Raw genomic sequence first — 72089 nt, 5'->3', positions numbered from 1 at the left:
CCTAAGACATATATGCTTCTGTGATGATTTTTGGTAAATTAATTGAGATGCTATGATCGGTGGAATAGTACAATCTTTTAAGTAGAATTTCTGTCTCGGTGAAACTAGCTCCTGAGTTTTGTGAAAATGCATGAAATATGATACTTGCTAATTTATTATCGTGTTTTGACCAAATTGCCCTTGAGGGGAATGATTGCAAGATATTTGTCGTGTTTTGACTAAAATGCCCTTGCGGGGAATAACTGCTAATTGATTGTCATAATTTGACCAAAATGCCCTTATGGGGAATGATGGCTAGTTAATTGTCATGATTTGACCAAAATACCCTTACGGGGAAAAATTGCTAGTGATGTACTTTATGAATACATGACACGTATATGATTGCTTACACATGTAATGTGTCACAAATACACTTGTTAAAGTCACACACGATTCACAAACGAAACACGAAACATGTTATGTGCATAGGTATTATGTGCCGGGTCTAGAGACTCGATAATATTCCGACACTTAGAAAAATCTCTTTGTTGTTTTAGAACGCTAGAGAGAGTTTTTCTGTGACGCGCATCTTGGTGATTTAATTTGGGAAATTCTTCGCAAACAGTGAGTTTCACTTTCCCCTCTTTAAACTGTTTTCAAACGCTTTTCACTTGGGGGAGATAACATACTCCACAACGCATTTAAGATTTTGTTATAAATTATATATCACTTGTAAAGGCTAAGTGGCAAACGAAACATTTGAAGTCCTACACATCGAACCGGTTAATATTTAGAATAGCGAGTCACTGTTGAGTAGTACTACTGGGTTTGACAAACCCCACCCAACGCTAAACTCGACTGGAGGTCGAGCGGGTGTAATTTTGGCTAACACGTACCATGGTCTGGAGGACCTGGTGACAAGGCACTTAATAAACGAGTCAGCTTCGGTGTCGAACACTTGGTAAATACTTGCTTTATAGGCTAGCTACCTATAGATATATAATTGACATAACACTATCTGGTAACGCAAAACGCTGTAACGCTGTAACGGTGTAACGCTGTAACGCAAAACGCTGAACGCAAACGCTAAACGATTTATTTTTATATAACTTGTGAACTCACCAACCTTGTGTTGACACTTTTAGTATGTTATTCTCAGGTAGCCGAGGCGGGCGCGCGGTTTAGGAAACATGCATTGCTTGAAAAACTTTTAACTATGCAAACTTACTTTTAACTGTTATCATTGGTTTTAAATCGTCCTGCGTGACGTAACATTGTTTCTATGGTTTTACGCTTCTGCACTTATTTTCATTTAAACGTTTTTATGGTTTGATTATAACTGATGATTCCGATCCTGTTAGTTCACACCCTCTGACGGTAAAACTCCGTTAGTGGATTTTGAGGGTGTGACAGTTACATAATAGGGGGAAAAACAATGAAACGAAGTGTTTCGGTGCCTTTTTATCATAAATTTGTGTTTTCTCGTCATTTGCTATAACGAATACATCAAAATCAAAAACTTTATGCTCACCGTAACACGTTGGTTTGGTCTCACCGGTTCATATTATAAAAAATTGCATTAGTAAGAAACTTTGTTAGGAGTAAAAATTTCATTGTAACATTCTAAAATTTTCCAAAATATATGATGGAAAATATGAAATAAGAAAAATGGGAATATCCCACTTTGAATAAATAATAAGGGTGTGTTCATCTCACATTGATGGAAAAAAAAATGGAATCATTCCACCTTAATATAAATAAGAAAGTGTGTTAATCTCATGCGACGTGGAGGCTACGCAGCCGTGACACGTGGGTATAGCTAGAGCTGACTAATCAAAGTTATAGGCTCGTCGCGCTACGTGCGGCTTTTGTTTGTGGTCATCGCGATACACGACCGACTTTAGAATTAGCTATAAAAAGGAAATGAACAAGGCTGAATTCCCCGTTCAGTTTTCTTCGCTCTCTCTCTCTCTCTCTCTCTCTCTTATTGTATAAGTGTTCGTATAATACCTTGAGTAGCCACAACGATACCTAGTCCTATTGATCGAGACTTTAGTACATGAATCCAAATCTCGGCCTGAACAAGGTGAGACTTTATGCCATCGTGTAAAGTTTTCAATCTCGTGATTATCGTTAAAGCTTATTGGTTAATACTAATACATATATGTACTACACTAGGTGCTTAATACTAGGAGCTCATAAACAGTAAACTTGCAAGGTGAGACATCCGAGTTTTGTACAACTCACGTTTGTGTTAGACAACTGGTTTTTCAATACTGTCATGATGATTTTTAAGCTTATTAAACTTATGACAGATAGTCTAAATGCTTTTAAAATATTTTCAAATGGTTTTTAATTATATTACAGTGATTAAGTCTCTGTAGACTTACAGGATGGTTACTGCTAGTATTGAGGGATTTTATATACAAGGCTTGCCTAATGACTATTACACGTTACTTATTGGACATGTGTTAGCCAATAAGTAATATGACCACAGTCACAGACACGGTCGAGTAGCAAGTACCTTTCGGTAATTTGTAAGCAGGTGGGTGTAAAAGCATCTTAATGTTGTAATTATAAAAATGTATCATTTACAAATGAATGTACTCACCAGTATTTCTTGCTGATCAAATATTTTAAACATGTTTCAGGTCACTTGTTAAAGACAAAGGAATGATGCCTAAGAGCCTTCTAGCTTAAATAAGCGGCTTATAACCATAATAAAGAAACATGTTTTGTGAATTATAGTTTATCCCTATAAAACATTTGTATACATAAATATGGAATTTATCCTAATTTATGAAATGAAAATCATGGTGTTTTACACGATGATGATTTTTCCTAACTACGGTTATGATAATTTTTTCCGCTGCTAAATAATAAACATTGATACCACCGCTCGCGGTCACGACTCCCCTCCCGGGTTATAGGGATGGGGGTTGTGACATTCATGGTTGGAATACTATTAATCAAATTATTACGAAGTTTGATGTCTAACAGAAAAATAAGCTTATGAATGCTCTTATTTAAGTTTCAAACTACCAATCGAATATTATATGCTCTAAGTTGATTACAGTTAAATTAAATAATGCCGGTCTCAAATAGTACTAGAGCGTGTATTGAACATGCAGTTGTTGATGAAAGAAGAGCTCAACATTTAAAGTTCATATCCTAATAATTCTAGAAATGGTGAGCTCCTAAAAGTTTTCATTTGGTGCAGCTATAAATGTATTATCTTTTTCATTTTTTGCAAAACGAACCATAAACACGCTGCATTTGTTGTGGTGCAATAAAGGATACAATGACTTACATTTATCCCCACCTGTCTAACAGTGGCCAATTAAAAAACCACATGCCAAAAGCTAAAAACAAAATGCAAGAATCAAACCATTTGACTCATCCAGGCTAGACAATTTCAGAGCCTTGACCTTCAAGGAGTAAAAGAAAAGCAAAGTTGAGGACCAGAATATATCTGGTTCTTTCCTCAAATAGTAGAAGTTCCAAACCTACCACAGATCTATCTACTATGGACCAGATCTACGGCTGGCGGGTGCCAGGTTAGTGTCGAGCTTGAAGCAATTCGCCGATGTATGCTAGATGCCAAGTCAGTACCACCATTGTCGACACATTTAGTATCGATGAGTAAGCGTTTATCTTCTTTAGCTTCTCTGCTGCTACACTATTTGTTACACTGGTTCCCTTCATTCTCAACTGGGCTATAAGCTGCATGTAGTATACCAATGTTACTATAACCAATGTTGTAGATCAAGAAATTAAGAATGAACCGGCGTATGTGAAAAGTTACATTTTTAGATCATTAGGTGGTTTAGGATTCAGCGTTTTTTCTTTATTAATTTATTTTTTGTTCTTCTAGACAGTTCGCTACCTCTACAGCTGAACTTTGGCAAGCTAACTTGGGTAACAACTGAACTTGACAACAGTGGCGGATCTACACAATTATTTCAGGAGTAGCATAATTTTTTTTCTTTGCCGTACATTAAGAAACTTTTTTTTACCGGTTTTGCGTTTGCCGGGGCCTAATTACGCGTTTCGCTTGTACAGGCACCCGTTTACACGTTTGGCGTGCCCCTGACCCGGTTACTCGTTACGCACGTACCGGCACCGGGTTACCCGTTCCCATGCATACATGCGCCTAGAGGTGCACAAAAAAACCGGTTTCGGAACCTAACTGGTGGAACCGAACCGGAACCGGTTCCAGTTCCTACCCGGTTGGCCCAATACCCGGTTTGGGTATTTTTGTACCCGAAAATCGTACCCGGTTCTCCTATTTGTATGTCCCTATCGGTTCCAACCCGGTTCCTACCCGGTTCTTAATTGTAACCGGTTCGGTTCCTACCCGAAAAAACCGGTTCCGGCGGGTTTTTTTTTATTAGTCAAACATTGGTCAAATTAGCCGTTGGAACCGGTTCCAACGGTAATATAGCCGTTGGAACCGGTTTTTGAGACACAAAATAGCCGTTGGAACCGGTTCCAACGGTAATATAGCCGTTGGAACCGGTTTTTGAGAGAGAATAGAGCCGTTGTAACCGGTTCCAACGGTAATATAGCCGTTGGAACCGGTTTTTGATGCCCGCCGGAACCCAAACATCGGGGCATCTTGTTGTTTCGATCACCATACCAACGTCGTCATTAGTTGCCATTTGTTGTCGGTTTAAGCTTAATTGTGTTTTGGATTGTGTTTTATAGTTTTGGAAGTGATTTAACAAGTACACACTCATACATTGGTATTTATAGAATGAAAAATGGCTAAATATAGTAATAAAACCGGTTCCAACGGTCAAAACCGGCTATATAGCCGTTGGAATCGGTTTCTAACGGCTATATTGTTTGAATTTCAAAAAAAACCGGTGGAACCGGTTTTTACGTAATAACCGGTCCGGTTCCAACCCTACCCGGTTCCTAAAAGTTTGCATTTCTGGGCATCGGTTCGGGTCCGGAACCGAACCGGTTCTTGACTGGAACCGGTTTCATTTTCTACCCGGTGTGAAAAAAACCGGTTCCGAACCGGTTCGGGTTTTCAATGTGAACCCGATTTGTGCACCTCTACATGCTCCTGGTTAACCTATTTGCGTGACGGATACATAATTTTTATTAGTTGGGGCAAAAATAAGTACACCAAAACAAGTCGGTTTATATGGGGCAGGTTAAAATAACCTAAACTTGTTTGCTTAACGATATTATAAAATTATTCAAACTTATTAACTAAATAATACAATAATTTTGTTGATATCTTTCGACTAGATCAAACAAATATAGTTAACGAGTAGCTTCAATATTTAATTAAATTGAAAAATAAAAGACAATTGTAACCAAAAATAACAGATAAAAAAAGCATTATAAATCGTTGACCAATCTAATAGCAAAACATATTATTTATCTATTCAGTTTAACTAGAATAGATGAATAAGAAAAATAAAATGGTTAACTATAAGGTGATTTGAAAATTCAAATCTAACTAAAGGGTACAATATGTAATTGCTCTAAACTAAAAAGGGTTAATAACATATTTACTTCTACCTTACTCTTTTTGGGGGATAACATAATAGAATTTTAGGAATAACATAATACATAAATCGTAATAAAAAGAAAAAAAATTCAACTTCATCGGAAAAGTTGAGGGGTAGCAGGTGCTACCCCTACCCCTCCCATTCAATTAAGTTCACCCTGCTTGGCAAGTTTTCTTTAGTGACAAGTGAATTTGGTAGGAAAAAAAACCATAAGAGCATCCACAACAATGCTAATATGACACCCGCCCAAATCTATGTGGAACAACCGGACAAAGGAGCGGCGGACTTTGATGATTAGGGGAAGTTTGGAAAGAGGTTTTGATCTGCATGCCAACTTCTTTGGTGGGGCCCTCTCTCACAAACACGCACATATATATATATAATATTATATATAAAATATTTTAAGAATATTTTTATGGATTTTCCATTGTGGAGTTATTTTTGTGTGGAAGCTAGATATTAATTATTGTTTTTAGGGAAGTTTGGATAGTGATGTAAGAATTCTTATCCCACCCTCTATCTCTAAATCAAAAATTAGATTAAAACTTACTAAATTTTCTCTCTTCATTTCAGTTAAATAATATTTTTTATATCTTGTATCATTATTTTTTCTCTTTCATTCACTCACAACCACTTTCAAAATATATTAAAAAATTATAGGGATGAACAGTAGCTTTTAATATATAGAAAAATCATTATTTTTTCTAAAATATAAAAACTTTTCACTCACAACATTCTGAATCACCTTCTAAATTATAAACACCCCTCACATAAAAATAAGAGGTTGGATGAGAATGCTCTAATGGCATGTTGTTGTGGATGCTTAAAGTGGCATTTGAGTATGATGAAAACCTCCTTCGAGTTTGTTTCTCGTGACCTAAGCTTTTGCCACACAATGAACTCTAAAAATAATTATAAGAATTAGTTAATTTGAAGGGTGAAAGCGAACGGGAAATATAATAACTTAGAAGGAAAAAAAAACTCAAAAAGTTGGTAATCCTAAACCACCTGCTATGCCAAAAAAAAAATCCACAAAAACATAAGGTAGAAGACCAAATACCTTTGTTGCTCTACGCTCCAAGAAGATGAGATTGGTCAAAATCATAGCAAGTGCATAAACAAGAATGAATCCTTGAAACATCTCCATCTTGTTAGACAAACACCCTCTTGTTCCTTGACTTACAAGAAACCCTAAAAGAGTTGCACCAACACAACAACCCATTGCCCTAAAATACACCATGTTCATCTTGTTTATCGCCATTGTAGACTGATGTTTCGGTAAACATTTGCCCAAAACACAACCCGAAAAAAAGGTAACCCACACGCCCATCCCATAAGCAGCTGAAAACCCTAACAAGTGACACCATCCGGTCACTGACATCCCCAATGACACTGTGTGCAAATTAACATCATTTATCGCAGTTTTCGACTTCAATAGAACCTCATTCGGAGTGGTTTCCATGACATTTTCGACGGTTTCTTTCACTTGTTCAACTCCTTGTTCTGCTATAACACTAGCATTGTGTCCAATATCTTCACCAATCCGTTTTGGTGAGTCCACAGGATCCCATTCTTTCAATTTAATCAACGAGTCTTTAAGTGCCCCTAATGTACCATCATACACATTAACCACTTTTCCCATAATATTAACGGCCTTTTCACCGGCTTTGGCCACCGCTTCTTCGATAACTTCTGTGGCTTGGTGTTGGAAGCTTTTGAGCTTGTCAAACGTGAAGCCAGCCACACTGGAATCGTGGTGGTGGTGGTGAGGTGAAACAGACAGCCAAATTGCTCCGGCCACCGTGGAATTTAGAACGAAATAAAGGAGCAAAGTTTTCAACATGGATCTTAGATGGCTTCTTGATGAGGGTTTTCATAGGATTTTAAGGATGCATGTGAAGTGAAGTGGTAACCTCGAAAATAACGAAGATCTCAACTGACGCGTGTGTGGTTGCATGCTAATGAAATGATACGTGTGCCAACACCTCACTGATGACGAATGAACCGTTGGAGTGACAAATCTTATGTTTGTGTAAGATTAAAAGAGTCGTTTCGAGTGTCCACGTACATGAAAAGCTTAGTGTCGAAGTCGGGATTCTGATGACGAGGAAGATTGGATCCTATTGAGGTCAGTGATCGGACCACATGCATGACCTAATAAAATGTGTAGGCGATGAAATAATATTTTAACCATTTAATATTCAAAACCAGTAAATATTACAACACCCGTAATGGGGTGGCGCCTTCTCCACATCCGATAGGTCACGCCCGCCAAACCATTAATCACATGGTGAAGCCTAGTAGGACGTTAACATCTAGTTCCCAAAAAATCCTTTAAAATTTGAGATTGAGATTAGTAAAAAAAAAAAAAAAATCTTAAATCACATCCCCTATTAAGTACTAAAACAATTGATAATTTTACAAATTGAGTTAGCATTTTCAAAGTCTAATTCAAACTAACATAAAAAAGAAAATGATAAACAAGTTATTAAATTGGTCCATAAGTGTTTTTTAAAACGAAAAATAAACAAGAATAATTAAACCCATTACCTTTAGATCTATGTACTACCACTATTTCTAATGCACCAATAAGTCTTTTTGTAGTGTTTTGTTTAAAAAAAAATTATATATAAAAAAATATATAATTTTTTTAACAATTTTAGGTCACTCGAGAGACCGAGGGTCTGAGCCTAAGGTGGTAGCCTCCTCACCCTCTCTTTAGGGATGATAGTGAAACCTGAAACCTGACATAATTGGAACAAGTAATACCCAGCCCATTAGGGTTTGGGATTAGGTTTGAAAATTTTCATGGGTTTGGGATGGATTTGGGATTTGTGATATACCCGATAACATTGTTCCATTTACCCGATTATATATATATCCGATGCACCCGACATAACTTTTTCCACATTTATATTATTTATTAAAACTTGTTTATGATAATTATTTGAGAATTTTATTTTTATGGTAATCATTATTTGCAATCAATTAATCATATTTTGTCAAACCCTGATAGGTTTTGGGTTGGGTATACCCAACATTATTTTGACAAAACCCTGTATAAAGCCCGAAACCGGACAGGTAATTATCCAATTAAAACCCGACTGGTTTGGGATATGCTTTCATAATCGAGTATGGGTTTGGAATACCTAAACCCTACCCATTGCTTGGGGTGTTCAATTAAATAACTGAAAACCGAAAAAAATGTAAATCAAACCATATTTGTAACCCAAAAAATGGATCCAAATTGTGAATTCGGTTTTCGGATCTGATATTAACCGAATCCGAATTCCCTATTCAGTTTTTGGATCGAATCATGAAAATTTTTAATTCGGTTTGTTGGATAAACCGAAAAACCCTTCTAGGTAATGTGGGCTTTTTTTATATAATTATATAAGTTTATATTTACAAGTTCTAGTCTAATCCTCTATTTATTTGTTCTTATTTATTTTTTGTACTTGTTTGAACTTTGCATTTTAAGACTACTGCTGTCTTTAAGACTTATGCATGTTTCATTATGTTTGACAATTAGCCATTGTAAATGATATAATATACAGATTCGGGTTTTTCGGTTGAATTCGGAATTTTTGGATTTTAACCAAAAGCGATCCGAATTGAGTTCGGATGAATTCGATTCGGCTAGCAAATTTTGAATTCAGATCGGTTCGGTTTTCGGATCTAAGAAAAAAAATCGTCTGAATAAACCGATCCAAGCAATCCAAATGACCAATATCCGGTTTGATGAACACCCCTACCCATTGCCTTCTGACACGAGGTCGAAGACTCGCGCAAAAATAAACCAATTACAACTAACTAGATAGCAGTAAGTGGGTGTTGAACACGACTAGTTTGTGGAATATGTGTTATTAGAATAGCTCAACAATTAACTATTATAAATGTAATTGACAGAAAGTGATTTTCAAGTTGGTTTTTGATTGATTTTAAGAACTAAATTAACTAACACGAAAGTTGTAAACAATTGATCAAGCATGTATTTCTCTTGAAATTCGGGTTATCACGCAACACTCTTGTTTAAGTTCAATGGATAAATCATAATATCTTGATTTTATGTAAATGTAATTGTTTGTGATTAATCAAGAACTAAGTACTCGGATTACTAGAATGCGAGGTTGTTACTTGTTATCAATCAATATGTTTTTAACCCTAATTCCTTCTACTAAATCTCAATTGTACCAAGAACGTATAGAACGAAATTAGGTTTAAACAATATCACAAGTTACAAACAATCAAACAAACATCATAGTTATACTAACATAAACAATTAGATAACCAATCCAAATTCAAGAACAATAAACATAAGTATATTGTGAATAACCTTACATCCAAGAGAAACACCAAAGGGTTTAGCCACACATGATTGGTTTCATCAATCCAATGTTTAATCCAATTCAATCAAAGATTATGATGTTAATCTTCAATTAGAAACACCCAAAATATTGCTCCAAAGCCTCAAAATCTCCCACACAAATTGTCTAGTTCGGAATAATGAAGAATGGAGCTCAAAAGCCAATTATAACATAAAAAACAAGTTCTAACCGCCACCAGTCGTCAGGGTCCACCGTAAGCTACGGTGGCCAACGTAGCTTACGGTGGCTTTGAAAATCATTACGCCTTGTTCTATCTGTTTACGCTAGGCTGCTACGTTGGGACCCTACCGTAGCTAACGGTGGCTACCGTTAGCCTCAGCTCCAAGTTCTTTGTTCTTCTTTGACTTGTTGACTGCCATCACCAACTCTCGAGTTCTTTGCTCATCTCCATGATAGTTCACTTGAATTGCCATTTTTAGCACTTGTACCTGCAAACACGCACCATATACGGTAGTAACCTAAATCCTTGAAATAACACGTAAATGCTCATGTTTTGTTTAGAATTACTACAATTAAGGGTGACTCTACAATCCACCCGTTACCTTCCCTAATCCCTACCTCCCTTTAGGTTGGCCCTGGTCAACATGGTAAGGGGCTAAGAGCATCAAACAAACCGTCCAAATTCATCCCCTCTACCTCATCACTAACCTCACTTTTCTCCTCTTTTACTTCTTATCTCTCCTCTCTTCTTCTTCATAAAATTCGTCCGAATGCCCAGACAGTTTTCTCTCTCTCCTCTCTCTCTTTCTTTCTCTCTCTCTCTCTCTCTCTCTCTCTCTCTCTAACGAACGATTGAAGAAACACCTAGTATAAATGCTTTAAGCGGGGCTTAAAATTGTGAGGCCACAATCAAATTAACCCACTCACCTTTTCATATATACGAAAAACTAGGATAGAGCCCGTGTGATACACGGGTGCTTAAAAACATCAAAAAAGTTTAATTTAGTAATATACATGATAACATGCGTTATAGATTCATATAATATTAATAGTGATAAACAAAATTTTACAATTCATAAATCTCTAAAAGCCTCTTTGAATACAACATTGGATGTTAACTTAATTGTTTAATGATTTTCTGGTATTAATTATAAGTGAATTAACTATATATCATTTATAAGTCAAGAAACCAACACAATAACTACTTAAGTGGAGTTGGTAAGCATCTTTAATTTGAAACATGAGGTCTTCGGTTCGAGACTTGTATCACACAATTATTTGTTTTTCAAAATTTTATAAAGTGTTATCTTCATATGAAGATGGTTGTATTTGAAAAGAAACCGGGTCATGAGTTATGACATAACTAAACGGGTTTATGCTCGATATTTTGTTTAGAAGAAGAAATGATAAAACGGGAAACTGCTCACATGACATCTATGTGGCATTCTATGTGGAAGCCCTAGAATGATGCCATGTGGATAAATCATGTTGCTTTAATATATAGTTAGATTAGCTTAGATTAGATTAGATAATTAAGTTAGTTAAACCATTATGCACTTTTGATGGAAAAGTTAATAAGGGCCCCTACCAGTCGCATAATTGCCACGTCAGATTTCTTAAAAAACATTTTTTTTACACCAACAATGCAAATTCTCAAACCATATTTACATTTTCATATCATCACTTGCTTTTACATTTATTTTAAATAAGAATTTCACATACTTTAAATATTTAATTTTTATTTAAAATAATGGCGAAACACAGGTTGGATGAGTAGGACTTTTTGTAACGTTTTTTTTTTTTTTTTTGCTAGGACTTCCTGTAAGGTTTTTTTTTCTATGATTATTTGCAATGTCTAGGACCTCTTGTAACCTTTTTCTAGGACTTTTTGTAACGTGTTTTTTTCTAGGATTTCTTGTCATATTTTTTTATTCGAATTAAGCATTGTAAAATAGATAATAAAATCGTTAAAAAACTAAGAACTAGCCGTTAAGCTAGCTATTACGTAAAAAATACACAAACAAAAAATACATCATTTTTGAAATAAATATAATAAATATGTATATGCATAATATTTTATTATATTTTATAAATTTAAATATGTGTGTGTATATGTATATTTGGAAAAGATGTGATGTTTGGGACCCATAATAAATGGTTTTTTATGGTTTGAAAAATCAAACCTCAAAACTTGGTTTTTTATTTAAACCAACCACTCCAATAATTTATATGGTTTTTGGCTTGGTTTGATTGTTTTAACCAATAAAAACCAACCATTGGATATGGTCTAATCAGTATTATATAATTTTATAAAAATTAAGAAAAGGTAACATGTATATAAAAATTGATGTAACAGGATTTTTGAGAAAAGTAGCATCTTATTACTTTTAGGTTATGTGTTATGGGGGCTTTCTTGAGGGCATGAGTAGGCACACTTTTTTCTCACCCACAAATGCACAAAAGGTGTGTAATGAAATGGGCTTTGTTAGTGATTAGATAATCATTATGTAATAATTATTTATGTTAGTTTATGCATTATAAAATATAAATAAATTCATTATTAAATACGCTTATAATCTAGAAGATTAAAGTTTCATTCATTTTTTACATAAAAAAAATAAAACTAAAATAGAGTTAAAAAATTAAATTCAAGATTCAGTTAAACTAATCTAGATAATATTATGCTTTTTAGTTTTTATCTAACAGCTCAAATATAAAATAATATTTCTATAATATTAGTTTTGTTTTTATACCATGATATTGTGGTATACAAGTTGTACACATCAAGCTTTCAATTCACAACCACAAAAAACAAATCACAAAATATGCATTTCTCAATCTTCATCCTCCTCCATATCTCTCTAGATATACATACACATATATTTTCCGGCCACCCACTTCATCATCGTCTTCAACCGTCACCCCACTTTTTCCGATGAGGTAACATCCACAACCCGCTTTTTCCACAACCCACCTTTTCCGGCTGTAGTCACCTCCAACCACATGGCATTGTAGAAACTAGAAACCCCCAAAGATGGCCCACCCCATTTAACTTCTTCAGCCCCCACGCCGTGGCCAGCTTCCAGGACGCTGCCCCGCGCCGTTTCTGCGCCCGGTGTGTAATGGTGGTGTAGGGCGCAGTTTGCTGATGTGGCTCACCATCCACACCCATGGGGTGTTGGTAACACATAGTCATATCATCAAATCTTAAAAGAAAAAAAAAGAAAAAAAGGTCTTAAATAAATTATTTTGGTGAACTACGGCAGGACTTTATGATATGTATGTTTGGAGAGGAATGAATGATACGTTCTTCAGTGATGTAGATCTGCAAGCTGAAAAGGTATTGTAGGAGATAAAAATAAAAAATTATCTCGTTCTTATAGATAACTAATAGGGGTAGAATGAAAAAATATGTTGTGAATTGATTGTCTTTAGCCTTTTGAATTGTTTTGTTAGTTGTGTGTTCTCTGGTGTATTCTGCTAGCCGTAGCTAGCTTTTATTTATAACTAGTATTTCGCTATGAGGGGTCAAGATTGAAGAAAGAAACGGTAAGTGGGTGGTACATCAAGTGGTGTTATCAACAAAGCGTGCACCATCTGAATGCCGATATTTCCGCATCATAAAGCAAAGGAACAACGGAATGTGAGTAACCAAGTGAAATAGTTGTTACCTTCTAAAGTTAAGAAGAAGAAAGTGTTTTTCACCCGTACCCAAACCTCCTACTTTTATTTCATTATAGCATGTTGTCTTCTTTTCTTTTTCAATAAGGCAAGGAAAAACTTTGTGTTTTCATCGCCCAATTTCGACCACGGATACTTAAATTTTGTAGTCAAATCTGCGGATTTATTTACTTAGATTTTATGTAAATTATAACGGGCTTGATTCCGACTCTTAAGAACCGAACCGGACCCCTACCTTGTTTTAGTTCCTTCTCGCACTTTTCCAATTCAACTTGAAGTTCAATTTAGACTCTTTTTGATTCTTTTTTTCCTCTTTAACCCAAAACTTCGAGAAGGTGTTCTAAATGCTAACCATTTTTTGTGTTTTTCTAGGAAACTCATTGATTTCGTGGGGAAAAGAAAAACAAAAATAAAACAAAGCACAACTTCAAAGTCATTAGACGATGCTGAGCACCGGGCAATGTGTGTTGCCACATGTGTGTTGTGGTTTATAAATGTGCTGAAAGAGTTAAAAGTCATAGTCTCCTTACATGTTATACTTTTTTGTGATAATTCTATTGCAATATCTATAGCAGCAAATCACCTGTTTCATAATAGGACAAAACATTTTGGAATCGATTTGTTTTTCTTGTGTGAAATATTACCTCAGGAGCAGTCAAGGTAGAAAAAACTGAGACTAAAACAAGAAGCTGAGATCTTCACGAAATGTTGTTTTCTAATTAACATGCTATTTTTTTTATGTAGATCTTAAGGAATGGCTCATTATTTTGTGTCAGTGTGTGTGGGTGGAGACGTGGAGTGGGGGTGAGAGAGAGATTTGGTTGGTTGATCACTTGATTGTGGGGTTTGGGAGGTTAAATGTTGGTGTTACATTACTGCAATCCAATGTTTAAACATTTCTTTATGTGATATAAGCTAAATAATTAGTAGTTTTGCTGTTTGTTTGAGGTTAAACTAGTTAATGGGCTTAGAAGGGCCAGCCCAATAGTTAACTTGGGTTAAGCTACGGCTAAGGCCCCTACAATCCTACATAGTGTTTAAATCTTTTACTTTTATACACCACATATTGACAAAATATTTTCACCGGTTTAATTTTATTTATTTTATTTTATTTTATTTTTATTTTAAGTTTCCATGCATCTCTCTTGCTGCATAATCTATTTAATTATCTTTATTATTATTTTTTTTTTTGCATAATCTATGGCTTGAATTTATATTATACTAGGTTTTATCCCTCGTATTACGGGCGTTGTTTTACGTTTTTCGTTTTTAATATTTGTATATTTTTTTAGATTTTAATTTTATTTAGGACTATTGGTTTTTATTGGTCCCAAATATTTCATTTTTGCCGGCGCTGGTCCCAACTATCACTTTAACTGCCAACGGTCCCAACTTTCACACATGTGTCTGCCACCAGTCCACGACTAACCTAGTACTAACTCCGTTATGTTTTAGATGACGTGTCCATCCTACGTGTTAAAAAACCTTGACGTGGCTGCCTGCGTGTATATTAATAACAAAAAACCCTTCTCCTCCTTGAATATATAATAATATCAGCAGATGACAATTTAATACAAATCCCCAAATCGATATCTTCAATCGATCGATTTATTTAACCTCCCTAACCAACTGCATACACCCATCGAAATCCGTATCAAGACTCAACACAAACGCCCCATTCGCAATCGGCTGAACCAACTGCGCCATGGAAATCTTGTTCGCAGGCAAGAAAACAATACTCGGAATACCTGCGGACGCGCAGTAGGCCGACAACGCGGCCGACGTGTCCCCGGTCGACGCGCAGCCCACCCCGACAACGGGCCGGTTCATTTTACGCAAACGATTAACCTGACTAACTAACACAGTCATACCCAAATCCTTAAAACTACCCGTGTGACTAATCCCGCAATGCTTAACCCACAAATCATTCATACCCAAATGCTGTTTCCCAAACCTTTCGGCCCATAACATATTCGAATTACCTTCGAAAGCCGATACGATATCGTCAGAATCGATCTCGGGCAAGACCCATTCTTTTTTGGACCAGACACCCGACCCGTATGGCCAAGTGGTCTTACCGATGCGTGAATCGAATAAAGACTTCCAGTAGGATCCGTCGAAGGCTTTTAACGCTTCGATGTCGTCTTGGACGTCGAGTAAGCCGCCGGAGCATGAGCGGTAGACGATCGATTGGGTTGTTCTTGATCGATTGGGTTCTCAATCGATTGGAGATATCGATCGATTGTCATCTGCTGATATTATTATATATTCAAGGAGGAGAAGGGTTTTTTGTTATTAATATACACGCAGGCAGCCACGTCAAGGTTTTTTAACACGTAGGATGGACACGTCATCTAAAACATAACGGAGTTAGTACTCGGTTAGTCGTGGACTGGTGGCAGACACATGTGTGAAAGTTGGGACCGTTGGCAGTTAAAGTGATAGTTGGGACCAGCGCCGGCAAAAATGAAATACTTGGGACCAATAAAAACCAATAGTCCTTTTATTTATTGCAAGGAAGTTAATAATAGTCTTAAGGTTTGATGATGAAAGGGTTCACAAATAAATGAGAAATTATAACCCGTTTAAAAGTTATCTGGTTTTTTTGAGACCCATGACCCGCTTATTTTTTTACTATAAATTTATTTTTTTTAATTATAAATACTATCTTTATTGTGACATTTGTCAATTTCGGGTTATTTTATACTTGTATTCTTAATGTAAACCCGACCCGTTTTGTATCCCGAACTTTTCGATATTATCAAAATGATGAATTGTATGTTAAATATTTGTTTTATAGTTGTTGGATAAAAAAAAACACCCTTTTCGGTTCTTAAAATTCCCCGAAAACGCTCAAAACGAACTCCAGTGACTAAAACTACCAAAATGGAGACTTGAATGACCCATTTGTAGTTTGTGCTTTCTTGGGTCTATAACCAACCCATTTTCATGAAACACCCTTTATGAAAGACTCATTCAACTTACCCTATATATACACACCCATCTTCTTCATTTGTGATTGCTCATTTCTTCATTTCTCTTTCAAATTCTTGAATTCTAAGGTTGTTCTTCATAAGCTAATTTTTCATTTTAACTAACTTCTCGATACTTAAAGCTTGATGTTACAACATATATATAATATACACTCCTTGTTTACCTTCAGTCTTTCATTTCTTCGGTCTCGGCCGGTTGAAATGTCGGACTAGTAAGGCAAGGTTACATGGAGGACTTTGTAGTCCTTGTTTATATATTTAACAAATCTAACCATATAACTTGTTATACTTGCTTAAATTCTACATATTTTAGTTTATTTTTCATATTTGTCAAGTTCCATGGTATTGGGTATGTGGTGACTAGCCTCGGTTTCATCCTGAGTTGAGAACCGAACCAAAAACCGAACTTTTGTTTAAAAGCATTATTGTTAACTTTTTGAATGTAAAACTTGAGTATGATTATTTATAAGTTATTTTACAAGTTCCATGGTAATTTGGTATGTGGTAACCATCCTCGGTCTTATTCCGAGTCAAGGACCGAACCAAAAACCGAACTTTTGTTTAAAAGCTTTATTGTTAACTTTTTGAATGTAAAACTTGAGTATTATTATTTATAAGTTATTTTACAAGTTCCATGGTAATTGGGTATGTGGTAACCATCCTCGGTCTTATTCCGAGTCAAGGACCGAACCAAAAACCGAACTAAACCGAGTTCACTCGCTTAAGACACACAAGTGTGTTTTTAGCCACCAAAACTCATATTTTTCTTCAAGATTATATTTTAAATCAATTTTAGTTAATTTTCTAAACATACTTGGCATGTCGGTAACCAACTTGATCTTATAACAAGTTCGAACCGATAAGGTCGTATACTCGCTTAACGAACGTTAAGGTTCTTCACAATAGAACTACATACTTGGTTAAGTCTGTTTTGATTTTATTGAGTTATCTCATAACATTTATTATTTTGGGAAGTTAACTGTGAGCTTGGTCAATTATCAAGTCTCGAACCGACAAACCCGAACACTCGTTTAAACCTCGTTTTGGTATTCTTATAACCAAAGGTTTTGCAATATCGCATTTTAACCCACATTATTACTTAACATAGGTTGAGTAAAAAAAAGAAAAAAACTAATGAATAGAATACCGAGACCCGGTTTCGAGTAAACTTATTTTACAAAACTCGTTTTTTTAATTTATCAAATATTTACATTTTAAATCCTAAACTTTATTTATTTACTTTATTTGTCATGTATTTTATTTTAAACCCTTCCAAGACTACCTACTAACACAAGACCCGTTTAATATAGGTCTTGCACGTTAAACCGATCTCTCCGATTATTCACGACACTATCTTTCAAGTTACTTGTTAATGTGAGTACTTTTTCATCCCCCGTTTTCCATCTTTCGTTTTGGGGGTGACATTGCATACTTATTCAAATTCAAATGATTTATACTTGAGTCTTAAACCACAACACGTATTGTATATGTTTACTTAAATAAATGCTCGATTTGGTGTTATATGCTTTACATGATTATGTGCAAATTCTTGAATGCTAAGGCGGGTAGCCTCTTGAATGCTAAGGCGGGTAGCCTCATCAAAGTATGATCATACGTTAATTCCGAGTATATATGGTATCCCCATATAGAAAGGTGTCGTCAATGTATTCTTATTGGCGATTTCATTATTGTCGTCAATGTATTCTTATTGACGGTTTCATTTATCTAAATTGTTGCTATTATTTATTGTTTTCATATACTAGTTGTGGATTTCATACTATATACTTATTGTCCGAAACTATGAAAATTGCTCACCAATCTTCGTGTTGACAAACTCTATTTTATGCAATGTTACAGGTTTGATGTTAGCTTGATTGGATTACTTGAAGAAACTTATTATCTTGGCTTTAGGATATTAGAAAATAAAAGAACAAGTTATTTGTTTATCTATCTATTTGGTATTTTGTATGAACAATTGTTGTGTTATTTATGATGATATGGATTTAAATGAGTTGTTTAAATATTCTAACTTTATAGTGTCATTGTGCAATGAGCAATCATGTCGCGCCTCGACGTTTCTGCCTTCATTGGTCGGGGTGTGACATTTATTTTAAGAAAATTATATATTAATTTTAGTATATTCCTATTTTATAGGATTTTTATATCAAATTTTTGGTAAGTTATATAGGAATCAACCAGATAGCTTTTAAATGTTTCGTTTATATATATTTAAGATATGTAAATCACGCTCCATATTTTTAAAATTAAATATTTTAATTGTATAGTTTTATATGTAAAACACGATAATCGCTCAATACATAACAATAAGTTGGTAGCTTGAAATATGTAAAAGGGATATTATTCAGTAATGCGATAATAAATTTGTTCTATAAAAAACTTACTATTGCGGCCCCAAGCCCGAAATGAGTAATGCTTCGTAACAATTCAATTTTAAAAAAGGCTTGAATTTTTTCTTCACTTTAAGCCCCTAAAATGGTTTGGCTGGCCCGGAAAGGTTGTGGATCTTTGCTAGGAGAGTTCGGGGGCTAGAGTAGAATCTGCTAGGATAAAAGACTAGTAGTGTTACTGACCTGCTTTGTTAGTAAACAGGAAGCGAATCCTAATTGGATTGGGTAGAAGTCCGTTGTTCGAGGCTTATAAGTGTGGAAACGAAGAGCTTTTGTCATTCGATCAAGATATTTTGTCCATTGCTCTCTCACTTAGTTGTTAGGCGATTATCTAGGGTTTCTAGCCTATTGTATACTTCTTCAATTTTGTGTATTTCTGAAGAAGATTAGTTGTTAATTAAGACATCACGTTGATGATCTCATATTGTTTCTAGTTACTTGTTATTCTTGTGATTTGGTATTCTTCAATCTTATTCTAAGATTGAAGTTTGTATTTGTTCTTGACGATTCTGTGATAAAAAAGATGATCAGATTCTGTATTTGTCAATAGCTTAAAACCGACTAGAAAGATACCACATAGTGCCATTTCTTAGTGCGGTAATGGTGTCGTCTTTGAATGAAGAAGAGGATTAATGAGTAATGACCACCTCTGTTGATCCATGAGCGGACTTCTAGTGTGACAGCCATTAGAATTAGATATTTCATATTTGTGAAATATGAGGTAAAAGTATTTGATAGTTGTACTACGAGTAGACATAAAGCCAAAGGCACCATATGTTTGTTTTAATGTAGTCGAAGGTATCATTGTCCAGTTGAAAATGATGGTGTGGATATAAACCAAGGAATATTCCAAAAAGCTATTTTAACTTTATACGTTTCAATAGCAATACCCCATAGCATTGTTTTTATTTTTCGTTATCATTATAATTATATCCTTAATAATTTCTCCTAACTCTCTGATAGTCTGACTCATATGCATGGTCTTTAATGCGAGAAAATTCCCGAGATGACGCGAAAATAATAAAATTTTTGGTTGTCGAATTAAACCCCACTTAAAAATGGTTCATGTTTAAATTTAGTTGTTTAACCCGTTTAGTCAAGCAAGCCAGCCCGCTAACTCGTTTACATCTATTTAACACTTGATTTTACAACTCACCAGCTTTATTAACAAGTTTACAAGTTACAACTTGATTACTACCAACCAACTCGTTAATTTGTTTTACACGACATGATCCATATTCGGATAAACAATTAAACTCGTCTATCCAACACTAGTAACATCAAATCAATATACTACATTATATGACACATTATTCTCATCATTGCATTTTACTGTTCTCACAATAGCACATGGTCTCACATAATACTACTAATGCGTCATAATCTGGCTGTCAACAGTTCACAAATATATATTGAAATAACAATCTGAAATCTGAATCTCAGATCCTTAATCAGAGCTCAACAATGGAGGAAATTAAATTAAATAAAATAATTAACCAGAAACAATTTTATTCTATTCACAAACAGAATTGAAACCCTAAATATTAAAATCTTATTCAAAATTCAATCAATCAAGCAAACCCTAAAATCACACGGAATTGAATCCAATTGCATGATCCGACGTCGTTTTGGGACCAATCGGAGCCGCATACCGTGACGAGAAGTTACGCACGAGAAGATCATTCTCCATTTCGGAATCACCACTCTCCAACGCGCCTTCATCGAAATTAAGCGCGTAAGCCAAGGGATCGTACTGGAATTTGGAGTTCTGCCGGTTGAAAGTGCTACTTTTGAACCGGCGGATGAACGTCTTCCAGCGTGGACCGGCGACGATCTCGGACCACTCGCGGATCCTCTTCAAGGTTTGGAGTCCACGGGACCAGAGGGATTTGTGGGAATTGTGATCGGGAGAGGAGGAAGGTGGCTTGTGGGTGAGGTAGGGGATGCAGAAGCAACAGCGGCGGTTGATCAACAGGAATTGGGAATTGGTAGGAGGGGATTCAGACGCCATTGATGATGATGCACATGAAGGATGGATTGCGAGTGAGGGGTTTTGAGTGTGGTGGAAAAGTTAAAACCCTTTTTATACTTACACGGGGAAAGGATTAATGAGCCCACTGTATTTCATACTACTCACACACAGAAAAATTTAATATAATACATACATGTATATAAAATACAAAATAAAAACAAGTATTTCATTGTTTATTTTTAAGTTAGGTCAACTTTTATTTTATAAACGTAGGATAAAATGAGAATGATTTGTAGTCATATAAAAAAATCTTTTAAAAAATCATAACTCAATGTTAATAAAAAACAAAAACACATAAATGTTTCTACCGTTTTTCTCGTTCTAAAAAAAAATACAATATTGAGTGAAAAAGATTATTGTGTCTTTTTGTTTATCATTGTGTTTTGTGTTTATTTTCATCATTGATTGTGTCTTTTTCCTTGATATTGTATCTTTTTTTTCTTGATATTGTGTTATATTTTGTTCGGCATTGTTTTATATTTTGCGATCTATTGTGTCTTTTTTTAGTTATAATTATGTCTTTTATTCATTTTTGTCATTGTGTATTTGATCTCGGCATTGTGTCTTTTCGTCAATTTTTTTTGAACGGGAAGGATAGGGGAAACATTTTAGTTTTTAAATTTTTTTCGTTTTTTATTTATATTTAAATTATGAATTTATTATTATTATTTTGAATTTATTTTTAAGGGGTTTTTTATGTGGTTACAAATCCTTCTCACATTTTTCATTTTTGTCTCTTTTTGTATTTTAACTTTACCCCATAAAGCTATGTATTATATAGGCTAAATGCGTAAATGTTTTCTAAAAATATCTCTTTAACTAATATATTATATATAATAGTTTTAGAGCCCGTGTACACACGGGATAATTCAAATTATAAAATTAAAAGTATAATAAATAATTACATGGCATATATGAAAAAAAAATGTATTACATGTATGCTTGTATCTATACAATGTGTACATAAATTGATTTTATTTATATCACAAAATGGTTTTTTTAAATGAACTTAATAAAAAATGTCCGTGCAAAATCGTACCTGAGAATGCTTCTTTCTATTGAAAAATTCATTGTTGGTGTCATATATATGTATAACTGAAAGAATTTTGGTTATGAACCAATTTCGAAAATAAGACTTCTCATACGATGGTAGTTCTAACCACTCAGCTAAATACAAAAGAAGCATTACATTTATTGATATATTTATCAATTTACCACCCATCAAAAGAAAGTAGGATATTAAATTGTAACAATGATGCTCTTCAAGAACTATGTTTTTCTGGACTACATCATAAAAAAGATTTTGATAAGTTTTAGAGGGCTTCTCGACTTTGTCATAATGACAACATAAAAAATAAAATGTTAACCCATTCAATTTTGTGAGTATTTTGTATCATTTGAGTATAGTTTTCCATGATATGCTTCCCATCTGAAATTCTGATCACCATTGAAGGAAAAATTAATGTTGACATAAATATTTGAAATTTGATAAAAGGTAGAAGCATTGATAGGCATTGGGGTGGCATGTCGAAAGTGTTCGCAATCTTTTCTTAAGTTTTAATAGTTGAGGGAAAAACAATCAATTTGTCAAATCCCGAACCTTTTGATTATTTAAAAAAATGTCCTTAAAAATAAACTTGAAACCCGAATCATGTTTAAAATTTTAACTTTCATACTTTTGACATTTTATAGCCAACATTTTGAACCCTAACAAATTTGACGATAAATCTATTTTGCATTCTCAAACTTTTAAAAAATACTTAAAATTTTCATTTTTGACCCGTAATAAAATTTGACCTAAATATAATTAACTTGTGTCAAACAATCTATTTACCAACTTTTGACCAATAAAATCAAATTTAACTTCCACAAAAAACCCACAACAATTTTCATTTAAGAAACAGATTTGTTGTTGATTTTTGGAATTCACTAAGTATTTTGAAATATATAGTAAAATAATATGTTAATATTTATATTTATAAAAATATATAGATACTATAAAAATATATTGTAAAAATAAAGTGAATAATTATTGATTTATTACATATATTAGGGTATATTAGTTTTGAAAAGAAAAAAACTGTAAGAATTAATCAAAACATGACAAGTGTTTTAATTTATTAGAATAGGGAGATTAAAATACCATTAGAACCATTTTAGTATTTTACTCCCGTGCGCACAGCTCAAAATCTCAATCGCCATTATTATTACGTTTCATATGCGATATTGGGCCGGCGCATCCGACCCGAACTCCTTTCTGCCCGATCTCTCAACTGAATCGAAAGGCTTACCAGTTTACCACTACAGGTTCGATTCTCGCTCTCATGGTTCTACATTAATCGTATACTTTCCCTCTTTGTTTGCTTCTGTGATTTCAATCCATTTGAAATCAACCCCACATCGCTATAATCTAATTACTTTTTGTTTTATTTTCATAAGTGATTACATCTGAACTTTTATCATATCTGCGTCTTTAGATCTGGATACTTATAATCTTGTTTCCCTTTTGATGCTGATTTGATACCAGTATTAGGATGATATTATAATAAAGATATGCATAAGAACAAGTATCTTGTGATTTCAAGCTTGACAACATTACATGTATATATTATGCTAGCATTTTTTTTAACTATTTGGTTATCTTTTGTAGGTTTCATACAATGTCTATGAACTGGGCTCAACGAAAAATCTACCTTTACAATGTCACTTTTGGACTTTACATGTTGGACCCCTGGGAGCGTTATTTGTTCAGTATCCTTTTCAATAGTCGGATTTTGGGTTGGGATATTTGACCCGTTTTAAAACAGGTCGTGGTTGACCTGTTTATATAAATGGATTGGCATGTTTAAATCGTTTAGTTAAACAGGTTGACCCGTCAACCTGTTTAGTAAATAGGTCGACTCCTTACTTCGTTTATGACCTGTTTAGCCCATATTTTTACAATTCAAAAGCCCGATTAACATGTTTACAACTTGATCATTACTCGTCAGCCCGTTGACACGTTTAGATAAATAGGTTAAATGGGCCGTGTTCGAGTTGGCTTGTTTGTTTAAACGGGTCGAGGTTGACCTGTTTAGTTTAGTTAAACAGGTCGACCCACTACCTGGTTTATGACCCGTTTAACCCGTATTTTTAAAACCCAACAACTCAATTAACACGTTTACAATTTGATCATTACCCAACCCAGCCCGTTTGACACAATTAGATAAATGGGTTAAATGGGTCGTGTTTGGGTTGATTAAATAACCCATCAACCTGCCAAACTGTTTCTATTTTTATTTGACCCGCTTAATCTGTTAAGTAACCCAAGTTGACCCATTTGTAAATAAATGGGTCGAACTTGTCATCTTTGATGTGTATTTCATGCCATTGCCCTTGATTCGAGTCTTTTGATTAGCTTAACTCATGATAGATGCTTTGGTTGTTGTCTTGATGTGGTTCATATTCTACAACGGGTACCGGAACCTTAATGAAATCTGCAAAAGGTAGCACCTTTTTTTCATTTTTTTAGGTCTAAAAGTGTCAGAAATGAATCTATCATTTATGATATGTCTTTTGACATGCATCTGAACACTTTTCTTTATCGTTTAGCTCATTAGAAATAAAACATAGCCCAAATCAATCTTTTTATGCGCGAGTGGGTTAACCCGTCTGGCCGTCTATGCGATGTGTCTGTTTAAGTTAGTTAAGTCAGTTAGTATCAGTTGGTGTTAGTTAAGTGCTAATTAGTCAAATAAGTTGCATATAGTGAAAGTAAACTGGACAATAAGTAGTTGAAATATCTGAATTAGGAAACATTTGTGACATATATGGGATTATATTTCCTTTTCTTTTTTTATTTTTATAATTTAATAATCTTCTTTTTTTTCAGGTATATATGGTGAAGGTTGAACATCAAGGAACCTGCAAGAGTTAGCCTCTTAAACCAGTCCATGATAATTTCATCTTTCTATTTTGGTAACAATTTCTCTCATTTATGAACAGATTTGCATATTGTACTAGAGATTTCTGTTGTAATGATGAATGATTGAATGAATGCTTGATGTTATTTATCGATAATTAGTTAAATACGTTTTTAAGCATCTAAAACATTTATTAGCTTCTTTAAGCGTCCAAAGTTGTTTTGGTGAAAAGATTCTTTGTTTATGATATAAAGTTTATATGTTGCTTTTGATTTGTACCATTCTTGGCAAACCACACATTAACTATGGACATGATGGATGTTAGGACTAATAAAGATTGCCCGAGGTTAAATATCATTAACGCATTTTGGCCATATCGAGTGCGAATGAAACGAGAACTACACATTAAACAGGTTAAGGTCAGCGTGCTCTAATGATGGATGATCTCATAAGAGGTCTCCATGAGCAGTAGCAAAAATATAATAATAATAAAAATGACTTCAGAAACTAGTGACAAAGCGAGTAATATTGATTGATATCACATTATAACAAGTCAATTGTTACACTAGTCATATGTATTTTATAGTTTAACAGTGAAGGAATATAGTCCCAGACAAAGCTCATACCCAATTCCGAATATCATGTTCATATTCGACCTGCCTCGTCCAAGCATCACAGCGAGACCGTGGTAAATGTGGCCAAATGGCAGCCGATAACATAGCGATACGACAATTACCAGCCTTGTCTTGTCTTGGTGGTTATTCCGTAGATCCCGGGACACGTGTCTCATATGACAAATAAAGACCCACAATACCAAGCGAAGAAGGTTAAAACATACCCCTCTGTTTTTACCTACAAACTTTTTCAAACAAATACATACCCTCACGTTGAAGGTTGTTGTTATTGGGAAAAATCTCATGTCACTATGACAAGACTAACGGTGCTCTGTCATTAGAAATACTGTCTACTTGTCTAAAGTAAATATATTTATAGTATATAAAACTAAATATAATTCAAATACAAGAAAATGATACATATCAACCAACCCAAACCGAAACTCAGACCCGTTATCCAGGTCAGCCAAGCCATTAATCCTAATTTTATAATCCACATGTTCAAAATTCTGTTACTTGGAGCTTCTTAATGCCAACCGTTAATTCCTCCCTGTTTCTAGGGTTTCATATTTCTCCATGAAAACCAAACACAAATCTGTACGATGTTGTTGTTTCATGGAACCCGAACACCATGAGCTACATTCGTCTTCCATCAACCACCATAATCTCCAAACCCACACCTTCCACATTTCCCAGCAAATCAAAACACTCATGGTGGAATCAAATCTTCGACCCGGGCGGCCAATTTATCACCCGGTGGAACTACATGTTCTTGATCACCTGCCTCAACGCTCTATTCGTTGACCCGCTTTACTTTCTTGTTCCAGAGATCGCTAAGCGCAAGTATTGTATGCGATCGGATTATGGGTTTGCTGCGATTATTACGGTTTGGCGGTCGTTGATTGATGTGATATCGTTTATTCATATTTTTATCAAGTTTCGTACGGCTTATGTGGCACCGAATTCTAGGGTTTTTGGAAGGGGGGATTTGGTTATGGATCCGCGGAAGATTGCTCTTCGGTATTTGAGAACGGGTTTTGCTGTTGATTTAGCTGCTGCTCTTCCCTTGCCTCAGGTATATTCATGATTATTATTTTTGGTGCGATCGGTTTGGTTTTTACACAAATCTATTCGGTTAGGGTTTGTTATTAGGGACACAATTTCTATTAGCGGTGTGACAGTTCGGTTTGGTTTGGCTAATAGCCTCAGCCAAATTAACCAATCGGTTTTCGGTTAATCGGTTCTGTTTATTCGGTTATTTTTTTGGTTTTCAGTTCGGTTCGATTAATTTCGGTTAATAACCTAAATCAAAATTAGGCTTTTTACTTAGAAATACATGAAATGGATGCATAAATAATGGAAGTATAAAACAAGAAATACATGAAATGGAGGTATAAAAGCTATAAATATATGAAAATATGAATTGTTCGGTTCGGTTAGGTTAATTTCAATTAGCTGATGCTACAAAAAATAATCGATAACTGCTTTTCGGTTATCGGTTAATTTTGCTTCAGTTTCGTTGGTTTTTGGTTCGGTTATTGCTCACCCCTAATTTCTATGCTTCACTTTCTATAGGATTTGTAGATTGTTATATTATTGATTGAAAATCTGAAATATAGATGATGAAGAAATCGCAGAGATATATTATTGATTGAAAGGAATTGCTGTATGTTCAATTTTGCACATATAAGATCTTATCTTAATAATCATACAAACTTTATTTATTTGTGTATTGCAGCTTTTCATCTGGTTTGTTATTCCAGCTGTTACTACAGCTGCTCACGCGAACCATTCAATTTCTCTGGTTATCATAATTCAATACATTCCAAGAATGTTTGTCATATTTCCTTTGAACCAACGCATTACAAAAACGACTGGCGTAATTGCCAAAACTGCTTGGGCGGGTGCTGCTTATTATATCATGCTCTATATGCTTGCTAGTCATGTAAGCAAACTCTGCTGTATAGTCTTTTCATAATGCATCATTTACCTTGCTTCAATACACTAAAAGAACTTGGATAACTTTGGTTGGTAACGGGTCAAAACGGTTCTTTTTAGTATGGGTCGGGTTTGGTTGACCCAAAACACATTCTTTTTATAAAGAATGAACATATAATTTGTGTTAACTATATATATGATTTCAAAGTTACTGCAATGATGTAAGTTTGTTAAATAAAGCGAATTTGTAGGCTGTATGCCTTTAGAATACAATTTGAGCGACATCTGACCCAGTTGCACACAAAATGTTTGCTGGCCACTAGGCATGTAAACAAACTGAAGGAACACAACCGGGGCATGCTCGTGTCCGTTTAACTTTAAACCAAGCAAACAGTTGAACACGAATAGTTAAATAAACAGGGTTTTCTTGTTTGCGTTCGTTCGTTAAGAATATGAACGTGCTCATGTTTGTTTATGTTCATTCATTAAAGTATAAACGAACGGTTCACAAACATAAATGAATGAATATAACTGAACATAGACGAACAGACATAACCGAACACACACCAATTAAAAGTAAACATGAACATCACTATGTTGGGCCTAAAGCCTAATAAATCCAGACTAAAATGTAATGTATCTAATGATTTGAATGAACACCAACGAACAAACTTAAACAAACGTAAACCAACAAACCTAAATGAAAGAACGAGACATATCTTCATGTTCTTTCGTTTAACTAAATGAACAAAAAGTTTTGTTCATGTTCATATCGTTTATTATATAAACGAACTTCCCACGAATGGTTCACTGAACGTTCGATTAGTTTACCGGCCTATAGGTCACAACAAATGCGACTCATTTATCCCGATGACCCATTTCACCCATTATTTATTTTGTTTTTCTAATGCCAGTGCAGGTTATTGGAGCTACATGGTATCTACTGGCTATTGAACGACAATACTCATGTTGGAAAGAAGAATGCGCAAAGGAGGTAAACGTGACATATCCCTGCAACCGTGTGTATTTTGATTGCGATCATGTGGATGAACCGGGTCGTGAGAAGTGGTTGGAAGAAACTGAAGTTTTGAGTAATTGTAGTGCTGGGGGAATTAGCCCTACTAATTTTACATTCGGGATGTATGCTCCTGCTTTCGCTGAAGGAGTTACATCTGCAAAGTTTTTTGAAAAGTACTTCTTTTGCTTTTGGTTCGGCTTGAAAAGTCTAAGGTATGGTTTACTTGATATGCTCGTGTTCGTTCGTTTAACTTTAACTCATCCAACATTCGAACACGAATAATTAACGAGCAAGGTTTTCTTGTCCGTGTTCATTCATTGAGAAAATGAATGTCTTCATGTTCGTTAGTTAATGGTATAGACGAACGGTTCACGAACGTAAACGAACGATTATAACTGAACATAGATGAACGAAGATAAATGACATAACTAAGCAACCACCAATTAAAAGTAAATGTGAACATCAATCTGTTGGGCCTAAAAGTTAATAAAACTAGATTAAATTGTAATGAGCCAAATAATTTAAATGAATACATAAACAAACAAACTTAAACAAACGTAGCTAGCGAACATAAATGAAAGGAAACTAACTAACATAAATGGACGGCACATGTGTTCTTGTTCGTTAGTTTATCACATAATAACTATCAAAGTGCATGTTTAACTTCAAACATGAACAACCTCTTAAAGTATCCACATGGCACAAAATGTTAACTGTTTCTTTTCTGTGAAAAACGTTTAAACCACTCGATTATGGTATGCAGTTCGTATGGCCAAAATCTAGAGACAAGTACTAGTACGGGAGAAACACTCTTTGGCTGCTCCGTCTGTCTTGGAGGCTTAGTTATATTCTGTTTGCTTATTGGAAATATGCAGGTACATAGTAAATGTATCCTTTCTTCAAAAAAAGAAAAATGTTTTTTACAAACTTTTGGGTTATAATTTTTTGTTGTGAAGACATATCTGCAATCTACGACAGCAAGACTGGAAGAGTGGCGGGTGAAAAGAAGAGACACTGAAGAGTGGATGAGACACCGACAATTGCCACCCGATTTACAAGATAAAATTCGTAGATTCGTTCAATATAAATGGCTTGCTACAAGAGGAGTAGATGAAGAAGATATTCTTCGTGCTCTACCTTTGGATTTAAGACGACAAATTCAAAGGCATCTTTGCTTAGCCCTCGTTCGTCGCGTAAGTTTATTATCTTTTGTTCATTTAGTTAAACAAATGAACATGAACACATGTATTGTTTGTTCATTTATATTCGTGAACATACATTCATTTAAATTCGTGTATGTTCGTTTGTTTACGTTCCATTATGTTAGCTAGTTTACATTTGTTAATTTATTCATTTAATTTGTTATGCTTGCTACAATTTAGTCTAGTCGTAATAAGTTTTTAGGCCAACACATTGTTGTTTACTTTTACTTTTAATTGGTTTTAGCTCGGTTATGTTCGTCCATCTATGTTCAGTTATGTTCGTTCATGAACCCTTCATTTATACTGTTAACGAGAGCAAAAACAAACATGAAAAATCCATTTTCTTAATGAACAGACACGAGCAAGAAAACCATGTGCGTGCTCGATTGTTTGTTTGGTTAAAGTTAGACGAACGAACACGACATGCTTAGTTCGGTTCGTTTAGATGTTTAATTCCTTAAGGCAATTTACACTCTAACAAGCAACTAATTATCTTAATAACTACTGATTATCTGATTTCGATTCATCACATAATTAATTTGCTTGTTTTTCATATTTATAATTTGTATTTCTTTAACAGGTTCCTTTCTTTTCACAAATGGATGATGATCAACTCTTAGATGCAATATGTGAACACCTTGTTCAATCATTAAGCACAAAAGGTCAACATTTGGTTCGTGAAGGGGACCCGGTCAACGAGATGACTTTCGTGATACGTGGCCAACTCGAGAGTTCCACAACCAATGGAGGACGCTCTGGTTTTTTTAATTCAATTACTCTTAAACCTGGTGACTTTTGTGGTGAAGAGTTGTTGACTTGGGCTTTGACTTCTGAGTCAAACGTTAATCTTCCATCCTCGACTCGAACCGTTAAAGCTTTAAATGAAGTTGAAGCGTTTGCACTTCGAGCCGAAGATTTAAGATTTGTGGCTAAACAATTTAAACGACTTCATAGCAAGAAGCTGCAACATGCGTTCAGGTAATGAACCTGGGAAGGGCTGGTTGGGTAACGGGTTTAAATTGTTCAAGTAAACGGTGTTCAATTTTGGCAAAAAAGCCGGATATTGAAATAAAGTGAAACTTAGTTTTGAAATTAAAATTTGGTTATCGGGTTTTTTGGGTTCGTTAGGATTGAACCAGAATTTGGGTTTTCGGTTTTTTATTGTTTTCGCTTGAGTAATCCAAACTAATACATTTATACATAGTGTGTGTGAGTGTTAAAAGAAATTTTTCGTTAACTTTTTTCTAAAATGACAGTTTTACCCCTAACTAAATTACATAAATTTTAATTTCTAGAAATATTTTCTTTCTTTTACTCTTTTTTTTGTCTTTTATTCTTTTTATCTTTGTTGTTTTATAACCTTTTTATGTAAATTTAATAATTAGTTATCAACATATTTAGTTTAGAAAAACATACTTCTTTATAATTTATTCCTTTCACTTCAACGATTAAAAAAAAATTTATTTGAAAAGTTATCACACATTACGTCCTTTCCACGAACAGAAGTTAGATTGTATGTTAACTTTTTTGAAAAATGACTATTTTATCCCTAAATCTAAAGGAAATAATTTGTAATTTCAGAATTCCTTTCTTTTTCTATTTACTTTTCTTTCTCTTTTTTTTTTTATCACATTTAGTTTATAATTTTTTTACAAACTATTATATGTAATTATCAGGTTACTTAGTTTACAAAAATGTTTTTTTTTTTGATAATTTATTTGTTTTTGTTTGATTAAGTAATTTAATTTTTCACAGTTGTTATTATTATTATTCACATTTATTATAATAATTATAATAATAAAAACGGGGTTAAACTGTAATATTTAAAAGTGTAAACTAGTAAAGTGGTTAAAGTTTAAATTTTGCAAAGCACGAAATAGTAATCTTACTTGATCCATGACCGTTTACGAAAGCTTTAAAACCACAAGGACGAAATCCATAACTTGGGCTTGGGCATCGTCTGTGTAATTTATATAATTTGATCATAAAAACTTTATTATTAGAAAGTTAATATGAACTTCTTTAACAAAGTGGTTTTATGTATTTGAGTTTGACCCGTTAGAAATAACACATAACCCGAATGGACTAACGGGCTGAGATTGGAATCAGGTACTACTCGCACCAGTGGAGAACATGGGGAGCATGTTTAATACAAGCTGCTTGGAGAAGACATAAGAGGAAGAAACTGGCTGAAGAATTACTTAGACAAGAAGGCTTGTTCGAAGATTATAATGATGAAGGTAATGACCAAAATGCCCAGCATTTGGGAGCTACTATTTTGGCCTCAAGATTTGCTGCAAATACCAGAAAAGGAATTAGCCACAAGGAAGGTGTCGTAGGTTCTTCTACTTCTTCCATGCCCAAATTGTTTAAGCCAGATGAACCCGATTTCTCTTAAGTCGGTCAAAAGTCAACATGGGTCGGGTTGGGTCATTACTATTATATTTGAGTTTTGTTTTAGTTTATTCAAAAGGCATATAGAAAGAGATGTAGCCTTAAAACTTTGTGAAATTTTTATAAATAAATGATTACAATTCACACATACACTCTTAAAAAATGAATTGTAAAAAGTAAAAACCATTTGTATCAAAAGATACTACCACAAAAACAAAGAATGTTTGATTTCTTTTTGTCTTTTACAACACTTGGCATCAAAATGTTTTGATTAAATATAACTTGTCGTTTGATTTAAGTTCGTTCGAAATACATCTTTTTTTGCACCGGTTATAATTGTTCAGTCAAAGAGTATGGGTCCACACCATGGCCAAAGAGACAGCTTTTGAAGAAGCTAACATTTAAACCAGTTGCAAGAAGCTAACAGTCAAAAGACTTCTTAAAGTCAACTTTAACCAAGAAACGGTTTGAAGGAGTCAAAAGACTTCTCTAACCCTTCGAGTTCGTTAAGGCCTAGGAAGAGGAGGGTCTGGCGCAACTCCTTGATGGCTGCATATTGATTTTAACGCCCAATAAAACCACTACACATAGCCTTATACGATAAAAACTTTTCAAAATAACTTAGTCTTCCAAAACAATGTGTTGTATCATGTATGTTGTATGATATTAGAGATGTTGAATTGTACGACAGCATGAATGCATTAGAGTTCAAAAGGTGCACATAAAAACCAGACTGATTACTGCCAAAATAAATAATATAAAAGTACTTAAACATGCTTAATTAGCCTTATACATATAAACTAAAAACCGAACCGATTACTATCATTTCAGCCTGCTCATACCATCGAATGCGCACTGCTACAAACATGATCGATAAGTGAGTCTAACGTCATGGACGACGACCCACCAACCTTCATCGCACCACACGCCCCATCCCCAACTTCTTTTACCCTCTTCCTCACCCGTCTCCCGCCTTCTCCATCCATCAACTCAACCACCATCTTTGCCACCTCATCCGCCCCAACCACGCCACGTGCCACCATACCCCTCGGCCACAACCGCAACCCCATCCCAATCTCCTCCACCACCATCCTCGCATTCAAATGCTGCTCTGCCATCAACGGCATTGCCAGTACAGGCACGCCCGCACACATACTCTCCAATACTGAGTTCCACCCACAATGACTCAAAAACCCCGTCACAATCTCATGTTTCAAGATCTCCATTTGGTCCACCCATTCGGACACCACCTTACCCCGCCCCTTTACCTGCTTTTCAAACCCTGATCCAATGAACTGCAACTGCTTCGGTTTCACCACCCACATGAAGCTTTTGTTCGACTTTTCCAACCCGGCTGCGACTTCACGTAACTGCTCGGGGGACGCCTCCGCCTGACTCCCGAATGACACGTATAACACTGGCTCATTCTTTGCTAGCTTAATGTCAAGCCATTGGATCCATGTTGGCTTCTCAACCATCTGTAGCATGGTTTGAAAATTTGTGAATGGACAACATTAGTAAGCTTTTAATGTGTTTTATGTGGTGTAACAAATTGTTTTATAAAAAGCTTCAATTCACTCGAAATCAGCTTGCTTGCATACTAGTCAAGCCGCTTTGGAATGACCTGAGATCGAACCAAGAGTTACTGTTCGTTTAAGTTGTCTAATTAAACCCCAAATTTTAAATTTTTAACGGCAAATATTTCACTTAAAATCTCATTAACCTCGCTTTTGCAAGAATTTGAACTCGTTACCTCAGTTTTTAAAGAGGCAAACACTATGGAGTAACTCACGGATAAAAACTTAAATTGTAATGCGAATAAAAAAAAACAAGCCAAAATTATATGATACGTTTTAATATATACAATTAAATTATAAACTGTATTTATAAATTTTTCATATTATATTATCACAGTATGTTATATTATATAATGGTATTATACTATATTATGTGTATTACTAGAAATATTATTATTTGTTTGTCTTTATATATCACAAAATTAAAATATAAAAGAGCTGGATCAACTATCCATGAGCTGGCTTGAGCTTTTTAGAGCATTCCCGGTGGATTCTCTTAAACATGTGAGGGGTTCTCTATTTTTTAGAGATGGTTAAAAATGATTGTGAGAGGAGGAGAGAGAAAATGTTACTGTTCATGTTTAAATTTGAAGAATCTTACTGTTCATATCTATAATATTTTAATGTTTTTGAAAGTGGTTGTGAGTGAATGAGAGAGAAAATGTAATGATAAAAGTATAAAAAAGTATTATTTAATTGAGAATGAGAGAGAAAAGATAGTGTTTTTAGTATAATTATAGAGATGGAGATGGAGAATTGAATGGAAATGCTCTTACGAATCAAGGTCGAGCCTTATATTTCAGCTCTCTAAAATTAGCAAGCTGAGTTGAACCTAGTTGGCTCGAGCTTTTAACAAGCCGACTTCAACTTTTAGGTCTATATTTCAGCTCATTAAAATAAACGAGCCAAGTCATACCAAGCTAGCTCGTTTAACTTCAAGCAACCCGATCCAAGCCCAACCTGACTCAGGTCGGCTCATTTACCACCCTAAATTGCCGCATACCTTGATCCGAACTCCTTGAGACCCCACTACCGGTGCAGGCGCTTTAGCAACACAAAACGGTCCAACCAGCCAAGCTTTCGGTCCATAGTTCCGGTTCCAGTAATCATTAAACTCCGGTTCAAGCTCATAAAAGCAATTAACCACCATCCCATAGCTCCTAGCCATCGCCTCCTGCTGCCTAACCAAAAACTCTAACGCCGGACCTTTCGGGTCCAACTCATTAAACGGCGGTTCGAAATCATTCGCCGTCAACTTAAATCTCGGAAACCCGGGTACCGAAAACGGGTCATCATCCGACCCGACACCCGCATGCGGCTTAAACTGCGCCATAATGTTACACATAGTCATGGAAAATATATTGATCCCGTAGAATATTAGCCTTGGAATCTTGAACTTATCGGCGGAGTCTTGAGTCCATATTAAGAACCCATCGAATATTATGCACGTGACATTTGGGAGGGTCCGAATGAGGTTTTCGAACCCGGGTTGGAGGTGTTTGGTGGCTTCGACGAAATTAATGAAGGATGACATGCATGGGAGTTTGTCGGTGATTTCTACGCCTGGTGGGACTCCCGGGATGTTATTCGGGAAGGGGATGTCGATGACGGTGATGGCGTCGTTTTTTAACGTGGATTTGACCGCGGAGTAGTTGGCGGGGGTGGTGATGACGGTGACGGTGATGTGGCGGTCGGAGAGGATGCGGGCGAGGTAGAGGAGAGGCGTGGTGTGGCCTTGTGCCATGAACGGGAAGATGACAAAATGCGGCGGTGGGGATATCGTCATATTTTACTTCTGGTGGCTGCTGGTGGTAAAGAGGTTAGAGAGAGAATATGTGATAATATATGGAGAGGACCAAAGGCTAATTGCTCTATATATAGAGAGGTTACTTCTGGTGGCTGCTGGTGGTAAAGAGGTTAGAGAGAGAATATGTGATAATATATGGAGAGGACCAAAGGCTAATTGCTCTATATATAGAGAGGTTGGGTGTGTTACGTCATCACGTTCTGTTTTTCATACGGGTTTGTTATATAATTTCAGGTGTCTTGATCTTTCTTAAAAAATAAATAAATAAATAAGAGATGTTTATAAAGGGAGGCGTAGGAAGAGTGTTGGAATTTAGGACAAGTGATTGTTATTGTTTAGCAAAGCATGTGAATGGTTGATGTTTTCTTATAAGGTTAGATATTTTTAATATAAATTTTATTGTTATTGGTCTTATATAATTATAAATGTGCAGTACAGAGTATTTAATGTTGCTAACATGTCAAGAAGTTTTAGTTCTTGATTTGTCTTTGGAGCTATGTTTATTTGACTTTTTGGAATGTAGCTCTTTAGTTTGTTTGAATTTTAGGTTTCATAAAACAGGCAAATTATACTTTTTTAATTGTGTATATTCATAAACAACCAACACCCCACAAACAACAAACACACCCTTAGCGGAAAAAAGATCAACACAAAACAATTACATGAAAAAAGGCAACATTACACCAATTTGATCATTCTATCGATCTATACTTTGTCCTACTTTTAAACCAAAGAAAACCAAGAGATTTAATATCTCTAATTATCTCTTCAACTTTCACCTCCTAATCCTTAAACACCTTTTCGTTTCTCGTCTTCCAAATACTCCTACACGTAATGATAACAATCCCATGAACCGTCTTTTTCTCGACCTTCCAAGCTTGATGGACTAATGAAGCTCAAGTAAATCTCCATCTAAGAACTCGAAAATGAGAGAAACTTTACACCAATGACTTATGTGATCTCACACTACCATTGCTACCAAGCAGCCCGTAAATATGTAATCAACCAACTCCTTTTTCAAATTCACAAAAAGCACACTCACTATTACTCTATTAGGGACCCTAATATTTCTTCTTTTAGCACACCCTGGGTAAGAATCTTATTCATTTATGTCCTCCAAACGTGGACGTTTCGCTTCGCCAGAGCCCACTTGCTCCACCTTATAACGTAATTGTTTTTCATATCTATGTTTTTAACAATCAACATCATTAACCGAACTCATAAAAAATTCACCTCGTTTTATTCCTAGCCACTCCCAAGAGTCCGGACCCTCCAAATTCATAAGGTGAAAACATTTTTCCCACTCACCCTTTTCTTGAACTGAAGATGGAGTCCTAGTCCAATTCCAAACCCAACCGACCCTACATCCAAACCTCCAAAACCTCTCTTTGACTTTGCACAATTTTTGTACAAGTTGGGACAAGCCTCTATAAGACTTGAACTTCCCACCCAATTGTTAACCCAAAAATTCAGCTAATGATCACCACCTAACATTACTTTAATCAAATCCTTCATCTTGCTACCCTTCAAACTCAACTTGTTTACCACCTTGGCTATATTAAGCCAAACACCTGTATTTCGTTTCTTGGCCGGAAGCACATCCTGATCGCTAGCTTTATTATGAATAAAAGCTATAACTCTTTTCCAGAGGCCATCTTCCTCTGTTTTAGATCTTCATCCTCACTTGGCTAACAACGAATATTAAGTTGAAATAATGCACATTTGTAGTTTAATTTTTTATATATAATATATATACAGTTAAAACATCATAACATTAATATGAGTATACAAGGATAAAGGGAAATCCTCATTTTTTTAAAAAATAACAGGCATATTATATAATCAATATAAGATGAGTCTAGCAAATTAATAGAACCAAACTACCAAAGTACACAGCACCTGCTACACACTGCTAAGGCTATTTCCAAGATTTAAGTTACACCAAAAAGGCCAAACAGTTTTTCAGTATCAGACACACCCTCAACTTCTACTCGAAAACAATTGCACCATTCACATATCTTCAATTTTAGGAATTTTAGGGGTGTTTGGGATTGCTTATTTTAGCCTAATTATAACTTTTTAAAAAGTTAAAAAATGTTTTGGATTCCTTATTGTATAAATGAAAAAGTTTAGGGTGGAGGAAGTGGTCACGTAAGGGTAATGAAATTACTTTTGGCACTGACCAATCATGCATTGCCACATCATTTTTTACCATCAACTATCCTGGACTACCCTAACGCCTTGTTCTTGAGTTTTTTAACCAAGAAAAGGAAAGGAGATGGAAGGATAAGAAAGGGAAGGAAATTTTTTTTAATTAGGTGTGTTCTTGAGTTGGAAGGAAATTAGAGGAAAGGAGAGGATAACTATGTTCTTAAGTTGGATGGAAAGAAAAGGAAAATAACACTTTTACAATTTTACGCCTCATCCATAATGGATTAAAAAAAACAAACACACACTTTTAATAAGCAATAACGTCTCCAAAAAATAACCAACTAGTTTTAACAAGAAATGCAACGTTCCAAAAAAGTTCAATTCGGTTTCCAAAAAAAACATGTTTAATCAAAAGTTTCAAAACAAGTTTCAAATCTCATTCTCATGCTCCCATCATTCTACGTAACATATTCACCCGCTTATTAAGAGGACAACCAAAAAGAGCCCGTGCTTTTTCCGGGCGCTCAACCAAAAAAAGATACGCATCGAAGATTTCCTCCTCTGACACTATGCCCATAATCTCCAACTCTTTGTAGATTTCCTCCTCTGAGTAAACACGTGCACGAGAACCTTCCATTACCTTGCATAAATCCTAAAATAGTAACAAACAACATGTATTAGGCAACGAAATCATGTGAAGATAAATATATAAATTTTAGAAAAAAAAAAGTAATATTAAAATTTGATTGAATACCTTTGTGCTTTTACCAATTGCATCAGCAACATTGTTAATCGAACTCATAAGTGTTGTTGTAAATTCATCATCCTTCTCAAGCTTTCTTTTCTTACTCTTCGAAAAACTTGGATACTTGGCTTGCGATTCAGGTGTCTTTGATACAACATGAATATCGTCTGCACTAGTGATATTCTCCAAGGTAATATCGTTGGTTTCCACCATTTGATCAATCTCATCAATTGTTTCCGGTGTATGATCATTTTCTTTCAGTCTCTTGTTTCTCTCTTTTGCAGTTTCTGCTCTAGCACATGTAGCTCTATCTTTGGCAAACAACTCTAGCATCTCGTGGTAATGAAGAATTGGTTTATCCCTCCATTTTGCAGCTCCGGGACTCTCCTGTTTACAAAATCATAAAAATTACAGATAAAGGATAATTAAAAAAAATGAATGTCCAACTATATGCAAGGTCTACCTTGATCAATTTTTCCCAGACTTCTTCCTCTGCACCAAGTAATTTGGTGCTCGGATCCCATGAAAAACCGCTCATTGAATTTCCTTTAAGAACATCATAGAACTTAGAAAAATGATCTTTGAGTGTTTTTAGTCTATTCTTTAGATGGTCTTTTGTGAGGTCCATTCCAAAAGCTTTGCTTAGTTCCTCCACCATGTTGGTGTAAGCTTGGGGAGTAAACGTGCCATCAATTCTATTACCGTTGTCTTTCTCCGTAATCATTGCCTGCAAAATTGCGGTGTCCATTGGAGTGGTCCAATGAAATCTTGTGGACGTTCCATCTTTTTTGCTCATGGCTAATTTCTGCATAAACATATGAGAGTTTTATTCACAAATATGTATTATTAGTAAAATGTCTAACATAAACACTCATTATAAGAAACAAATATATGCTAAAGTATACAACTAGCAAATCCATATGCTAATAATACCCATTACCATTTCTGTCATTAGTGTAATCCCTGCAACAATTTTGTTCCATACTAATAATAGCCAAATATAAAATCTCATAAAGAAACTGAATTATCACTAACATTTTCATAAAGAAACTGAATAACAGTGAGTTTCCAAAGGCCCAACAATATCTATGATTAACAAATTTCAAGTTCCAAAAACTCCAAAATAGCTTTTAGACATGTTAATTTCATTGTTTGGATGCGACAAATATTGACTCCACATTTCATTTGCTATAGACTCTCTTATTTGCTCCCCTCTATCATCCGTGGTGTTTGGAGCATGATCCTCTATATCTTGTGTGGCATTTAACACCTCTTGTGCAACTTCATCTTCAAGTTCTCGATCACGATCAACTTCAAGTAGATAATTGTGAAGAATGCAACAAGCCAAAAATATTTGTGATTGTGTTTCACATGAGTAGAACGGCTCGGTTGTACTTCTAATTATTGGAAATCTTCTCTTTAAAACGCCAAACGCCCTTTCAATAGAGTTTCTTAGTGATGCATGTCGAAGGTTAAACAATTCTCTTGGATTTTGAGGTGCACGTTTTGAGTATTCCTTCAAATGATACCTAACACCTCTATAAGGTGCTATGAGTGTACTTTTGAGTGGTAGACCGCCATCCACTAAATAAAATTTACCATCTGGAGTATTTAATTTATTTTCCCTAGTAAGTGCATCTTTTAAGACTCTTGAATCAGACGCTGTGCCTTCCCAGCCACTTAAAACATATGTGAACTTCAAATCGAATGTACAAGCAGCTAATACATTGATAGTTGGATATCCTTTCCGACCTCGATATCTCGGAGCATCTTTACTAGGTACTTTCACATGAATATGTGCTCAATCAATTGCTCCTATACAATCCTTAAAAAACAGATAAAATCTTCTTTTCTCTTGAAATTGTTTTTGCACAGTATCACTGGTAGGTTGAATAAGATACTGGTCTTCTAATGATATAATTGCATTTAAGACTCTATGAAAATGCACGCTTGTTGCTGACCCAGATCGATAATAAAACCAAGAGACGAAACGATTTCTAAAATCATTTCCAATTATATGCAAAAATCTTGCAACTTGTTCTTCAATAGTCATACGTTGAGTTGATCGGAGACCACCATCACTTTCTAACTTTTGACATAATACCATAAATGCATTCTCACTCATACGAATTATTTGTCGGCATTTTCCACCTGTTGCAAGTTCATGCAACATCTATTCACGTACTCGTCGTCGATGTAACATCTCTTCTCCCCTAACACGATTTCCACTGCGATGTGTACGATGTGCTATAAGAGCTACCACTAGACAAACCAAATGAACGACAGCTAAATGGTGTCGTCTCACCGCAAGAAATAGGTTATCGTCCATTATAAAAACAAGATCAAAACCTGTTTCAGTATAGCATATTTCTATGTAAACCATTATAATACAAGTACATAAAAAAACCATTATTAACTACTTATAATACTTATAACAAGCTTTAACCCATCACATACAAAATGATAGCATGTATCTCTGTTTGGTTTGTTTGTGATAATGTGTTGAAAAGTCAAAGGCAATTTGAGATGCAATCACATGTTTTGCTGTACACACACCTCTATTTGGTTTATCTTTATAACATATAAAAATAACTTAATGATGCTATTCAACTAAAGGATCATAGAAAGTCAAAGGAGATATATGTTTACAACCTCTGATGCAGTTCACTTATTAAATATCAAAGTCCGAATGTTGCAAAGGGTCAAACATATGAAATTCTTTGTTTACGATAGAAATCTAGCAATAATGAAGAATAAGATGAATACAAACCTGGAGCCTTTGATTTTGATAGCAGCGATTTTGAAGGCAGCAATTTTGATAGAATCAAAGGCGTTAGAGAAAGAAGCAAAAAATGGGTTGAAGTAATGAAGAAGATGAAAGGAATTAGTTGGTAATATTGTAATTTGGTTTTTTATCCTTAGTTATCCGCCCATTTGTGAGAGGATAAGTTATTGGGAAAAAACATCAATTTAATCCCTCCTAACTCCTCCTACTCCTTTCCTTTCCATCCTAAAAAAAACTCAAGAACACCCATTTTTTAACTATCCTTAGTTTTCCTTTCCTTTCTCTCCTTTAAAAAAACTCAAGAACAGGGCCTAAAGGCTGACAATGGTGCACCCAAACTACCGTAAAGAATTTTATTTTTTAATTAAAAAAAACTCAATAATTATCATTTAAAAACCCAAAAATGGATAAAAATGCATACATTATAGATTTAAAAATACATAATAGTTAAACAATATTTTATTAAATAAAGCATAGATAAAAATAGTATTCATAATTCCATCGGTTTTTGACTTTTGTTATTGTTTTGGTCAAAAATCACCGAAGTAATAATTAAACAACTTAGTAAAGTGAGGTAGTATGTTTCTTAATAACAAGCTAAGTAAATGCAGTAAAAGTAAATGTGAACACAGCGATATAGCGAGGAAAAACATAGGATCCTGGTGAGGATCTTCGAAAAAAAAAACTTTGAGAGGGAAAAACTATCATATGCCTAAATCTATTAATGTAGAACGTAAGTTACCGCTTGAGAACTGCTTGTGAACGAATGCTAGAGTCCAATTATAGTGTAGTGAGTGAAAGAGACGTGCCCTACAACGTTCATTAATACCCTCCTTATATAGAAAGAAAAAATAACAATAATCCTTACAAATTCGGATACCCTAGCCGCCATTGTTATATAACGACTTAGTCTTCATCCCACTTGCATTTTAGCTGCTTCTCGGAGCTTCAAGGTAGAAATAATCAGCTAGCCATTATGGCATTATTTCCTTGACTAACCTGGAAGTATATCATAAGTAAAATAAACATGGTCAGTTAGCTCAGGATCTTGCAGCTAGCTGGGAATCCAAATTATTAGGATAATTTTCAGGATCATGCTAGGGATAAAATGACCCCTAACAAATGTCCTCAAAAAATGTTACAATTGTTATCTTTAAACTTACAGCTGGCATATTTTTTCCACTAAATCATAATTTTGAATTTCGATGGCTATGGTAAAATGATAAGACTTTAGCCTATTTTCCTAAGCTCCTTAACCGCCACATCTTTTAATACGGTATTAACCCCTATAATTACTCCATATTCCCACAATCTCTTCATCATTTGCGGATCCAGGTAATCTCCTCCCCTTCTTCTTTCTAGGTTTCCTTTGTTTCTTTTTCTTTCCTTTTCTGATCATGGCCAAGAAGAAGTCCAGAATTTCTGCCTCCAGCAACTCAAATACTCACTCTGGTTTTGAATGTCAACATATCCAGACTGACCCGAACTTCGAAGTCTGTGATTTTTCTGATCTAGATATATTGCATCTACGGTCTGGCAACGCCTTCCCTGTCCGAGCCAAGTTCCATCCCTTCGATAACACATATGGACGACTATAATTTACAATTGACTAGTTTATTGGGTTTACAACTCGTTACTGCTAATTAATCAAACTCTTGGCCATAATCTTCTTTAACTCTTAGCCTGAAGCTGTGGAGTTACTTACCCGTGTTCAACGAGTCATGCATAGTAATGTTATGACTCTAAGTTCAGTAAATGTAATTTTTAAAAGATTAGGTTTTGCAATTCAAAAATGAGTAGCGGCGCAACTTGTTGCCTCTTGCATTCTGTTTCAATGTAATCAAACATTAATAAATTGAATTTGAATTTGCATATATGAATTAAAAATAGCCAATTTTTACAAATTTCATAATTTTTAAGTATTATATACCAGCAGCCAGTTAATTATTTCAAATTACACCTAGTGATGTTTATGCATGTGTAGCCAATAATTTGGTTTCTAACTATGCATCATTTACTCGGTGTTTTCTTTTTTTGGGTTGTTCTTGACGCATTACCAACAACTTCACATGCGTTATAACATGTTAGATTACCAAATGGCATATGCAATATTAGTGGCCAAATAGATGAACAAAGGTTTTCGAACAGATGGGGGTGGATCGTAATTTATTGACTAACTTAATAACAATGAATATGCATAACGGGTGAATGCGTTACGTACACAACAAGTACCTTCAACACTATATGACTGTATATCGCTTCAATTAGGTTTCAGATGTTGCGGTTTCCTTATGGGGAATATTTTATAGAATAGTAACCAAGTTTCAAAAGTGTTTCAATTAGATCACTCATGCAATTTTTTCCCAAATCGGGTAACCAAATCTTCAAATCAAGTCTCACCGACTTTTTTGTGCATCAACAAAGAAATGGAGGATAAGATATGAGAGTCAGAATTTGCAATATATGTAGTTAAATTTAAATAATTTAAAAAAACATTAATTATATTAAAATTTATAAATAAAATCCATGTCGCCACTCGGTATCAACATAAAAAAATGATAAAAAGATTTCCGATGTGAAACAAAAAAGAAAAAGGCTAAAAAGACATGTTAAAGCCTTTAATTTAATAAAATATTAAAGTTTGGTGACTTAATTGAAACGCTTTTTAAAGTTGAGTGACCTAATTGGAACACTTTTGAAACTTAGTTACTATTTTATAAAATTGCCCATTTATGGCACGCAACATAATAAGAACATAATAAGGTCATGGAGAAGAGTCCATTCGAAATTATTTGCATTATAGAATGTGAATAATTGGACCATACGTAAAGGTAAGCTGGTGAAATGTATTTAATGGTTTTGATACTAGGCCATACTCCATCTCTAAAACTAACATTTATAATAAGTAATCTTATACAAGCTACATAGTGTTCAATTTGGATTTATGAACATATATAGAGATGTCAAATTTTAAATTATTCATGGTCAATACCATCATCCTAAAGGAGTTAATTTCCATTATGTGGTGTGACATATAGCCATCCCTATGAATGCCGAACCTCATGCCATAATAGTAAATTGATTAAGACCTCCTTTGTTTTATCTATATATTTCAATATAGAATTAAATATTACACGTGGCATATTTAAGTTGGTGCATTTTATTTCGGGTTTAGTCATGTGTTTTTAGTTGTGGGTTTTCTCCTGAATAGGTGGATCAGGACACCATGGATAAATAGTACACACCCAAATATGAGGGGCTTACTTAAGTTGCGTATATAATTTGAGTTACGAGGGTATGACGATGAAGACTCTAATGTAAATGTAAAAAGTAAGTAAACACTTTCATTTTCCTTATAATTGGGATTTGGGTATGGGGAAAAGTGGAAGTGGACGTGATTGTTAGCGTTCTAATAGAATATTTCAATCTACAAGTCTTAACTTCCTTTTTAGTTTTTATATAAGAAAATTTAAATTTTAAAATTTCAAATTTTGATCTATTTCTCATCCTTAGTCCTAACTAAATAAATATGTGAGAATGGTCTTTTTCTTACCACCGAGTTTTTTTCTAACGACGTCTACTCGGTTAGTTTGCTATTACATGGATGATAGTGGGGCCCACCACAAAAAAAACACACACAGATAATGGCACCCACAACACCACCTTTACTACCAACAGGCCATCAAAGGCTGGTCCCGCACCCCCAACATCGTCACCACTGTCGCAGCACCATCCAACATTGCCTCTGATCCTATTATCCTTCATCTTCATGTTCACCCCCACTTCATCTTCACAACCCCCCCCCCCCCCACCCCACCCCAACAAAAAAAAGTTGTGACTCTGCATATTTCACCAACACGGCAACACCTTCATCATCATTACCCTAGAACTCCCTACACCCACTTCCCAACTAGCAGAATTCGCCACTCTTAACCTTATCTGATTCCTCAACTCCTTATCAAACGCCACTATATCATTCTACACGAGATTCACCTTTAAAAATACCCCCCCCCCCCCCTCCACCTTCAAAATACCCGTTCACCTTCCAACTAACCCAAAATAACCTCAAATCGCCATCGTCTCTTACCCCCACCACCTTACTATCAAGGATAATAATCATCATATCAATCCCTAGAATCATGGCTAGTCAAAGATGGAAAAATTCTCTCCATAAGTTATGCATTTAATATATTTGGATTTATTGTATTTCTAAAGTTTAACTTTTGTATCTTCTATTTATACTCATTGTAACATCCTATTCAAAGTGTGGTTTTATAATATATTCAAAACGTTAATATGGTATCAGAGCTCATATCTCCAACGAGAACTTTTGATCTTATTAGCTTGCAAACCACCATCCGCCATCCCTCAATTTCTTTTCCAACCTCCTCTACATTTCTTTTTCGGGCACTATGATCCCATCATCTCTACTGAAATCCCTTTAAAAAAACACCTCTATCTACATCACCATTGCAATGATTACTTCTTCAAACTCAACTACTTCTCCGTTTATATCAGGTAGGTTTTGCAAAACCTATAATCCTATCGCCACCGGAACCATCATCTTTCCGACGAACTCTACCTTTGATCTTCACAAAAAAAAACTTCGCAAAATATATTTTCTTTTGTCTCATCAACTTCATATCCATTTGCATCTTCAATTCATCAACTTCCTCTCTTGCTCAAACACGACCATTATCCCCTTTTATCCAAGATTGGACTTATCTGATGGTCGTCCATCTTGCAGGGGCATATCAAGAATAATAATGATCATATCAATCCCTAGAATCATGGCTAGTTAAAGATGGAGAAATTCTCTCCATAAGTTATACATTTCATATATTTGTATTTATTGTATTTCTAAAGTTTAGTTTTTGTATCTTCTATTTATACCCATTATAACATCCTATTCAAAGTGTGGTTTTATAATATATTCAAAACGTTAATACTTACGACATTCACCTCGGGTACATTGCCTTGTCTGAATCCATCTTTCTTATCCATTTCTCTCAATCGAACTCAATATCACTTATGCTATGTGTAGTGGGCGACAAAATAGGGGTTTTTTGGGCAATATTTGACTTGAACACCACCCCCTAGACGATATTCGAGCGATTTATTGGGGGGGGATACCTTTGTCGCAGGCTGGGGTGTAAAAAAATAATATTTTGTTCATTTGACCATTTGCCAACTGTCGATTGCATTAAAAAATAATAATAATTAACAATCTTAATAGGGAAAATTCCCAAAATAGCCCCTTTTAGTGAGAGAAGTCCCAAAATAGCCCTTTTTTCCTCAAAATCTTTTATAATTTGGACTGTCAAGACGCATTGGGAAAAGATAAAAACAAAGACGAGATTTTGAAAAAAAGTTAGGTAAAAAACGAGATTTGGGGAAATAATGTCGGTAAAGTCCAAATTATATGTAATCTTGGAGCAAAAGTTTAAATTTTTCAAAAACTTTTTTATTCAAAAAAACCGTCTTAAGAGACTATTTTTTTATGTTTCCTACCTTTCCCGTCCAAATATTCAAATTCTTGGAAAATTATATTTTTACAATTATACCCCTTGACCACCTTGAACCACCACCATCACCGACGCCGTCGGCCCCACCCCATCACCACCACCGTCACTACCACCATAGCCGCCTCCACCACCACCACCTTGAACCACCCCCCCTAAAATTCCACTGCAACCTCTTAACCCGACATCTGAAACCCTAAACCTTAAACCTTGTTTTGACACCATGCGCAAAATAACAAGTGATGTGGAAATGGTGGTTCAAGATTCCAGTGATTAGAACATACTTCAAGATTGTATTATTCTTCAGTGTCTCCTTTTCCTCTTCTCTCTCTTGCTATCTCTATACTCTTTATCTGAATGTCTATATCTGCTAGAAGATTCATGATGCCTGCTAGACGATTCATGATGTCTGTGCTTCGAGTGTTTTCTATCTTCCTTTTTCCTTCCTTTATGTCTCGACCTATGTCGGTTCCTATAACCATCAGACGAGTCACTTGGTTTTGTTCCAAGATTGGAAAATGTTGAAACCCATCTACGGCGGCGGAGAGGTTTCCGACGACGGTGGTGGTGATGGGGTGGGGCCGACGGCGTCGGTGATGGTGGTGGTTCAAGGTGGTGGTGGTGGTTAAGGGGTATAATAGCAAAAAATATATTTTTCTAATAATTTGAAAATATGTACGGGAAAGGTAGGAAACATAAAAAAACATTCTCTCAAGGCGATTTTTTGAAAAAAAAAACGTTTTAGAAAAATCTGAACTTTTGCTCCAAGATTACAAAAAATTTGGACTTACCTTCATTATTTCCCCAAATCTCGTCTCCTACCTGAGTTTCCTTCAAAATTTGGACCACTCCCTCTTTATTTTTATCTTTTCCCAATGCGTCTTGGCAGTCCAAATCTTAAATAATTTTGAGAAAAAAAGGGCTATTTTGGGGACTCTCTCTCTAAAAGGGGTTATTTTGAGAATTTTCCCATCTTAATATAAATACCCAACCAATTCAACCATTTTCATCATTTCATATACCAACTCAACCTCTAAAAACCAATATCATCCAACTTTCTTTACCAAAAATGGATTCGACAAATACATCCGACATGGTGGAACAATTTATTGATAATAAGAAGATAGCTGCAATCATACAAGAGACGGTGGAGCAGGAGGCTGAGGTTATGACTGCATTTCGAGGCGTAGCAAATAAGATAGCTTCTGGTTCTACTAATTCTTGGCCGCGCATGAGGCGATCGTAAATCGTTCGAGAACAAGAGGCCGCGAACAATGGTTTGATGCAAGACTACTTCAACGATCCGCCTAGAAACGACGACGCTAAGTTTAAACGTCGTTTCCGGATGTCTAGACGTTTATGTTTGCGCATTGCGGAAGATTTGGGGTGGGTGTATTCGTATTTTCAACAAAAATGCGAGGTAAGAAGATATTTAGGATTAATCGCCATCCAAAGTGTACTTCAACGCTACGCGCCCTCACATGCGGAAACACGACCGACATCAACGATGACTATTTAAAGATGTCGGAGAAAACGACACGGGACACGTTAGAGAACTTTTGTATTGGTAAATTTTAATTTGTTTTAAATTAATTATTTTTGCATTGGTATAATTTAAATTGTTTTATATAACTTGTTTTTAATTTAAATTGTTTTAATTATTTATTTATATAGGAATAATACAATTATACGGTGGTTGTTATCTGGGATTCCAACAACGAACGACCTAAGTCGCATATACGATGTACACGAAAGCAAACATTCTTTCCCTGTCATGACTAGGAGTTTAGATTGCATGCATTATGAGTGGGGAAATTGTCCACCGCATGGCGAGGTCAATACATTCGTGGTGACCATGGAGTACCAATAGCTAGTCTTTAAGCCATTTGTTCACACGATCTTTGGGTTTGGTCGGCCTACTTTAACTCTGTCTAGTCCAACAACGGCATAAACGTTCTCAAAGCGTTGCTCGCGCTAGAGTATTACATCAACCGTAGCATGTCGGTCTTACCGTTTTAGGCCAACGGTACCTACTACCATCACAGGAACTATCTGGGAGATGAGCTATATCTGGAGTACTCAATCATAATGAAAGTGTTTCAAGACCCGATCGAAGAAAAAAGAGAATATTTCAAGAAGAAGCAAGAGTTTGCGCGAAAGGATATCGAGAGGTGTTTCAGGGTTCTAAAAAACGTTGCATTATGTGAAAAAAATCCTGTCATATATGCTCGATGGCAAAAATGAGCGATTCCATGTATACGTGTATCATATTGCATAATATGATTAAAAAAGACGAGGGCAAAGCAATATGCCAACACTACATACTAGGGAGCGTTTCAGAACAATTTCATGAACCAACCGAAGAACAGCGAACACGAAACAATCATGAGCGCACATCAAGTGAGATCCATAACCATCTTAAGGCGGATTTGGTTCAACACGTTTGGTTAATCTCCCCTCTGAAGACAAAGGCAATCATCAATACGAAGAAAGCGAAGACGAGTCATAATTAATATTTTTACATGTATTTTTTTTAATTTTTTCGTGTATTTTTTTATTTAATATTTCTTTTTAATTCTAATGTATTTTTAATTTAATTATTTAATGAGTTTTTATAAAAGAAAATAAAAAAAAAGCTGGCGTGACGATGTGATGGGGCTACAAACCACTACACCCCTAATGGAGTGTGGAACCCAATGTTTGGATGATGTGAATGATTTCAAACAAGAGAGATATAACTTTTATTGTTTTGGGCTAAAAGTTTGCTTCACAAGTTTGTGATTTTAGACGTCATCCAAACATCCTAGATGTCAAAAGACAGGGGACCTACTCTCACAACCCCACACACACACATATATATAACATGTATATATATATGTATATATATATATTATTTTAATAGTATGTGATGGATTTGTGGAGGTTTGCTGTTGTAGAATAAGGAGGGGGGGGGTGAGAAAAGTTTAAAATCTGATGTGACGGTTTGTATAGGTTTGTTGTTGTAGATGCTCTAAAATAAAAATAGCCCCTTTTTTGACATGGCGTTATGTGTCGAAAAATCCACCCCCTCCTCTTATTTTGTAACCCTCCACTACACATAGTGAAGAATAATCTTGAATTATCAATAAAGTTGAGGGTTTGTTTTGTAAGTTTATTTTAATATGGATTATTCTAGAATAAGTTTGCCTAGTTTCCCAAGTTAAGTTTGTCTTGGAGAGCAAGTTTAGTAGGTCTATAAATAGGATCTAGATTATTAGTTTTATTTGTGTGTGAGTTAAGAAGTCTCTTCTCCATGTAAGTTTGTTATGTTCGTTTGATAAGTTCGTTTGGTTATATGAAAAGAGTCGAGGGTTGTCATCCCAAATATCTTGTATTTGTTTATTCGTTTGTTTGTTTGATCTGATTGTTTGATCCGTCTGGACCAACACATAGCCTAATAACCCAAGTGGCCAAGGGGGATATTAATAACAATCATATCGGACTCGTGGTGGTTGGCTGCATAGGCTGTTGTTGGCTGAAACAAGAGAGTAGGTTGGGATGTGATTGTCCTCAATACACTTCTTTGATTTGTATTAATGTTGGCAAATAGGTTAAGGTTTGAATTATTAAATTTAATTTCCTTTACGAACAAAATTTTCTCCCTGCAATTTTCATTTTATAAAAGAACTTTTTTTGATAGATTAAAAGAATATATTTCTAAAAGTAACAGAGAGTATTAATAATTCCAAAAGATATAAAAAGAAATTCATCAAATTTTATTACAGATAAAATTTTATTCAATTTGTGTAGACTGATTTGATGTTTAAACTTATTATTATTATTATTATTATTATTATTATTATTATTATTGTTATTATTTCTTTACTTTTTTGCGATGCATTTCAATTATTTTTTATTTTCTTTATTTATCTTTTTTCTGGTTCGATTAAAAACTCATTTCTGACGGTATATATAATAAGTTTTCTAAATCACCTTTAAGGATGAACTTAGCATTTCTATGCATTTATATAAAGACACTTATAAACCTTTGAAATAGAGCGATCCATTTAAATCGAATCAAGTTGGCAAGTGACAAATTTGAGACTTATACGGTTTGGCTTTTAACAGTTTAAATAAGATGTAAACCCTGTACGCGTCTCATCATTATCCCACATGCGAAGTAAAGCTCTACTATTTAATAAAGTTTGCGTTATAATATTACACTAGTAAAATTATAATGAATGTGTGACAAAGATAAAATACACAAATAGAACTACATACCTTATACATGAAGGTATGTAATAATACCGGTTAGATGAGATGTAAACTGCCTTCTAAAAAATGAAATAAAAACCTTCACCTTATCCAAATAAAGAAACATGTAACATAACCTCATTGGCACGCCTAATATATAGTATAGTAGTAACTCCTAGTTTCTAGTTCAATTGTCTTAATATTCCAAAACCGAGTAGAATTCTAACGTTTCATGGACCTCGATGCTTACGGAAACAAAGACAACCTTGAGATTGATCACCCGGGATCATCCCTCCTCCTTTTGATGTGTCAATAGCCTCCAACATTGTAACAACCTCGTCCATCTCGGGCCGTTTGTCAGGGTTTGCATCCCAACATCGTTTCATTACATTTGCAAGAGAGCTCGGGCAACATCTTGGTATTTCGGGCCTTAGATTCTGCATGTTATTACACCGGTAAAATGTCTAAAATACCCTTTTGTAACAAGTTTTGGCTATACTGGCTGAAAAGGCTTGACTAGTTATTAATGACTAAAATTTGATTTACACAAAAATAAGAGTATCTTCCAGTACCAATCAGTAATCAAGCTTTGATGATACCGATAATGGAAACATTTGACATCAATCTATTTAACTTATGTAATACAGCCCACCAACCCGAATGACTACTCAAGCTTTGTTGAATACTGAATACTGATAATGGACAGTATTGGACACTTTGACTAAATATCAGATGTCTAAAATACCCTTATTCAGAATGACACCAAGATCTAGGTGGCAATTTCTAAAGCGACATGAAAATAATTAGGTGTTAAGTTGTCATAACAAGCATGCTCCATAAACAGGTTGTGTTCAGGTTGACCTGTTTAATTAAACGGATTGTGTTTAGGTTCACCTGTTTGGCCCATTTAACAAAATAGGTCGACACATCCAACCAGTTAACCCACTCACGCAACCCACCAGCCCAGTTAACACGTTTACAATTTGATTACGAGTCAACCCGTTTGACACGCTTAGATTACAGAGTCATAACAGTTCGGTGGTCCGGTTACACGACTATAAGTGTATCATGACCAGGGTTAGGGTTAATATTTTCTACACTAATAAATATATGGATCATGTTCACACACACCCTTATATAGTCACACTTTAATGACAAAAATGAGCATATAAGTAATTATGAATCTTGGATTATGTTGTCATACCTGGCGAACAACAGCCGATGTGACTTCTGAGAAACTAAGGTCAGGGTACGGCATATCACAACAATATATTTCCCACAAACATATGCCAAAACTATAAACGTCACATTTCCTATTATACGGGTTACCATTAAGAACCTGCATAGTTATTCCATTTTCGGGAAAAAGACAAAAAAAATACAACAAACTTACTCAGATCTAACAAAATAGCAAATAAGAACATACCTCAGGTGCCATATATCCAAGAGTCCCGGTTTCACCTGTCATATCGTTAGGGTTCGATGCTTCAACACGTGCGACTCCAAAATCCGCTATTTTAATAGTTCTACTTTTGTCCAATAGCATGTTTTCAGTTTTCACATCTCTGTGTACAATCTTTTGAGAGTGCAAGTAGCTTAATCTAATAAGAAGTTCATTTATCAAAAGAAAATAGTAAGCATTATGAAGTAAAATAAAGAAAACAAAGAAAGAAATACACATTGACTTCTTGAACAAAGGCAAACAGAGTTATTTTCAACATCTAAATTCACACGAATATTAATATAATTGTATAGATTTTAATAGCTTATATGAACACAGTAAACTTTATATATAATAAACCAAAATCATCATTATAGTAGTGTTTCCTAAATTAAGTCCTATAGACAAACCGAACATGCAGTTAACTGCTCAGTGATTCATGAATATTTAATAAGCAAACGAACGTGAAAAACTTTTTCTTCATTTAGTTAAAAGAATGAATATGAACACGTCTCATTCGTTCATCTATGTTCGTGAGCGTTCGTTTACGTTCATGTTCGTGTGTTTACATGCTCATTAAATTATGTTAGGACCATTACAACTTAGTCTACTTTAAGAAATTAGAATATAACTGATCACATTTTTTGTCTAGTTTTATTAATTCTTAGGTCCAACATCTTGATGTCTCTGTTTGCTTTTAAGTAGTGTTTTCGCTGTTACATCCGTTCATCTAAGTTCATATTCAGTTATGTTCGTTTAAACTGTATACAAAATTTTGTTATTTTGAGTAATTTACGATACAATTTTCACGGATCTTTGACATATCTAAAACACTATTAATGAACGAACAGGCTTGTTTGTTAACAAACAAACACAAACAAGAAACTCCTATCGTTTAATTGTTTGTGTTTGATTGCTTATTCGGTTAAAGCTAACGAATGAACACAAACATGCCCCATTCGTGTTCATTTGCATTCGTTTACAAGGCTACCTCACAGATAAATAAAAACAAAATAAAAAAAAATTCATTGTTAAGGTTGTTTCAAATTTTAAATTTGATTTGAATCTAGTTTATTTGACCATAAAGTCAACTATTGTCAAAGTCAAAGTGTACCCTCTTGCTAGATCAAGTGCCATTTGAACAACAACTTTGAAAGCCAATTTCTTTCTTCTATTTTTTATTAGATAATTCTTTAACGCGCCACCGGGAAGATATTCCACAACGACACAACAAACGTTACTTGGCATCCCGATTTGACCGTTTTCGGTTTGTATATTTAACTCTGAAGAGCCCATCGTTGCACCTATAAACTGCATTACAATATTATGGTAATAAGCAATTTAGTTAAGCTCAAAAACTTCAAAGTCAGTGCTTTCAATAAACGTTGATCACCTTTGTGACATTAGGGTGATCAAGCTTATGCCAAACCGCAACTTCTTGAGTAAACGCGGCCCTTAATGATTGAATTTCGGCTTCGGTTCGGTGACCTTCTTCGCCCCAATCGAGTAGTTTCACTAATAATTATAAGAAATCAATTAAACAGCTAATTGCACCTTTAAAACGTTCCTAATAGGGTTTGGATCAAATACAAATTAAATTAACGTGCTAACTGTGAGAGCCAAGTAGTGCAATTATATATACAACATAGCTTAATTAAGTGTAGTGTAATTACAGCCTAGTGTAATTACACTACTTGATTCTTACAGATAGCATGCTAATTTAATGTATACGCTAACTTTTCCCGATCCTAATAAAGCTAAAAAGTAGAGACAATAAAAGGATACAAGAAAGTGATAGATATGTTTATTAAATAAATAGTTATTATAAAATAACTAAAATTAATAAAGTGAGGGTGAGATCCTAATTTATAGGCGTGAATTTATACAAATATAAAAACATTTTGAATCACATGAAATTTTATCAGTCACGGATTACATGTTCAACAATTTCACTTTTGCAATTATTCATTTACACAACCATCAACCACTGTCCAACACCATCGTCGTTCAAAAATTATGAACTAATAAGAGAACCGAAATAGAAATTGAAAAAGTAAATATTCGCGAGCGAAAAGTTTATTTTCTTGGATTGCTAAAATTGGGTCGGCCACCACCAATGCGACTTAGCCGCCTCTCTATTGTAATGAATCCTTTTGTCCGGTATTAATATATTTATCTAATAATAACCAAATTAAAAAATAATAATAATACAAAATTAACAAATTGATAAATTAGGGTTACGGAAGCCTCACCGGCGACGTCAATGCCGTCGTAGACGCCACGGTGAACGGAGCCAAATGTGCCACGTGCGAGAATACCTTTGATTAAGAGCTTAGACGGATCGATCTCCCACTCCTGCCGCTCTCTACTGGACGTCGGTAGCGTCACGGCCGCGGCGGCGGCGGAGTCTTCAAATTCCGGCTGGTTTTTCTTGTTCTTTTCCATTGTCCATGCTCGACTGAGATGGCGTTCAAGCTGTTCGTCTAAGCTTTTGAGATCAATTTGATCTGCTCGTACAAAGGCGTCGTTGTTTTTGTTGTCGTTCATGTTTTCCGGTGAGTCAGTTGGTTTTCCGGTGATTAATTTCCCCCGCTTTTGTACTAACGGTTTACTTTACACTGAAAGGAGAAAAGTGGTCAAAGGTTTGCTATAAGTTTAGTGTGTTTAAGTAAAGTTGCTTAAATGGTCCTTTGACTATGAGTAACGTACTAAAGTTTTGGAAATGTTTTAATTTTAAGGGGGGTAAACAAGTCGAGCCCGAGATTTTTGACCAAGCTCAAGCTCGGTTCGTTTACTTACGAGGGATCAAGCTCGAGCTCTGCTCGTTTTAAACTCTTTTTCTAGAGCTTAAGCTCAACTTATTAGTTGTTTTTTCAAGTTTGGGTTCGGCTCATTTGATATTTATTGATTAATTTATATCCATTTTTTATATTATTTTTATATATTTTGAGAAAAAATTTAAACGAGCTTAAGTTTGGCTCAAGCTCGTCTAGTACCTTAAACGAGCCAAAGCTCGGCCCAAGCTCAACTTCAAAGTGTTATACATAAAAGTACAATATAGATAAAACTTACAATTACACTAGGCTTGTTAAGACTCAATGAGCCTAAACGATCTTCCAGTACAAGCTTCGAGCTCGGGCTCGATAGCTCTACGAGCTTTATTCGAGGCTCTTGCTTGATAACTGTATGAGCTATATTTGAGGCTCAGGCCAGAAAAAACTCGACTCATTTCAAACTTTTTTTTATCGATTTGAGCTCATGTAGTTCGCAAGCAACACTACTCATTTGCATTATTAATGTTAAGTCAGGTTTTGTTGGTTTTTGCTTAAAAGGTCTGCAAAGGGCTTACGTTTGCAAGCGCGCAGACATAAGCTCCTAAAGACTGTTTGTTTTTTATAGAAAAAAGATCTGAAAATGCTTTTATGGTATTAAAAAATAAGCTATTATTCAACTTCTTCACGCTTCTTCACATCCTACGAACACCCAATGTCCAACACCATTATCACCCACCATGAGCCACCGTCCACCACCACCATCGTCCACCACCCACCACCACCACCACCCACCGTCCGCCACCACCACCCATCACCACCCTCCGTCCAACATAACCACCGTCTGCTACCATCACCACCACCACCACCCACCGTCCGCCACCACCACCGTCCACACCACAACCACCGTCCATCACCACAACCACCGTCCACTACCACCACCACCACCACCACTCACCATCCGCCACCATCACCACCACCACCCACCGTCCGCCACCACCACCGTCCATCACCACCACCACCCACCGTCGACCATAACCACCGTCCACTACCACTGTCCACCACCACCCACCCGTCCGTCGCCACACCACCGGCCTTCACCACCCACCACCACCACCCACCGTCGGCCACAACCATCATCCACTACCTCCACCCACCACCACCGTCCCCCACCACCCACCACCACCCATCGTCGGACACCACCACCGTCCACACCCACCACAACCGCCCACCACCACCGTTCATCGCATACCACAATCGCCTACCACCAATCGTCCACCACCATCCACTCCCACAATTTGTACACAACCACCAATTATTTTAGCAGTTACAGACGTTAAATGACCTGTATCTACTATGATATATATGATAGGTAACTATTTTTCAGCTTGTGCAGACAATATCTAGTTTATAAAACAAACAGTATTATATTTTCAGATTACAGATTTTCAAACCACATCTTCAGTTGCGGACATGAAATTAGATGAAATAAGATTGCGTACAGTTTTTGTCTTAAAAAACAAACAACACCTGAGTCCACTTGGTAAATGGTAAATGCAAAACAAAATCTAAGTTTAATAAATTTCATTAAATAATAGTATGAGTTATTTACTAGTTTATTTTGGTAAGTGAGTTACTGTGTCCCCGTCTAGAAAATATAATTTGTTATGGTTATGACAAATTCGGGTGAATATTAATGCATTTACGACTTTGGTCAATTGCGATTACTATCTAATTGATGATTAAAGTCTTTTTACTAGTTGTGGTTATTGGTCTCATCATTGATTTTGATTCCTGAATAACAGATTTATTATTTTTTTTGCAACTTAAAGTTGGGTTTTGATTTTATTCTGACATGTATTTTATTTTATTTTATTTATTGTGTTTCAGTTTAGATACACAAGAATTGCCCACCACGTTTAGGTAGATTGATGTATAAATAATTAAAAACTCATTACAAAACTCACGTCGATAAATCAAAGCCAAAATCTAAGACTATAACGCATTAAAAACTTAAATTATCAGGTTATATTTAAAAAAAAAAGAAAACGTCTAATTGCTGAGATGAACTAAAGTCTTAAGAACGTTAGTGGCGTTTGACATAATATTTAATAATAAAACTTTCTAAAAGGGAAAATATCATGTCAACAATTTCACGAGCCATAATAACAAAAGTAAGTAACCTTAGAAAACAAAGTGCAACCATTAAACTGGGACATGGTTATCAAATAAAACTAGTAAGCTAAGTTGATTACTATAATAATAATAATAATAATAATAATAATAATAATAATAATAATAATAATAATAATAATAATAATAATAATAATAATAAAAATAATAATAATAATAATAATAATAATATTAATTACTTTGTTTTATATTGTTTTCACAAGAAGATATCTATCAACTGTCTTCTATAAACACTTTAGAAAACATATATAACATCAAAGGATTGCTTCTGAAACCACAAAAAGAAATATCAATATTGGTGGAATAAAGTCATATCATGTAGGGTTTTAATATCATTTACTCTCCGGTGATTCCACGAAAGGTAGGGTATTTTATGTGACGTTTAAATCAAAATAGAACTTTGTTGAAGTGAAATCCGTTATCTGTAGGATTAAAACATAAAATGTGATGTGTCGTTTGTGTGCTAGAGATGAGGACAATGACAAAGCTTCCTTAGGGCCGGGGGAGCCCCCCACCCCCGGTTTTTTCGCGTAGTAGTGTAAAGTTATTCGTTTTCGCCCGAAATTTTTTATGCGTAGTGTAAATTTAGGCGTTTTCGGTCGAAAATTTAAGTCCCCCCCATCGTTTGTGAATTTTTGTATACATTTTGAGTCCGCCCCTCCGGTGTCTTAGTCCAAACTTCGCCACTGGATGAGGAGCATTTGGATCACGTGTTTTGGATATGCGAGTTTGTTACACAAAAATGGTATGGGATTAAATGTTTATATTGTAATTCAATATTATCAGCGTATGATACGTGGAACAAACTAGTTGGAACAGAGCGAGCACAAAACCACTTATGTCCATTCTACACACCACATGTTGGGTGATTTTGTAGAGCAAGAAATGATCGAGTTTTTTAACGATCTGAGGACGACGGTCCTTTGTGTTTCTGGATTCAAATAATGTATTACTTTTTACTGTTTGTCAACAATTGTCTAAGGTTAGTTTTGACTGTTACGAACTTTATACCCATGCTTTTACAATTTCCTATTTGCCTTAAGCGTCATAATTGTCATTTAATAGTATTAAGAATATATTATCTGTTTGCTTTTTTTCATTTATAATGACTTAATACTAATTAATATTCGTGCATGTATAATTCTTGATTTTTGTTTACAATTCCACGTTTATATTATATCTAATTTTTAAATACCATCCCGTGTAATACACGGGTTTTATCCCGGTAATAATTAATTATAGATTTATTCAAATAATTAGTCATTATGTTGTATTCAATGTATATATCAATATCTATTTATTTATAGGTTATATAACTGTATATTCTCATTCTAAGGTATATCTTATAAACGCTTTTATGTTCGTGATTGAGAAACCCCATATCGTTCATGGTAAAAGACAGTTTGAACGACTGATCATAATGCTATAATAGGAATGATGGTAACATATGAATGACACAAATTATTTTTCCCTCTCTTTTAGCACCGACAAACATTATGATATTTTAGTTCATGTTTTACATTCTTACACGTATTTGGTACTTAACATCATTTGCCCTTATTTGTCTTTTATTGGTCAACAAATGTAAATATCCTTGATGTCTTTTCCAATGAACTTCTTTGTTTTTATGCTACCAAGTTTTACCAAAGGTATAATTCCTTATATTTGATCAAGCTAACATGTGAGACAATTCGTTGTTTATGTTACCAAGTTTTTCACAATAGCATCAACATATCACGAGTTTGATGATGATACTGAAGACTTTAATTTCGGAACCAATTATATGTTAAAAAACTGAAAGAATCATTTTACCTTTATGCTATCTACCATATAAATTAACTATAATGCATGTAGATTCAATGTGTTTAATATTTACCTTTTTAGCGTCGTATTGCTAATATTTTGTCTATACGCATATTAGGTTTCACTATATGCACGCCAAATTTTTATGACATTAAAATCAAGGATACAGTAGAGTGGCAAATGTACATTTATTAATTTTACATTTTTGAAGCGACATGTACTGATGTACATGTGTTTTGCGATAGGGTTGTAATCGGCTCATTTACTTTATCAAACTGAAAAATCAATCTCGACCTCAGCTCGCTTAAAGCTTAATCCGAGCTCTAAAATCTTTTAAAAATTGTTGTTTTATTATTTTTATTTATTTATTTATTTTTGCAAATATCGATATATAAAAAGAAAATAAATATATAATTTTTATCGTACATTGGTTATAAAATTTCTTATTTTCGTACGATATGTGTGTGCATTAAAATTTAGGATTTAATATGAATGAGACAACGAGCCGAGGCAAGACTGAGCCACAAGCCGAGTCAAATCTTGGTCGAGCTCGGCTAATTTGGAAAGCCGAGCCACTCGTCTAGATCAAGGTTTTTTTAAGCCGATATTTGTTCGAGCTTTGAGCGCCCAACTTTTTGAACAGCCCGACTTATTTTGCGAATTTTATAAAATTTGCGCAATAAAAAACATAATAGAAAGATAAGGGGCGAATTATTGCATTTAACAGAAAGCAAAAGGCGAAAACCGCATACTCTCACTTACTCAGGTTTGATCGTCACCTCTTGGGAATTCAGTCGCGACTGTTTTAATCTCAGATTCACTTCTTCTTCTTCTTCTTCTTCTTCACTGATGAGTATTTTCGATCGATTATTCACTTCTTCTTCTTCTTCACTGTAGGTTATTAATATTAATATTATCCTCCTATCCATGGCGATCAGAGGCGTACACTTCAAGTGGTCTGTTTGTTTCTTCATTTTCTCCTCCTACATCTCATCTAATTACATACACGTTGCTTCCATTTCCTATTGAATTTGATAAACAATCTGTTTGATTCTGTTCTAGGTACGATGGATTCTTCCTATCAATGCTTGCCTTCAGTATGTATCCTTTTTGATTTCCGCATTAGGTCTTCAAATATTATTATTCTTTTTGTGAAGCCGGATTTTATATAATTCATGATTCAGATATTATTATTATTATTATGCTGTTTTCTTTGAGATTGCGAATATACAGAGTTATGGTTCTGTTGAGCTGGAAGCGTTACAATCTTTGTAAATTTCCGTTGCATATGTGGATAGTGGTGAGTATGCTACTATACATTATATTGTTTATGTTTATTATTATTGTTTGCTGTTATTGTTATTGTTATTATCAATTGTAGGCATGTAAACGAACTGAACGAGCACATACGAGGCATGATCGTGTTCGTTCGTTTCACTTGAAGCAAACAAACAATTGAACACGAACATTGGTTAGTTGTTCATGTTTGTTTGTTAGTACTTAGTAGTATGAATGGAGTGTTCACGTATGTAAGCGAATGCAAAGGAACATAAACGAACAAATTTAACTGTACATAAACAAGCATAACTAAGCGAACATCACTTAAAAGTAAACATGAGCATTAATCTATTAGACATAAAAAGCTAATAAAACTAGACTAAGTTAACGAACAAGACATGCGTTCATGTTTGTTCGTTCAGCTAAATGAGCAAATAAAACTTTTGTTCATGTTTGTTCGTTTATTAAATAAACGAGCTTCCCACGGTTCACTGAAAATTCAGTTTGTTTACAAGCCTGATTATTCTGTCAAATCCTGCATGTTTTCACTTGTTTTACCGCATTTCTAGATCTTGATTCCGCCTGTTCTTTTATTAGATTGATTATGCTGTTGTCTTTGTTTTCCGGATCTTGATGTTTGTAGACAGTGCTCTTGCAGATAAAATGGGATTGTACGTCTTCGCCGCCTTAATCAGATACTATTATCTCATAACTAAACACTAATTATATTGTATTTTATTCAAAAATGTGATAGGGATTATGGTCGGCAGCAAAGAGATGCTTATTTTCTTGGAAGATTAGTGGTCCTATCAATTCTTTATGTGGTTCTCTACCCGTTTTTATGGGCATGGAGTATTACAGGATCAATATGGTTCACCAGTGCACACACTTGTGTATGTGTGTTAGTTTGATTACATGTGATTAATTAATAGAACTGTTTTATTGTTAATTGGTGTTTAATAATTGTGTTTAAGTTGTTGCAGTTGCCTGAAAAGAATCAGAAGTGGGGATTTCTTGTATGGCTGATTTTCAGCTATGGTGGACTCATATGTCTTGCCATATATTTAGTTAATAAGGTGTGATATTGTAATATGATCTCGTACCCTTTTTATTTAAGTTGCTTTCATTGAAATCTTGGTTTAAAAAAATGTGTGGTGCTCTGATGCGTTTAGGCCCCAAAAGCCGAGAACAATCAAATAAACTTATCTACAACCAAAAGGGTGTATACAAGCTGAGTAGAGCCAAGATCAGCTAGTTAACTTACGAGAGCTTGAGCTTGGCTTGTTTCGAGATTTCAAGCTCTATTTCTGAAGCTCAAGCTCGGATCATGAGTAGTTTTTCAAGCTCGAGCTTGGTTAAGGCTCGGCTCGCTTATTATTTGTTAATTTATTGATATACATATATAATTATTATGCATATATATTAATATAATTGTTAGCATAATATATATTATTTAGCTCTTTTCATCATAGGTTTATATATAATAACTGTTATTATATAAATATATATTTAATATGTTAGACAAAAGTTATATAAAATAATAGGCTAGTTTAGTCTCACAGGCAGCTCGAGCTTGATAAGTGAAGCTCGGGCTCGTTTATTAACAAGCTTATTTTAGGCTCCAGATCGTCTAAGCTCGCCTCATTTTGAGTTTGTAGTGAGTCAATCTTGAGTAGCTCACAAGCTACTTGGTTTGTTTACACCCCTATTCTCATCTATTTTACATATCAATCTTTTAATCAAGTAAACCTTTCATAACTTCTTCACCCCTTTGTTTTTACATATCAACCTCCTTTTAGAACCAAGATTTAAATGCATGTTTACAATTTCTTAGATAATGCACCTCTGATGCAGTGGTTAGCAAGAAGGAAAGTTCATCTGGAACGGGCTCAATTGGGGATCACCGTGTCCAGGATTTCAGAATACCGAGTAACCTCTACTGTGTGCTTTATTTACTCATTTTTGTTTCTATGTGTTATCCATATATGTAACACGATTAAAGATGTTGCAGGTGTTGGTTGACATGATCCGTCTGCCAGATCGGGTATTTGAAAATGCCGCTGAAGAGATGAGAGCCATGGAACACGATACAGCGACACATCATCCGGGACTTTACTTATCTGAAAATCAGGTAAACATCTTGTTTTGCCTACAGTCATTTGGCAAATAAATTAGAAGTTCGAGTTAGGTGTATATACAAAATTTGCATTTGTTTTTGTCTTCTAAAGGGTCTCATTTATAATAATAGAGGTGAATAAATGGACATGTGGAACGCCTTCAGGTCCAAATGGGCAATTTTTGGCATGGGCCTAACCAGTCGGGCCTGGCTAGGAGTGTAAACGAACCGAACAAGCTTGAGCCAGCTTAAGCTCGAGCCCGACTCGTTTAAAGTTATGAGGGCTCAAGCTTGAGCTAGGCTAGTTTCGAGCTTTATTTCTAAAACTCAAGCTCAGCTCATGAATAGTTTATTCAGGTTCGAGCTCGGCGCGGCTCTGCTCGTTATTAATTACTTCTTTTATTAATTTTATATACATTTATAATTTTTATATATGTTTATATCTTTTTTATATTTAACATGGTATTTAATATATAGTTCTTTCATACTATGAAGTATTAAACGAAAGTTATATATATATGTATGTGTGTATGTATGTATGTATGTACGTACGGACGCACGCACGCACGCACGCAAAAAAGTTAAGAACTTTTAGGAACTCATAAAAACCAAATAATTTTTTTACTTTTTTATATAGTAGCGTTCTTTGAGAGTAGTTTTATCATATTTGATATATAAATTTTTGATTTACATATATAAATCACAAGTTTACATATGTGTGAAATTTATGTAATAACAAACTTACATATGTGTAAAATAAAATAAGATATTTGTAAAAACTAATTTGTATAATTGTAATCATAAATATAAATATAAAAGGTGATAAAACTACACTCAAATAATATGAACATAGAACTTTTATTTATAAAAAACGTTAGTTATTAAGAGTTCTTAAATAGTTTAAGAGTTCTGTAATGATATTCATTCTCTCTCTCTCTCTCTCTCTATATATATATATATATATATATATAACTGGCTCATTAAGTGAAGCTCGTGCTTGAGCTCGTTTATTGAAAAGCCTTCGGGCTTGGGTTTGTTTAACTTTGCGCCTTCGCAGGCCTACTTGAGCTTGTTTAGGAGGTTTTCATCGATAGTGTTGGGTAACTTTCAACCGTTGACCTATTTACCCAGTTTCCATTTTAGCTATAAGGCAAAGTATTATAACCCAAATCCACTTACCTATAAACGGGTCAAAACTGTCATATCTAATTAACTCTATATCTCTTTTTGATGAGTAGTTTCTAACTTTGGAATGTAGAGGCAAGCAGTGGAGGTATTAATTCATGAACTTCCATTGTTTTCACTGAAAGCCGTTCCAAGTGACTGTAGTGATTGTCCAATTTGTTTGGAGGAGTTTCATGTTGGTGACGAGGTAACATTTAAGACAACAATTTTTTTATGAAGATCCAGAAAACAAAAGGCAAAATGGGTTATCCAGCTAAATGGATGTAACTTGCAAAATTAAACCAAATGGATACAGGTTGAATGAATCAAAAACAAAATTATTGAAAATTTTAAAACCTCTAAATCTCAAACGGTTGAATAGGGGCGTGCATGAGTCGATTTGGGTTGGTTTAGTTCAAACCGAACCAAAAACCAAGAATTCGGGGTTTTTCAAAACCATTCGTTTTAGGTTTGCACAATAGGTTCGGCTAGGGTTGGAAATTCTTGGGCCGAAAAAAATGGCTCAAAACAATAATTTTGGGCCTGAAATCAATCAATCAATCAATCATACCCAGTAAAATCCCACCGACAGCAAAGCTATAAGTAGGGTCTGGGAAGGGTGGGATGTAGGCACACCGTACCTCTATCCAAAGGAATAAAGAGGTGGCTTCCAGAGAGACCCTCGGCTCTAAGTACATGTGTATGAAGCAAAATAAAGGAAATCAAAGTTTAACAGCTATATAAAAACTACTGCTAATTTTGGGCCTGAAACATTATGTCTAAAGTTTTTTTTGTTAGTTAGTGATCAAATCACGTTTTGGCCTAAGATTTTTGAGCTACATGTTAACATTCAAAAATAAAAAATTAAAAAGTATAATTCATAATTTTAATAACAAAAGTTGCGTTTTTCAGTTTTTATGGGTCGGTTATAAAAGTTGGTTTAGTTTTTGGTACATGCCAAACCGAAATCAAACAGGAAATTTGGTTTTTGAGTAAACATAAAACCAAACCATTGGTTTGGGTTGGGTTCGGTTATTTCAGTTGCGAGTTGGTTATTTCGGTTTCATGCACAACCCTAGTAAGATGATTTTTAAATCACATTTACACATAAAATTAGTATAAAGTTCGAGAAAATAGAAAGGCAAAAATGTTTATAAATTGGCCCGACCCGGTCCAATATGTCTTGACCCGTATTAAAATTCACCTTCAACTCTAAAATGACTTTCAGGTTCGTGGCCTTCCGTGTGCTCATAATTTCCACTTGGCATGCATTGATAAATGGCTTAGTTTAAACATAAAATGCCCTCGATGTCGATGTTCTGTATTTCCTAGCCTTGAGTCAAACGATCTACCTAATATCCCACCCGATCCCAACCTTTCATCAACATCTCATCATGCCCAAAGTCAAAGTTACCTCTCGAGAATGCAAAGTTTTCTCATGCCACTTCGCACAGGAAATGTTGCATCTTCTAATTCTAATTCTGATTCCAGTTCCAACTCCAACCCTGACTCGAACTCTACGAATAATAATAATGATTCAGATGTGAGTTTGGAAATGGCTGAAAATGGAGGTCAACCATTCGAGAGTCATGGTCAACACATGAGTGGAGAGCATGGAGGTCAACCATTCGAGAGTCATGGCCAACATACGAGTGGAGAGCATGGAGGTCAACCATCCGAGAGTCATGGTCAACATACGAGTGGAGAGCATGGGGGTCAACCATCCAAGAGTCATGGTCAACATACAAGTGGAGAGCATGAAGGCCAACCATCAGAGAGTCATGGCCAACACACAAGTGGAGAGCATGTACAATGACCGTTTTTGGTAGTCATCCCGGCCTTAAAAGTTGTAGATGTGTTACTTGTTTTGTTTTTATAGGTTGAACCTGATATGATAAGTCGAGCTTAAAAGACTTAGAATATGCTCGAGTTTCATGGGTTTTGGAATGTGCTCGAGTTTCGTTTCGTTTCGTTCAATGATGTAACGTGAACGGTTTTTGAGTAAAGTTTGGAGTATTTTCAAACTACTAATAACATATGAGCGTTAATGGGCATTTTGGGTGCGTTGGTCCGATGGCCAATGGGTATATTCGAGTGGTTTTAGATCACAGGTTCAACCTATCTGGTTATTAAGGGGTCAACTTATAGTATGTCTTATTTCTAAAGTGTTAAAAGTGGGTTACCTAAATTAAATAGGTAAAAACAGAATGGGTTGAATGGGTTGAATGGGATGGCTTTAGTCATTCAAAATGTTGTTTGCACAAATTATATATAAAGCGTTTCGGGTCAATATAACTCAACCTGTATGAACCATACAAAAATGCATGCTTTGATGTGTTACTTATGTTACCTAATTTGCCGAAGCCATCTATTAGAAAGTGTTTTGCTCATAAAATGTTTTGAAGGGTTTGGAATCTAAAGAAATTGAAATCAATTATGAGTTCAACTTTTTCTTATTAAGACATGCTGCTAACTGACCTAGGTATGCCTTAAGTTTCATTTATCGTTAGGCGCTAGTCGGGCAGCGGGCTAGGGACTAGGGATTAACTGAGATTAATAGGGATTAATCAGATTGGAATTTATATGTAAATTTACAAAAATACATAAATATACTAAATTTAATACATACTTTTTTCATTTTTCACCAAATAACGGTTAATCGACAACTAGTCGGTGAGGTACCACTACCGACTAGCAATTAACCGGAGATTAATCGACACCTAGGCGTGATTTTTACAACCATAACCGTAACACAAAGAATAGTATAGTTCACTACTGCAAAACCAACTGTTAGCGGTGACATAATTAATTATGGGTGTGTTGCTTTTTTTTGTAAGGCTTTCATTTAAAATAGTTCTAAAACCACTTAAAATAATCACCACACGTCAAGATATAATTAATTATAGCGGCTCACAAACCGGTGAAATGTGAAACCATCACCAAATTAGTTTTCCCACAGCGGTTCACAAATCGGTGTAAATACGAAACCCTCGCCGAATAAGTTTTCCTGGGTAATAACAAAGTGGTTCACAAACCGGTATAAAAAAGGAAGGCCAGCAAAATTAAAAATCTAAGGGCGCGTTCGTTTCACAGAATTCGTGGGAATTCAAAGGAATTGGAATTAAAATTCCATGACATGACGTATTCGTTTCGTTGGAATTGAAATCTTAATTTCATTTTGGTGTGTTCGGTTGTTAAGGAATTGGAATTGGAATTGGAATTGGAATTCAATTCCTTCAAATGCCTTTAAATAAAAGGATTCTAAATCCTTCCAAAATGTGGAGGATTTCAAGTGAATTCGTTGGAATCTTTTCTCGATTTTTTTAACGAGAACAACGAATAAACATTTTAGTTTTTTTACTTTATTTGTTTTCGATTTATATTTTGAGTTATAAATTTTTTATTATTATTTTCTAATATTATTTTGGAGGGTTTTTGATCTTAATAGAAAACCCTTAAAAAAATTCAAAAAAAAATAATAAAAAAAATCATAACACAAAATATAAATAAAAAACAAAAAAACTAAAATGTTTCTGTCGTTATCATCGTTAAAAAAACCTATTCCAATTCATTTGTCAAACGAACACATCAAGAATGGAATTGGATTTCAATTCCTATTGGAATGTTCAGATTCCAATTCCTATTGGAATGTTCAGATTCCAAATCCAAATCCTATGCAAATTTCAATTCCGATTCCATTTCATTATGTTAAACGAGTGTGCCCTAAGGGGGTTTTTTGATGACTAGTTTATAGTGGTCATGCTATTTTTTTAAAGCGGGTTCAATACTGGTTTACTTTTTATTTATTTACAATGGTTTTGTAGGTTTTTAAATACAACGGTCACAATATTGATTTACCAATGCCCCAAACAACATTTCATATAGCAGCCATGCATGCATGCATGCCAAAATCTATTCGCAACCAATTTGTTACACATATATATTGACAAATGTTTACACTGTATAAACATATGTTTACCAAAATTTTTCTGAACACATATTCAACTGTTAGATAAGATAAGACGTTTTATTCAAACCATTTTAAAAGGGAATTATTTATATTAGTTCAGATTTAAACTGCTTTAAAAGAGGATTATTTACGCCAATTCATTTTGATTGGCGTGGTGCACATACTATTTAAAGCGATTTCGCATGTTAATTGTAGCAGTTTCATTTATAACCGCTTTAAAATAAAATTTAAACCGTTTCTATAGAAAATTTTTGTAGTAGTGGTTATTATATAAATATATAATTTATATATTAAATAAAGGTTATATAAATAATAGGCCCGCTTAGGCTCACTAGACAACTCGAGCTCAACAAATGAAACTCAAGCTCAGGCTCGGCTCGTTAACAAACAAGCTTATTAAGTTAGGGCTCGGCTCTTTTAACAAATAAGCTTATTTTTAAGCTCGAGCTCATTTAAGCTTGATTTAAATCAAGATTTTAGCGAGCGAATCTTGAGCTTGTGAACGACTTGGCTCGTTAACACCCCTAACTGGATTAAAAGTGTTTTCGGTGGTCAACCCTCTCATTTTGCCACCTTATTCAGGTTGATATCATATTATCTTATTTATGACATGTTTTGTTATGTTGCTGGTTACAATGGTGATGGCAGGATTGCATAATTCGGTTTCAAAAATCTAAAATGGGTTTACGGTGAACTTTTACAATTCAATGGCAAGGTACAACAACAACAACCATACTGAGGAAATCTCACAAATAGCAAAAGCTATTGTTGGGTTGGGAGATGGTGTGATGTAGACAGGCCTTTACCTCCATCAATGAGGATAGATAGACTGTTTCAAGAGAGACCCCCGACTCCAAAGCATGTAACATAGAAACACACATGTACCAATAACAACATATAATGATAAAGTGCCATAGTCAAACGCAAGCACATATGAAATCATAGAATCCAAATAGGTATACCAACAAAAGAACAAACACAAGTAAAATCCACCTAAAATGTAGAAGATTCTAAGTCCATACGCTAAAGCTGTTATACAAAATTGACATTCTTTAAAAGTCCTTAACCTTAATCCTATGTCTCCATGAACTCCTGTCATGAACCGTGTCCTCAGAGAGGTGTAACTCTAGCGAATATCGCCTAATCCGCTTCTCCCAAGTCAATTTGGGTCTGCCTCTACTCCTCTTTCCTTCTACATTGAGGGTTTCAACTACTCTAACTGACACCGTTACTTGTCTCCTCTTCACATGTCCATACTATCTCAATCTTCCCTCTTTTATTTTTACATATACTAACCACTCCTAGTAGATCCCTAAAAACCTCATTTCTTATTTGGTACAGCCTTGTGTGCCCACACATTCAACTCAGCATCCTCATCTCCGTTACCTCCATCTTACGCGCTTGTGTTTTCTTGATAGCCCAACAGTCTGTCCTATACAATAAAGCAGGTCTAACAACAATTTTGTAAAATTTCCCTTTTAATTTAGATGGAACCTCCTATCACACAAAACCTCGGTGGCTACTCTGCACCTACACCAGTCCACCTAAATGCGATGGTTCACATCACTATCCATGTCTCCATCCCTTTGTACAAACGATCCTAAGTATTTGAACTTAGTAGCTTGTGGAACCACTTGACCTCCGATGGTGATCTGAGAGTCCATGTCGTCTCCAGCACCATTGAAATCACAATGAAGATACTCGGTCTTCGAGCGACTAATCCGTAATCCTTTGTCCTCTAGAGTTGTACGCCATTCTTCTAACCCCGGTCTTAGTTTTAGCAACTCAATGGCAAGGTAATACTCGAGCTCACAATTTCGTTCCACTACTTTAAGAATGAGTTGATCACGGACTCACGGTTATGTTTCATCTCAAATGGGTAAAATCATGAAATAAGCTAAAAGGTGAATGGGCCAAGCGTCTATTCCAAATTTTGCTAAAAATGACATGTGTTGGCCCGTTGCCCATTTTGCTAATTCTTAACATTACATACAGGGCATTGGACTATATGTTAAAGGGGCAGACTATGATCTCCTCTATATTGTCCCTAAACAAAGTTTTCTCGCGCTATTTAACCGTTTGAGACTGTCGCGATAATCATATGTAGAACAACATAGCACTTGTATGTGTTGTTTTAACTTAAATACATTGGGTGGTTATGCCCAACTACTTTCTTTCTATCTCCTAGTGTATGTGGTTGGTATCACGTACAAATATTTATGTAGGTTTCATGATTTTCTACTTAAAATAGTTTCTGAAGATGCTCTATCAAGCTTGAAATTCATGAAAAGTATAGGAAGCAATTTGGGTCATTGATCAAACCGATAGTTAAGATTGATGCAGTCAGTGGTGAAGTTTAGACGAAAACGCATAAGGGCCAGACTCAATAGTCAATGTCGATAAAATAATTCTTATTTCTAAAATATGTATGGTACGAAGTAGTTTTCAACCGGAGAAGGGGCCAAAGGTTTTGGTGTCGTACCTCAATTATTGTATTGCATGAAATAGGTGAAATAAACGGTTTTTTCAAAGCACACACGTTTTTCTTGGTAGTTCTAGTAAAATTTAAATATTTAGCTCACATTACAAGAAAAACAGAAAAAAGAATTCATAAGAATATAATATCAAAGCATGCATATAAAGTATACATAAATTTATAAAACTTTTCAAACGCTTCCTTTATTTTGGACATGATGGTATTATTGGTATAGTCAGCGAGTTTTCATAAAAATGAATTAAAGTTTAGGGAAAAGCAAATACCTTGAAAAAAGTTCAAGCAATAGTTTACCATGAACAACAAATCACCATGAACTTCTTTTGCAACACATTGTTGATTGGTCAACATATTTTGCCCACATAATGTATATATATATATATACATACGCGCACACACCTAAACACATAATATGTGTGAAATGTAAAATAAAAAAACTAGAGTATATTAACGTTAGAATAGTTATTATTACAGTGAGTTTTTAAATTAGTGTATATTACTATAGTTCAAAACTATAAAGTAATAACAATTACTCTAGTTATTTGTATATTTAAAAAATTAATTTTATTTGTATTGGATCTCATCTCTCTCATATATGTGTGTGTATTACAAATTATTAGTTTAATGTGGAGTAACAAAAGCAACCAAAATATAAATATAGATATAGTTTGATTTATAGTTTACAACAAGGATTGAACCTTGTAATACTCAAAGGGAATAACATAGGCTGGATCAATTGTTTCCATCTCATACTTGAGAAGCATGAAGACAAATCGAACCCAAAGTTGCTGAGAAACTTTCAGAGGCCTCGAAATTAATGGAGAGCTTTGAAACTTCATCCATCCCATCTTCATCACCATCCATGCCATCATCACCATCCATGCCATCATCACCATCATATTCACACCCTGCAACATTTTATCTTGCTTTTGCTCACCACACTTGCAGGCAGATACTAGAATGAGAAAGAGAGTTAGGTGTTTATAAAGACACCTATGTGGAGCCCTTAACATTTAAAATGGTTCCAATTTGACAAATGCTCTAAACTTTTTTAAAATAAAATTAAAAAACATTTTCATCGGTTTGAATATTGGGGATGGTTTGAATATTTTCACCTTCGTTATACATAATTATCAAATAAAATATAATACCATGTCTTAAGTCATTACACGCAAAACAAAAGGTTAGCTAGTCTCTAGCTAAGAAGCAAACGTTTGTTTACCTTCTATTTCGACATAAAAAGAAATTGGATTTTATAGTTAACTAATGCAATTTAAAAAGAAGCAAACTTTCCTTAACAAAACCGCCTACCTTACTATCCGGCTAGACCATCAAATATTATATTTTAAAAGTCGGATTACTTTGTGTAAACTTATATAAATAAAATGTAGAAATAAGCAGTAGCTTTCATTCATTTTCTTACCATCAAATGCTTTTAATGGATAGGAGGAAAACAGACGTGTGTGGATTTAATAAGTGTTTCCCCTCTATTGGGTCTAGGGAGTATTCACAGTTGGTTAAGCTGCTTTAAAACCGCTTCATGCTAGGTGACTAAACATGAGAAGGCGTGTCTTGACAAGCAACATGTATTTATTTCTTTTGCTTTTGACACTTTTGGTTTCCTCGCGTCTGAAGTTGTGGAGTTACTTAGCCGAGTTCAACGGGTCATACATAGTAATGTTATGACTCCAAGATCAGCTAATGTAGTTTTTAAAAGACTGAGTTTTGCAATTCAAAAAGAGGTAGCGGCGCAGCTTGTTGCCTTCTGTTTAGATATAATCACTACTTCTCATATATTAGTCTTGTCGATGTAGTTTAAAAAAATTAACATTTCAATTTTTTAAAAAAATTATACATTGTAATTTTCTTTATATATAAGGTTGATATTTTGTTCATACAATCATATAAACACCAAGTCACATTCTTATTCTTATTATAGACTATAGGAAACTTATTATGCTTTAAATAGAAGAAGAGAGGGAGAGGAGAATGGCGAGTGATGTTAATGGTACTAGCATTTGA

General features: G+C 34.9%; 6 protein-coding genes, 1 long non-coding RNA gene and 1 pseudogene across 8 annotated transcripts; 3 read left to right on the top strand and 5 right to left on the bottom strand.

The window, feature by feature from the left end:
- Window positions 1–3528: 3528 nt before the first annotated feature.
- On the bottom strand, window positions 3529–7350 carry LOC143571972 (uncharacterized). Its single transcript, XM_077057258.1, has 2 exons — window positions 6568–7350; window positions 3529–3702 (listed from the first exon to the last, which is right to left on the bottom strand). The coding sequence occupies exons 1-2, from the start codon at window positions 7348–7350 to the stop codon at window positions 3538–3540; spliced, it is 948 nt and encodes a 315-aa protein (XP_076913373.1). The 3' UTR covers window positions 3529–3537.
- A 13155-nt stretch (window positions 7351–20505) lies between these two features.
- On the bottom strand, window positions 20506–20928 carry LOC143571971 (uncharacterized). Its single transcript, XM_077057257.1, has one exon. It carries the CDS (start codon window positions 20926–20928, stop codon window positions 20506–20508), a length of 423 nt encoding a protein of 140 aa, XP_076913372.1.
- Window positions 20929–23241: 2313 nt separating this feature from the next.
- Window positions 23242–24856, top strand: LOC143571959 (uncharacterized). The gene is made up of 4 exons (XR_013142187.1): window positions 23242–23256; window positions 23600–23700; window positions 24362–24434; window positions 24821–24856. It is a non-coding gene; the product is annotated as an uncharacterized LOC143571959 (long non-coding RNA).
- A 1240-nt stretch (window positions 24857–26096) lies between these two features.
- On the top strand, window positions 26097–32048 carry LOC143571958 (putative cyclic nucleotide-gated ion channel 16). Its single transcript, XM_077057249.1, has 7 exons — window positions 26097–26540; window positions 27204–27410; window positions 28323–28633; window positions 29185–29296; window positions 29378–29614; window positions 30204–30601; window positions 31733–32048. The coding sequence occupies exons 1-7, from the start codon at window positions 26097–26099 to the stop codon at window positions 32019–32021; spliced, it is 1998 nt and encodes a 665-aa protein (XP_076913364.1). The 3' UTR covers window positions 32022–32048.
- Window positions 32049–32853: 805 nt separating this feature from the next.
- On the bottom strand, window positions 32854–35380 carry LOC143571970 (UDP-glycosyltransferase 90A1 pseudogene; annotated as a pseudogene). Its single transcript, XR_013142188.1, has 2 exons — window positions 34598–35380; window positions 32854–33495 (listed from the first exon to the last, which is right to left on the bottom strand). The product of XR_013142188.1 is annotated as a UDP-glycosyltransferase 90A1 pseudogene (transcript).
- Window positions 35381–37994: 2614 nt separating this feature from the next.
- Window positions 37995–39204, bottom strand: LOC143571969 (uncharacterized). The gene is made up of 3 exons (XM_077057256.1): window positions 38761–39204; window positions 38307–38684; window positions 37995–38204 (listed from the first exon to the last, which is right to left on the bottom strand). The coding sequence occupies exons 1-3, from the start codon at window positions 39112–39114 to the stop codon at window positions 37995–37997; spliced, it is 942 nt and encodes a 313-aa protein (XP_076913371.1). The 5' UTR covers window positions 39115–39204.
- An 11863-nt stretch (window positions 39205–51067) lies between these two features.
- Window positions 51068–54880, bottom strand: LOC143571957 (serine/threonine-protein kinase 52-like). The gene is made up of 6 exons (XM_077057248.1): window positions 54531–54880; window positions 53672–53793; window positions 53393–53589; window positions 52264–52438; window positions 52042–52176; window positions 51068–51274 (listed from the first exon to the last, which is right to left on the bottom strand). Exons 1-6 carry the CDS (start codon window positions 54823–54825, stop codon window positions 51068–51070), a joined length of 1131 nt encoding a protein of 376 aa, XP_076913363.1. The 5' UTR covers window positions 54826–54880.
- Window positions 54881–59972: 5092 nt separating this feature from the next.
- LOC143571956 (E3 ubiquitin-protein ligase SIS3-like) lies at window positions 59973–65560 on the top strand. The gene is made up of 10 exons (XM_077057247.1): window positions 59973–60001; window positions 60108–60146; window positions 60279–60345; window positions 60921–60994; window positions 61078–61216; window positions 61307–61399; window positions 62178–62252; window positions 62335–62454; window positions 63698–63811; window positions 64832–65560. Exons 1-10 carry the CDS (start codon window positions 59973–59975, stop codon window positions 65417–65419), a joined length of 1338 nt encoding a protein of 445 aa, XP_076913362.1. The 3' UTR covers window positions 65420–65560.
- Window positions 65561–72089: the final 6529 nt, after the last annotated feature.

The sequence above is a fragment of the Bidens hawaiensis genome, unplaced genomic scaffold (genome assembly GCF_021521415.1).
Source record: "Bidens hawaiensis isolate Kalapana, Puna unplaced genomic scaffold, B.hawaiensis_p1.1 tig00025638_1, whole genome shotgun sequence".
Taxonomy (NCBI): Eukaryota; Viridiplantae; Streptophyta; class Magnoliopsida; order Asterales; family Asteraceae; genus Bidens; species Bidens hawaiensis.
The sequence above is the reverse complement of the archived record's forward strand: the minus strand, read 5'-3'. Positions and strand labels throughout refer to the sequence as shown.

Excerpts from the sequence above, each read along its gene's own strand:
- LOC143571958 (XM_077057249.1), top strand. The coding sequence starts at position 26,097 with ATGAGCTACATTCGTCTTCCATCAACCACCATAATCTCCAAACCCACA. Across the intron at positions 27,411-28,322 it reads TCTATATGCTTGCTAGTCAT|GTTATTGGAGCTACATGGTA; the intron begins GTAAGCAAACTC and ends ATGCCAGTGCAG. Across the intron at positions 30,602-31,732 it reads AAGCTGCAACATGCGTTCAG|GTACTACTCGCACCAGTGGA; the intron begins GTAATGAACCTG and ends GATTGGAATCAG.
- LOC143571956 (XM_077057247.1), top strand. The coding sequence starts at position 59,973 with ATGGCGATCAGAGGCGTACACTTCAAGTG. Across the intron at positions 62,253-62,334 it reads CCAGGATTTCAGAATACCGA|GTGTTGGTTGACATGATCCG; the intron begins GTAACCTCTACT and ends AAGATGTTGCAG. Across the intron at positions 63,812-64,831 it reads AGTTTCATGTTGGTGACGAG|GTTCGTGGCCTTCCGTGTGC; the intron begins GTAACATTTAAG and ends AATGACTTTCAG.
- LOC143571957 (XM_077057248.1), bottom strand. The coding sequence starts at position 54,825 with ATGAACGACAACAAAAACAACGACGCCTTTGTACGAGCAGATCAAATT. Across the intron at positions 53,794-54,530 it reads CGACGGCATTGACGTCGCCG|TGAAACTACTCGATTGGGGC; the intron begins GTGAGGCTTCCG and ends TATAATTATTAG. Across the intron at positions 53,590-53,671 it reads ATCACCCTAATGTCACAAAG|TTTATAGGTGCAACGATGGG; the intron begins GTGATCAACGTT and ends ATTGTAATGCAG.
- LOC143571969 (XM_077057256.1), bottom strand. The coding sequence starts at position 39,114 with ATGTTTATGCAGAAATTAGCCATGAGCAAAAAAGATGGAACGTCCACA. Across the intron at positions 38,685-38,760 it reads TCTGGGAAAAATTGATCAAG|GAGAGTCCCGGAGCTGCAAA; the intron begins GTAGACCTTGCA and ends TTTTGTAAACAG. Across the intron at positions 38,205-38,306 it reads CAATTGGTAAAAGCACAAAG|GATTTATGCAAGGTAATGGA; the intron begins GTATTCAATCAA and ends TTACTATTTTAG.
- LOC143571972 (XM_077057258.1), bottom strand. The coding sequence starts at position 7,350 with ATGTTGAAAACTTTGCTCCTTTATTTCGTTCTAAATTCCACGGTGGCC. Across the intron at positions 3,703-6,567 it reads TGGAGCGTAGAGCAACAAAG|CTTATAGCCCAGTTGAGAAT; the intron begins GTATTTGGTCTT and ends TACTACATGCAG.
- LOC143571971 (XM_077057257.1), bottom strand. The coding sequence starts at position 20,928 with ATGGCGTCTGAATCCCCTCCTACCAATTCCCAATTCCTGTTGATCAAC.